The sequence below is a fragment of the Lactuca virosa genome, chromosome 3 (assembly GCF_052849685.1).
Source record: "Lactuca virosa cultivar CGN04683 chromosome 3, Lactuca_virosa_CGN04683_v6, whole genome shotgun sequence".
Classification (NCBI taxonomy): Eukaryota; Viridiplantae; Streptophyta; class Magnoliopsida; order Asterales; family Asteraceae; genus Lactuca; species Lactuca virosa.
Genome location: NC_136428.1, coordinates 106,858,697 through 106,930,785, shown reverse-complemented (window position 1 = coordinate 106,930,785; position 72,089 = coordinate 106,858,697). Strand labels below are relative to the sequence as shown.

At 36.1% G+C, this 72,089-nt stretch overlaps 3 protein-coding genes and 1 pseudogene across 5 annotated transcripts; 2 read left to right on the top strand and 2 right to left on the bottom strand.

Moving 5' to 3' along the window:
* Window positions 1-28,130: 28,130 nt before the first annotated feature.
* On the top strand, window positions 28,131-30,040 carry LOC145166349 (uncharacterized). Its single transcript, XM_079085302.1, has 4 exons — window positions 28,131-28,221; window positions 28,315-28,757; window positions 28,836-29,439; window positions 29,524-30,040. Exons 1-4 carry the CDS (start codon window positions 28,144-28,146, stop codon window positions 29,977-29,979), a joined length of 1,581 nt encoding a protein of 526 aa, XP_078941428.1. The 5' UTR covers window positions 28,131-28,143; the 3' UTR covers window positions 29,980-30,040.
* Window positions 30,041-30,261: 221 nt separating this feature from the next.
* LOC145166350 (Cystathionine beta-synthase (CBS) protein) lies at window positions 30,262-33,629 on the bottom strand. The gene is made up of 6 exons (XM_079085303.1): window positions 33,495-33,629; window positions 33,002-33,211; window positions 31,912-32,354; window positions 31,543-31,809; window positions 31,287-31,459; window positions 30,262-30,723 (listed from the first exon to the last, which is right to left on the bottom strand). Exons 2-6 carry the CDS (start codon window positions 33,177-33,179, stop codon window positions 30,429-30,431), a joined length of 1,356 nt encoding a protein of 451 aa, XP_078941429.1. The 5' UTR covers window positions 33,180-33,211; window positions 33,495-33,629; the 3' UTR covers window positions 30,262-30,428.
* A 7,329-nt stretch (window positions 33,630-40,958) lies between these two features.
* Window positions 40,959-42,787, top strand: LOC145166355 (V-type proton ATPase subunit D pseudogene; annotated as a pseudogene). Of its 2 annotated transcripts, none has more exons than XR_013740494.1 (2): window positions 40,959-41,168; window positions 41,904-42,787. The product of XR_013740494.1 is annotated as a V-type proton ATPase subunit D pseudogene, transcript variant X2 (transcript). The 2 variants fall into 2 exon arrangements; XR_013740493.1 differs by having other exon boundaries at window positions 40,959-41,173.
* Window positions 42,788-42,975: 188 nt separating this feature from the next.
* On the bottom strand, window positions 42,976-45,356 carry WRKY36 (WRKY DNA-binding protein 36). The gene is made up of 4 exons (XM_079085304.1): window positions 45,255-45,356; window positions 44,711-45,166; window positions 44,248-44,361; window positions 42,976-43,720 (listed from the first exon to the last, which is right to left on the bottom strand). Exons 1-4 carry the CDS (start codon window positions 45,351-45,353, stop codon window positions 43,049-43,051), a joined length of 1,341 nt encoding a protein of 446 aa, XP_078941430.1. The 5' UTR covers window positions 45,354-45,356; the 3' UTR covers window positions 42,976-43,048.
* Between the last annotated feature and the right edge of the window lie 26,733 nt (window positions 45,357-72,089).

Genomic DNA, 72,089 nt, shown 5'->3' with positions numbered 1-72,089 from the left:
GCGGAGCCGTAATATTTGCTAGTCAGAGCATGACACAGAAGAGTTTTTAGGCTTGGATAGCCTTATTCTTTGAGTTTTAGGAACCTGGAGGTCGGACCAGGGGCGAGACTAGGGTCTCCTTGATGATCGGGAATCGTTATATTCAAAGTTAAGGTATGGTTATCGCAATCAGAAGGAATTGGAGAAGTGATGTACGCGTGAGTTGCGGGTCATGGGTCGTGAGTTGAGTGCTTCATTGGGACGAGTGGTTCCAATTCTGAGTCTGACCAGACTCTCGAGTTAGAGTTTGGCTCTAGTGATATATTGAGTATGCGAAATGAGATTCCGGATCCAGAGAAGGGGTTCCATTTTGAGGGGCATTGTATGTCATCTGATGACTTAGGCCTGAGTGGGTCAGTTCGTTGGTACGGGAGGTATCACGAGACGCATGGAACCAATGAGTAGTAGACGACAGAGGTCGGGGTGAGATGATATCAATTGGGATTTTAGTAATCGTTCGGGGTAAAATGGACATCGTGACTTGTGTGTCACACTGGGCCAAGTTAGTTGGTGTGGGAAGGAAGTCAGTGAGACATGTTGAGGTATGTAATGGGTAACCTTTGGAGGTTCAACTGCTAGGTCGGAATATGACCTGATGCTCGGTGTTGAAAGGGATATTGGAGAAGGGAGCTGGGGATTATGATTGTTAGATGTCAGAGGATAATTCTGAACAAACATGATCATTGTTTTGTGTCCGAGGACAGGGTGTTGAGAGTTCATTGTTCAGATGAGTTTTGATTGCAGTACAGTGGATGGGTCCCTGGTGTGATGTGATCCTTTCATTCTTTGGAGTATGATCTGAATTGTTTAACATGTCTGGTATGAGTGATCGGTAGTCAATTTTTGGACATTGACTTCTTTTATCAGTCGCAACGAGAGAATCAGAGGGGCAGTGAGTTGTCAGGGTCTGTTATTCGAGGAGTGAATAACATGGTGATATCTTGAGAAGGCGGTCTGGTAGTGAGACAGGCCACTAGAGTTCCAGATTCTGGAGAATCAGAAGGGTTATCGTAGCGGCATAAGGGTCTGTCCTTTTTCTGGGTGGGAGTTCGTGTTTGGATTTAGGTGTCTATGGAGGGAGATAGTTGTGTGGTATGTATCCCTTACAGATCTATACACATTTTTCTCGCTCTCTTTCCGGAGATTCTGGTTATAATATCAGGACTTTAACTGTATTTCCTAAATGAATAAGCAACTAAACATTGTCTCACAAAAAGCATATTGACGATTACGTATATAACAAATGATTAAAAAGTCATTTTAAAGTAAATGAACTAATAATATAATCTTTCTCTAGTATTCTTGAATATAAAGTATTTGTACAAGAATAATCTGTTCAACTTTTTATAATTGATTCGTGAAAATAGTTTAAAAGTGCCATAAATTATACCTATTATAATGTATATGTGTGTTCTGCTTGATATGTAATATTCATGAATGTATCCCCTTTGCTCGACATGTTACAAAGAGAATATGAATCTAATTGAATTAGCTTTTATATTAATATACATATAATATATATATATATATATATATATATATATATATATATATATATATATATATATATATATATATATAAAATTAAAATTGAAACGACATTCGGACAAATAATTCTACCCTGAGCCCACATCCAGACAAGGAAAAGGGAAATAAAGTGAATTATCAGTCTTAAGTCCTTTAAACCTTATTTATATAAATATGTATATGAATATGATTTTGACAAAATATAAGTTAAAAAACGAGTTTTTAAAATATTTAAAAGAGTTTGACAATATTTAAAAGATTTTCATTAATTTAAAATCGTTTTAGAAATATTTAGAAATCATTTGATTGTAAACACAATATTCTTGTGTTAGACTTGTATCCCCCCCCCCCCTAAAACAGTGAAAAATAGTAAAAACACAGGGGTATGAACTCACCTTTTGTGAATTTCCGGTTGATGATACGGTGCAGTAGAGCTAAATCCACAAATTAGCACTTGTGACAAAACTCAAATCAATAATACTTAGAATATCGTTTGTGTGTTTTTCGTGTTCTTCGCGTTCTTTGTTTTCTTCGTGAAAACTAGTATTTTTATGTGTTTTCGGCCCAATATATGATGATTGGAAGATGTTTGTGAATAATACTAAGAACAAAAGATGATACCTTGCAAGATTCTAAGAAGATACAATGGATTTTCGCATGTTCTTGAGAGGAGAGAGGGGTTTTTGGTTGAAGTTCTTGAGAGGATTTGAGGTAATTTTGATATAAAGATGTAAGAATGAGCTTGTTTTCGGGTCTTATATATATATATATATATATATATATATATATATATATATATATATATATATATATATATATATAGTCATGGGTTTTCGGCCGAAAACTCTAAGTCGGCTTAAGGGTTCTCGACGAGAACACATACTGAGGCTTCGGTTTTCGACTGTGAACTCAAACCGAGGAGATAAGGCTTCTAGAAGAAGTCTCGCACGTTTGCGGTCTGAATGGTTTGCGGCCGAACACGGTTTTCGACTGTGAGGCGTTTACAACCCCTGTGAGGGTTTTCGGTTCCTGCGAGCCTTCTCGGATTTTTGGGTGTTTTTGCTTCTTAACTACTCAACCATTAAAATTTGGTTTATACACCTAGAGTTTATTATTCTATCAATAATAAGTTAAATCAAAACAAGATTTTGACTTTTATTTGACATGCTTGACTTTAGTTGACCCAAATTTGACTTTGGTTGACTTTTAAAATATCAAAAATAACGGGTTGTCACATCATCCCCCCATTAGAGGGAATTTCATCCCGAAATTAAATCTAAAGTGATACGCATGGACTAAGGGAAAAGATGTGGGTACTTTTGTTACATTTGATCCCCCCCTCCTAAGTGAATTTAGGTCCCCACTTGGCATTCCAGCGAAACTTTACTATGGGTATACGACTTTGTTTGGTTTGCTTGACTTCCCTATCCATGATTTATACTGGTTCTTCCACGAAGTTGAGGCTCTCATGGATCTCGATTTCATCGAGTGGAATAACAAGAGTCTCATCAGATAGTCACTTCTTTAGGTTGGACACGTGGAAGGTAGGGTGTACGTTGTTAAGTTCTTGGGATAGTTTGAATTTGTAATATATCGGGCCGATTCTAGAGAGAATCTCGGAAGGACCGATGTACCTTGGATTCAGTTTACCATGCTTTCCGAAGTGTATCATGCCCTTCCAGGGTGAGACCTTCAATAGAACAAGGTCACCAACCTGAAATTTCCAAAGGTTTTCGTCTTCTGTTTGCGTAGCTCTTCTGTTTGTCCCTAGAGGCTTTCGGTCGCTCACGGATTTGTACTATTTTCTCAGTAGTTTCTCAAATGGTATTCGGACCAGTGAGAGTGTTGTCAGGAACTTGGCCTCTAGCTAGTTGCGTGTCACCCACTTTAGCCCATCACAGAGGTGATCTGCACTTGCGATCATAGGAGGGCTTCGAATGGAGCAACCCTAATGCTAGTATGGTAATTGTGGTTTGTACGAGAACTCGACTATTGGTAAACGGGTATCCCATGCTTTACCAAAGTCAATCACTCAAGCTCTTAGCATGCCTTTCAAGGTTTGAATCGTTCTCTCACTCTGTCCATTTGTTTGTGGATGGTAAGCTGTACGTAAGATGGGAGAATCTGTGGTTTTAGTTTACTTGCCTATGTTTGTCTGAATCATAGCATGCTCACTCATAGACTTAGACAGCTTTTTCTTTGAAGTTCATGGTAAGACTCATACTTGGCTTATCCACCATCACCTCGTGTATACAAGTCGTATATAATTAAGATTGAAAAGACATTCGGATGGGTGGCTCTGCCCCAAGTCCACAACCAGACAAGGAACAGGAGATAGGGCGGAATCACACATCCTAAGTCCGTAAAATCTTAATTATATACCACTCTCGCGTATACACTTAGTAGTGATAGACTAGTGTATAAGTCCTTAATCTTTATTCTTGAACTTGACTTGCTGTACTAGTGGTATTCCTACGGGATCTACTGGGGATGTTTTGGGAAGATTACGGATTTCCAGAACATTCTCGGTGTTTTGCTTTGAGTTTCTTGTCTACGGAGTGTGTTTAGAAAGACGCGGTACCCCTCTCATGGGTAATTCTGATTTTTGAAGCGAGAGACGATACTGAGGTTTGTGTTGAGTTTGTAGTTATAGATTGAAAGGATTTCATTAGACGGTCGGTTAAGGCGAAGGATTTTTACGTGGCACCGAAAATTGGTATGGTGAGGACCAAGACAATTCCACGTCGAATGACGACGGCGGAACTTCTTATAATTACGGATGTTAGGTCGATTTGGAAGGAATGATTGTTAGAACGATGAACTATTCTATGTATATGTTTTCAGCGTTTTCATTTTTATCCTTGTTATGACTACTGCGAACATTTTGAATCGTATTTAACGAGTACTAGTAGTACGAGTGTTCTGATAACTGAAAATGATGGACTTTCCTAATATAACCCCTACCAGGTCCCACTATAATTGCTTGGTGTATACAAGTCATGTATAATTAAGATTGGAAAGACAGTCGACTGAGTGACTCTGCCCTAAATCCACAACCAGACAAGGAACAGGAAATAAGGCGGAATCACTCACTCTAAGCCTACAAATCTTAATTATAAATGACTCTAGTGTATACACTAAGCCATCATAGCTCACCTGCAAGGATCTTTAGTTTTTATATGAATGATGTGATAATTTGAACGAAAAGGCCATTTATGATTTTAAATTTTTAATTGTCAAAAATCTTTTGTGAAAATTTGACGCTTAATTATTGTTAATTGGAAACGTACCAAAGATACTAGTAGGTTCCTCGTTGCTCCTTATGTCTTGTCATTAATTCCTCCTGTTCCTCCGTCATTCCTCTCGGTTGGACAATCTCTTTTGAGATGTCCTATTTCACCACATGTATGGCACACTTGACTTGTACCTGCATTGGTGGTTGAAGTGATGTGTTGGTTCGAAGTCCTACAGAAACGAGTTTCTCTGTCATTCCTCGTCTTTGGACAATCTCTTTTGAAATGTCCAGATTCGCCACACCCATAATAAGCTTGGCTTATTCCAATGCCTGGAACTTGGGTGGTTGGTTGTGCCGGTGACCTGCAGAAACGAGTGGTGTACCCCTTTCTGTTGCAGTTCTTACAGTGTATTTTGTGGCAATTTCCTATGTGATGGAAATTGCATTACTTGCAATTCGGTAGGTTTCCAGCATATCGATTTGTGGGTGTAGGGGTAGCAGGAACAACAGTAGGAACAACAACAGGAACAGTAGTAGCATAGACTGTCTTTATCTGTTGTTTCTTGGTAGGTCCTTGGGTCGAACTGCTCCCTTTCTTGATCCATAACTCTCGTTTCTTGTTCTTAGGTTTGTGGGTTGGGGTATTCTCATAGGTAGGCGCTCGTTGTTTTCCATGGTTGTTACTACGGTTTAAAGTGTCGACATTGTTTCTATTTTCGTTTGGGTTGTTAGCATTGAATTGCGCCATGGCAGCTATCACAACAGTTGTTACAGCGGCTTGCAATGTAGCGGAGTCTATATGTAGGATTGGGGTTTTGTCGGTAGGCCGGTTATTTCCATGTGAAGACGTGATTCTGTTACATAATGTGAAACAAGTTCGTTAATAACTATGATCATTGCTAGTTGTACTTTATCTATTTATATATACATATAAATTTCTCGTTTTGATATACAATTCTCAATGTTTCGACCTACATCCCTATGATGTATTTATGGTAGTGCGTAAAATTAGATTTTGTACAAAGGTTAAGTTCATTCGTCCTAGTATTACTCTTGCTCAAGTACACTTAACTGTGAAATTCTGATGGGATCCGGTGCATTAGTGTTGGTGTGATTACACCCTAAAATTTTACGAGAATGCATCTTTTTGCCATAAAGTTTTAACATAATGAAACGGTAGTAAGTCAGTAGTAATGGTTTTAGATCGTGTGTCTCTTGAACTATGTTATCCTGGTTCTATATCTATAATGTTCTGACTTTTATAGGGTTTGGTAAACAATTCACAACAGAGGTCTATATAAAATAGACTTATGAATTTTTAATATTTATTACTCTTATACAAAATTCTGTGACTCATTGTACTAGTATTTGTTGTTACAAAAGAAGTGTTAAATCTAATACATAGTGTGAGTAGTATAATCACTAACTCACTAAGCTATATCATATTATAAATTACTAATGTGACGTATAGAGTGCTTTCTGGTTTGTTCCTGATAAGGTAAGGTTTGGTTATGATCTCACTAGTGCATTTCTTTTCGTCCGACCCTTTCTCGGAATCCTTCTCGTGAACCCTCTTTTGGTTCTGCCTATACTCCTCTATTGGCTATTTGTGATGTCTAGGTATGTCGGTTGTGCGAGAATGGGAGTGTCTAAAGAATCTATGATATTAATAAAACATTTCTATTAAAAATAAATTTTTACGAGGATGATCCTTATCGGGTCTTTCTATAATCACGTAGTGTATACAAATTATATATAACCAAGATCATATAGACCTTCGAATAAGTGATCCTACTCTAAGACCACAACCAAACAAGGAACAGGAAGTAGAGTGAAAATCACCAATTCTAAGTATATAAAATCTCAATTATATATAACCTTAATGTATACACTCGGTAATTATAGCCTTACCAGTAAAGGTCTTTTAGTTTTCTCATAAGTTAGTTATAGTACTTAAAATACTCCTATAGTATTTTAATTATATGTTTGATTCTAGAGTTTCTTGGTATATGAAGTTGATAAGTTCCTAGACTTGTTATTGTGTAGTATCATATATAAAATATTCCTATAGTATTTTAAACTTTATGTTTTGCTCTAATATTCCTTTGTGTATGGAGTTGGTAAGTTTTAGACTTGTTGCAACACCACTATCACTACCAAACACATGTTGGTCGTATCTCAAATAAATATAGTTGATCAGGCTATATTTATCCCAGATATGATTACATAACTATCCAGGTTTAACTGCAGTGTCCAACATCCAAAAACTTTTATGTTGTTATGACTGTGATGTTGTTCTTGTATGTATGAGTATTAGTATACTTCTTATAAAATACTTATATTTTAAAAATATACTTGTAGCCAGAGCTTTTAGCCCCAATGTATTTATAGTTGTATATCTTTTATGAATTGATATACTGATCTGTCACACCCCCAAACCGGAACGGCGGAAACGCTCGGGGGCGGAGGACGTCATGTACAGTATCACAACAATTGTATAATAGTAATCAAAGTAACAACAACCATCGTATTAATAATATAAAGTTTACATTGTGTTTAAAACATTCCATGATTTACATTAAAACTATAACAAAAGATAAGACGTAATGCTACTAAACTCCATCTTCGCAACACCTGAGAGGGTACCTATTGTGACATCCCCATTTTCACGGCCAGAAAAGACCGATTTTTGTTTATGCTTTATAAAAATCAGAGTACCTCTTTTAATAAAAATGTTGCGGAATTTGTTCCCAGTAAAACATGATAAATACGTTATCAAAGCATTTCCGAAGAAAAGTATTTTTATTCATTTTAAAACATTTGGGATGTCATGGTCAATACAGAAACATAAGCATAAACAGAACTTACATTCATTTACACTAGTGATTTATATCTCCTTAATCTCTCAGTGTAATGTAACTTCATATCGACACCTGTGATACAAATAAACTGAGTGGGTCAGGTAGGGAAACCTGGTGAGTACATAGGGTTTTCAACCCACAATAATATAATTATTATGTTTAAACAATCAAGCAATCAACCCAATTACCCATCCCCATTATCTTCTTTATTCTTATGGATCTACCCTAAGAATCAGTTATTTCTCGTTCATTCATTCCTAAGGATTATCCTAAGGAATAGGTACGAATTCCATCGTTGTCAATGACACATCTGTCAAACACAGCTGCTAGTTCTGTCACTTAGGCGCAACTGCCAAAATTGTGACATTCTCTACGAGGCGCATCTGCCGGTATTGTCCTTTAGGCGCAGCTGCCAGGGTTATCTCGTTTATCGACAGTATCGTTTCCGAGAATCCACTCACAATACATGTCAATGGGTTTTTAGAGTACACCGGTGAACACATCGTTCACAACACCTACAGGTTGCAAGCCTGCTAGTGTTCCACTGGACTGCCTAGAATAGTCTGTGGTTGTCATCTATACTCTGCTAGATGACGGGGCCAACATTTGGGTACAAGGCTTCTCACATCGTCCACCTCTCACCCTCACCTCATGGTCTATTTCACCTCTCACCTCATCATCCAACTCATATTTCATCTATTACATCTACCCATGTTTTACCCCAACATTTTCGTAGATATAAAATACATATACAGTTTAAATAATTTAAAACGTGTTATAAAATGGTTCATCTAGCATAGACAGCAAGTACTCAGATAATATGCACACATAGCACGTAATTTATATAAAATACTTCATATCTATGTGTAAGATGAAAGTAACTATGCACTCACCTGAAAAGGTGGTGATTCCGAACTCAGACAGCGCTTCGCTTCTTAAAAATAATTTCCTTCGACGAAACCTAGTATTATTACCACTAGAGTTTAGTCTATTACCACTAGAGTTTAGTCTATAATTAAATAAAAGATATATTAAAAATAGCGTAGGCGTAGCTCACTTACAGCGAGTTTTATAGAGAACCGGGCTTTGCTTGGAGCAGCGTTCCCGAGCCGAAAAGCTCTTCTTCTCGGAGCCGTCGAGCACTCTGGGGCTTCCGCCTCATGCTAGGGAGGTTCCCTAGGCTTTTCGGGGGGTTTCTGGGCTAGATAGAGGTTTTAGAGAGAGAGTAAAGAGAAGAAAGAATGGGAAAGGTGTGAAGAAAATGAGGGTGAGAGAGGTTCTATTTATAGGGTGAAAAATGGCTGAACTTGGTGCCACATGTCACCATCTAGTGGCAAGACTTGGGGAGAAAGCAATGGCCAAGATTGTGCCACATCACCCATTTTCGCACAGCACACTTCCGACTTCTAAAATCCGTAACTTTCACATACGAGCTCTGTTTTTGACGTTCTTTATATCCACGCGTAGGTAAAAATAATATCTACCACTTTCATTTTGATTCTGTCGGCCATATCTCGACCGATCTTAAATTTAACAGCACGAGGAGATTATACTGTTAAATGTCCGCGTAAAATTCATAACTTCTACATACGGACTCTGTTTTCGTCTGTCTTTTTACCGTTGAGTTCCTATTAATGAGATCTTCAATTCTCATTTAGGTCGCATAGGCCAAAAACCGCTCAAACTAAAATTCGAGTTTCGGGTCGTGCACTGCTAAGCCAAATCTTCGAAAATTCATAACTTCCTCATACGAAGTCAGATTTGGGCGTTCTTTTTTTGTATGTTCTCGGTTTAACGTATATTACAACGTTTGTTTATATCACTAAGGCTAAAAAGCCCTCTATCGTAAATTCACTATTTACGTCTCCCGGTGCCGTGTCGGTTTTGCCGAAAAACTTCAACGGGCCATAACTTCTTTGTTATAACTCGGATTTTGGCGTTCTTTATATGTACGGAACCCTTGAGACATATTCTACAACTTGGTTAAGATTATTTATTCTAAATAATCTTTTGTCGAAAATTCGTTTTCGACCCCTATTATCTCTAAATTGACTAGCCCGGGTCTACGGGCGTTACAATTATCTCCCCCTTAGGATGATTACGTCCCGGAATCATCAACGAAACAGGGCTCACATGATGACTCCATACGTTATCTCTTCATCCTAAGTAATAACCGTAATTTTGATGTTTCTTCAGACGAGTATCTAACTCTAAGACTTCTTGAGTGCAAGCAGTGCCCGATCTTGGACCCGCTCTCTATCTGATGATCTTCATGCCGTGATATCGATCTTTATTGGAGACTCCTTCTTTAACAAACTTGAGATAAGTTTCTTCCTTCGATTATCATAATAGACCGATGGTTCATGTTCTAATGACCTCTCATCGTATGATGCGTTGCTTGGACTCATGTCTTTTAGAGTCAAATTCCAGAACATACTATACCTTCCATCATGTTCTAATCACATCATAAAAGGTAGTGTTTCTAGCTACAAGCAACTATCGCGATACCTCTACCGATCGATTTGATTATCTTTTATTTCAATCTTCCGACTTAAGTCAGATGCTACATCAAACTTGCACGTAACATACTCATCGTAGTCGGACTCAATTAGATATGATACTAGGGTCGGAATAACAATCATCTTCTTAGTCATTACTGAAACGATGGTAACGACATACTTGAATAAAATGAAATCAATTACTAGCTTCTTGGTAACCTTGTGACTTTCCCTGATCCAAGTGTGAGTCCTGTGCTTCCGGTAGTATATGCATCTACTACCTTTCACACCTACTCATACTCGTCCCAAGTATTGTCTCACAGTTTTCCAATTAACCATAAAAAAATCACATAACAAATTGACACATAAGATAACAAAACGAAGGTTTTATATTATTCCTTGAAACGATTACATAGGTGTTCAAGTTCAACCTATATTATGCCTCTAATAGGCTACACCTCCTGTTACTACCCGCATGGCTTCTTCATAACTTGATCCTCGGATATCCATCCTCACTCCTGATTCCTGGCATTGCCATCTACTTCGTCAAGGATCATTTGGAATGCTCTTGCTTTTGGCTTTAGCGGCGCATTTTGCCTTGCAGCTTCGTTCTTCTTTGGACAGTTCTTCGAAATATGCCCATCATTTCCACATTCGTATCACTTCTTGTTGTCGAATGTACAATCTCTGGAATAGTGACCGGTCCTACCACACTTATAGCACGTCACTTCTCCATCGCATCTTCCGAAGTGCTTCTTCTTGCACTTCTCACACCATCTTGCTTCACCTCCTCCCCCTCCAGACTTCGGGAATTTTCTCTACTTGTTGGACCTTGAAGATCCTTCATGCTTCCTTTTCTCGCCAACTTCAGCTCTCTCCAGACCCTTCTCTCTTATCTGGGTCTCCACATTCTTAGCAGCCCAGATGGCGGCTTTCAGAGTGGTTGCTTGCTTGACCATTGGACCAAAGTCCGTTGGTGATCCGTGGGCAAACTTGTTGACCTTGGAGAGCTCAGTTGGAACTAGATAAGGAACGAGCTTCATCTTCTCCGTAAAACTTGCAGCATACTCGGTGACACTCATCCTCCCCTTCTTCAGATTCTGGAATTCATTGTTGATCTCTAGAAGATCCTGCTCAGAGCAGTACTGCATCTTTAATTGCACTAGGAAATCTTCCCAAGACATCTTGCATGCTTCTCCCTTGGGCATCGTGTTAGCTAGTAGCTTCCACCAGCTCAGTACTCCAGACTTTAACAGAGGGACCGCAAGGGCGGTCTTTTGTTTGTTGCTACACTGACAACTCTCAAACATTGTCTCCATCTCGGAGATCCAGTCCATAACTTCCACCGGTGATGGGCTTCCAGAAAGACTCGGGGGTTTGGATGCCATGAAATCCTTGTACTTGCATCCACGTTCGTCATTTCCTCCATCCTGATTGTTTCGTCTAACTATCGGTGGGATGTCTTGACCAACCGTCCCACTGTAGTTCCCTCCTTCTGACTTCCCATCCTTCAGCTCGGGCTGTTCAATAGACATTGTAAGTTCCTCTCGATTTTGTTGAAGTAAACGCCTTGTTTCCTCCATTTGACGATCCAACATCATTTGGATCATCGCTTGTACCCCGGCCATTGTGATTGGCTCAGGTGCAGTTACTAACAGGTATTTGTTCAATCACTGGGGGTTGTTGATTCCTATTTCCATTCGCGTTCCCGACTCTACTTCGGGTTCTTGCCATTTCGACCTATACACCAAATCAGACGGTCGGTGTGTAATGACGAGAATTAAGATAGGAAAGATTTTATCTATGATTGACGTATAATCCCCTTATCTCTCCGAAAAGTTATATGTCAGTTCTAATACCATAATTAAACGTTTAGAAACCTGAACACATAAAGTTTCCAGATCCGGTCGGCAATAGACCATAGATCCGACCATATAATGCATATAAGGCATAAAGTATTTATCACATCAAGCATATTAGGCATACTTTCTAAATAAGCTAGTGCTCACATCTCATAATCATCGCTTAGCATTCTAAGTTTAAGTCTAGAAATAAATCCTTATTCCTAGTTCGCTTAAACTAATGCTCTGATACCAACTGTGACATCCCCATTTTCACGGCCAGAAAAGACCGATTTTTGTTTATGCTTTATAAAAATCAGAGTACCTCTTTTAATAAAAATGTTGCGGAATTTGTTCCCAGTAAAACATGATAAATACGTTATCAAAGCATTTCCGAAGAAAAGTATTTTTATTCATTTTAAAACATTTGGGATGTCATGGTCAATACAGAAACATAAGCATAAACAGAACTTACATTCATTTACACTAGTGATTTATATCTCCTTAATCTCTCAGTGTAATGTAACTTCATATCGACACCTGTGATACAAATAAACTGAGTGGGTCAGGTAGGGAAACCTGGTGAGTACATAGGGTTTTCAACCCACAATAATATAATTATTATGTTTAAACAATCAAGCAATAAACCCAATTACCCATCCCCATTATCTTCTTTATTCTTATGGATCTACCCTAAGAATCAGTTATTTCTCGTTCATTCATTCCTAAGGATTATCCTAAGGAATAGGTACGAATTTCATCGTTGTCAATGACACATCTGTCAAACATAGTTGCTAGTTCTGTCACTTAGGCGCAGCTGCCAAAATTGTGACATTCTCTACGAGGCGCATCTGCCGGTATTGTCCTTTAGGCGCAGCTGCCAGGGTTATCTCGTTTATCGACAGTATCGTTTCCGAGAATCCACTCGCAATACATGTCAATGGGTTTTTAGAGTACACCGGTGAGCACATCGTTCACAACACCTACAGGTTGCGAGTCTGCTAGTGTTCCACTGGACTGTCTAGAATAGTCTGTGGTTGTCATCTATACTCTGCTAGATGACGGGGCCAGCATTTGGGTACAAGGCTTCTCATATCGTCCACCTCTCACCCTCACCTCATGGTCTATTTAACCTCTCACCTCATCATCCAACTCATATTTCATCTATTACATCTACCTATGTTTTACCCCAACATTTTCGTAGATATAAAATACATATACAGTTTAAATAATTTAAAACGTGTTATAAAATGGTTCATCTAGCATAGACAGCAAGTACTCAGATAATATGCACACATAGCACGTAATTTATATAAAATACTTCATATCTATGTGTAAGATGAAAGTAACTATGCACTCACCTGAAAAGGTGGTGATTCCGAACTCAGACAGCGCTTCGCTTCTTAAAAATAATTTCCTTCGATGAAACCTAGTATTATTACCACTAGAGTTTAGTCTATTACCACTAGAGTTTAGTCTATAATTAAATAAAAGCTATATTAAAAATAGCGTAGGCGTAGCTCACTTACAGCGAGTTTTATAGAAAATCGGGCTTTGCTTGGAGCAGCGTTCCCCAGCCGAAAAGCTCTTCTTCTCGGAGCCGTCGAGCACTCTGGGGCTTCCGCCTCGTGCTAGGGAGGTTCCCTAGGCTTTTCGGGGGGTTTCGGGGCTAGATAGAGGTTTTAGAGAGAGAGTAAAGAGAAGAAAGAATGGGAAAGGTGTGAAGAAAATGAGGGTGAGTGAGATTCTATTTATAGGGTGAAAAATGGTTGAACTTGGTGCCACATGTCACCATCTAGTGGCAAGACTTGGGGAGAAAGCAATGGCCAAGATTGTGCCACATCACCCATTTTCGCACAGCACACTTCCGACTTCTAAAATCCGTAACTTTCACATACGAGCTCCGTTTTTGACGTTCTTTATATCCACGCGTAGGTAAAAATAATATCTACCACTTTCATTTTGATTCCGTCGGCCATATCTCGACCGATCTTAAATTTAACAGCACGAGGAGATTATACTGTTAAATGTCCGCGTAAAATTCAAAACTTCTACATACGGACTCTGTTTTCGTCTGTCTTTTTACCGTTGAGTTCCTATTAATGAGATCTTCAATTCTCATTTATGTCGTGTAGGCCAAAAACCGCTCAAACTAAAATTCGAGTTTCGGGCCGTGCACTGCTAAGCCAAATCTTCGAAAATTCATAACTTCCTCATACGAAGTCAGATTTGGGCGTTCTTTTTTTGTATGTTCTCGGTTTAACGTATACTACAACTTTTGTTTAGATCACTAAGGCTAAAAAGCCCTCTATCGTAAATTCACTATTTACGTCTCCCGGTACCGTGTCGGTTTTGCCGAAAAACTTCAATGGGCCATAACTTCTTTGTTATAACTCGGATTTCGGCGTTCTTTATATGTACGGAACCCTTGAGACATATTCTACAACTTGGTTAAGATTATTTATTCTAAATAATCTTTTGTTGAAAATTCGTTTTCGACCCCTATTATCTCTAAATTGACTAGCCCGGGTCTACGGGCGTTACACCTATCTACTATCGATCCTGAGAATACAAGTGGTTTGAAAAAGTGTCAACATTAAAGTTGGTGAGTTCATAAGTATTTTGTTTTAGAAAATAATTCTTTGTTCCTTGAAATATGTTCGTGTGTTTCTCCAGAAAATCCTATATTTTCTTATTAAGTAATAACCATACAAGTTCCTTCTACGATTACTTAGTGTATACAGGTTATATTTAATTCAGATCGGATGGACAGTCGAATGGGTGGATCTGCCCTAAGTCCACAGCCAAACAAGGAACAGGAAATGAGGCGGAAGTCACACATTCCACTGTCTATCGGATCTTCATTTTATATATCCCAATGTAACCAGTAAGTAATCATATTGACATGTAAACAATCGTATTTGTTTCCAGAAAATCTAATATTTTCTGGTGTAACTGAAAAGTAGTTTTTAATACAATAAAACTGTTCTGTGTGAGTATTGTTGTACTATAAAATAGTGTAACTTAGTTTTAGTTTAATAAAACCATAAAGTAGTTTAACATAGCTTTAATTCAATAAAACTATAAAGAATGATTTCTGTATTGTTTATGTTATCCAAGTTTTGTAATTGTACATTTTGAAAACCTTGTAAAAGTGAGTATGTCTGGCTCCACCAGCTGTAAACTATAATGTAATACTGTAAATCTTATTATTGTAAAACCAGTACTTGGTATTCGTATTCTTTGGTTTAATTATACACTAATCGTATTTGTTCATATCTTTTTAGTGAGTTATTATAACCATACTATGACTAGCTGGCCTGATACGACGCTTTGTAGGCGTCGAAACTGTTAACGACATTTGTCACTCATAAGCATGCTTGTCCAACTGTAGCTAACAGTCTGAGTGCGGGATTGTCAATCCCTTATAGATCTATACACATTTGTCTCGTTCTCTGTCCGGAGATTCTGGTTATAATATCAGGACTTTAACCGTATTGCCTAAATGAAAAAGCAACTAAACATTGTCTCACAAAAAGCATATTGACGATTACGTATATAACAAATGATTAAAAAGTCATTTTAAAGTAAATGAACTGATAATATAATCTTTCTCTAGTATTCTTGAATATAAAGTATTTGTACAAGAATAATCTGTTCAACTTTTAATAATTGATTAGTGAAAATAGTTTAAAAGTTCCATAAATTATACCTATTATAATTTATATGTGTGTTCTGCTTGATATGTAATATTCATGAAAGTATCCCTTTGCTCGACATGTTACAAAGGGAATATGAATCTAATTGAATTAGCTTTTATATTCATATACATATATAATATATATAATTAAAATTGAAACGACATTCAGACAAATAATTTTACCCTGAACCCACATCCAGACAAGGAAAAGGGAAATAAAGTGAATTATGTCCTAAGTCCTTTAAACTTTATTTATATAAATATGTATATGAATATGATTTTGACAAAATATAAGTTAAAAAAAAGAGTTTTTAAAATATTTAAAAGAGTTTGACAATATTTAAAATATTTTCAGTAATTTAAAATCGTTTTAGAATTTTAGAAATCATGTGATTGTAAACGCAATATTCTTGTGTTAGACTTGTATCCCCCCCCTCCCCCCCCCCTCCCCCCTAAAACAGTGAAAAATAGTAAAAACGTAGGGGTCTAAACTCACCTTTTGGGAATTTCCGATTGATAATACGGTGAAGTAGAGCTAAATCCACAAGTTAGCACTTGTGACAAAACTCGAATCAATAATACTTAGAATATTGTTTGTGTGTTTTTCGTGTTCTTCGTGAAAACTAGTGTTTTTATGTGTTTTCGGCCCAATATATGATGATTGTAAGATGTTTGTGAATGATACTAAGAAAAAAAGATGATACCTTGCAAGATTCTAAGAAGATACAAGGGATTTTCGCATGTTCTTGAGAGGAGATAGGGGTTTTCGGTTGAAGTTCTTGAGAGGATTTGAGGTAATTTTGATATAAAGATGTAAGAATGAGCTTGTTTTCGAGTCTTATATATATATATATATATATATATATATATATATATATATATATATATATAGTCATGGGTTTTCGGCCGAAAACTCTAAGTCAGCGTAAGGGTTCTCGCCCGAGAACACATACCGAGGCTTCGGTTTTCGACTGTGAACTCAAACCGAGGAGATAAGGCTTCTAGAAGAAGTCTCGCACGTTTTCGGTCCGACTGGTTTGCGGCCGAACACGGTTTTCGACTGCGAGGCGTTTACAGCCCTTGCGAGGGTTTTCGGTTCCTGCGAGCCTTCTCGGATTTTTGGGTGTTTTTGCTTCTTAACTACTCAAACATTAAAATATGGTTTATACACCTAGAGTTTATTATTCTAAAAATAATAAGTTAAATCAAAACATGATTTTGACTTTTATTTGACATGCTTGACTTTAGTTTACCCAAGTTTGACTTTGGTTGACTTTTACAATATCGAAAATAACGGGTTGTCACACCTGTCCTTCAGGAGGTAGGAAGCAAGTTGGACCTTGTCCCTCTCGGGACAACGGCTGGTATGAAAAGCGTTGGCGACAACTGCCAACCATCTGCTGCTAGCAACGGGGTCCTTAGCCCCATGATAATCTAGAGCTCCACGAGCTCTGAACTCCCAAAACGTCGACGTGTGCGTCCCTATCATGGCCGCCATTTCGGTGCGGAATGCACCCAGCCTCTCATCACAAATCTCCAAAATGCCATCATTGACCATACCGAAGATCACAGGAGTCTAGTCAATGATACCGCGCGTAATCTCAGATGAGGTGAACTCCCTAATCTGACCATCAAGTTGCCCGACTCCAGAGTCTGAGCCTGATCCCTCGCCGACACCAGAACTACCATCTGGTCTACCACGTAACGTCACCATACTCAGAAATATACCATAACAACCATCAAAATACTCATCATAACTCAAGGGATCTCACACACTACAAGTTCCATGGGTTCATCTCATCCTTCCTTGATTCGAGTACGGATCCTCTGCTTTCAGCAGTACGGACCCATACTACCTTCCATATCTATCTGTACTTTCCTCAAGAACTGCCTTGACTCCACCAAGTCCCTTTCACTACTACTGCTCTCTGCTAATCTCATCCTAGGTTTTCCCTAGGGTAATCACCGATCCACTCTCCGCCATCAGCTGCATAAGAAGTCCCTGTTATCTCCCCCTAACTTGCTCGCGAATACCATTACATATCACTAAGACTAGATAATTCTTTGAATGAGAGTACCCTACAACGGTTGGACTCAAACAAGAGCTGCGAAATAGAGCTAAACCTAACCTTCTGAAATTATTTAGTCCTCGTAATATGTAACTTAACATATTCGTTTACTAGTTAGTTAGAGATAATTAGAACTCCTAAAAGCACAAAGCAAGCAACATTCGAGCATTGAGTAAACATAATCAAGCATATCCTAATTAGACTATCATATCACTGACTAATCAATACTAGCATGGAGTTCATAAGGCTCATACACATATAACAGGCACATAAGGCATCCTTCCTAGATCCTTAGCCCTAATCTAGCATGCAGTTCTCATAAGCATATCATAACATAAACTTGTATGGGTAATTTGGGAGTACTTACTTGAGCTCGACTGATTGCATGCACCACACCATTTTTCTCTTTTCAAAATCCCTTTTGTAAAAATTGTTTTTGTTTTAAAACATTTATACCAAGTCCTTAGTTTGAGTTCAGACACACCCGAGAGTGTGCCTGAATCCCTCAAACCAAGGCTCTGTTACCAACTTGTAACATCCATAAAATCACGACTAAAATTTCGTTTTTTAATTATAAATAAAACCATAATTATCAAATCATCACATAAAAATCATAAGTCATTGTTTCTTAAAGCATCATAAACATCTGTCAAACATGTCAAAGTAAAAACATCCCAGACTAAAATCATGGTGTGTGTACTGCAGTCATCTCGAGCTCTTCCCTTTGCTACCGGAAATACCTAAAACCAAAACTGAAAACTGTAACCACAAAGCTAAGTGAGTCTCCCCAAACTACCACATACCATTATAATAATTATGCTACTAGGAGATGCGGGCCCCTCCCACACTCAGGGAGATACAGGCCCCACCTACACTCGGCTAACTAGGAGATACAGGTCCCACCCACACTCCACTGTCTAGGAGATACAAGCCCCGCCCAAACTCCGCTGACTACGAGATACGGGCCCCACCCACACTCGGCTAACTACGAGATACGGGCCCCACCCACACTCGGCTAACTACGAGATACGGGCCCAGCCCACACTCGACTAACTATGAGATACGGGCCCCGCCCACACTCAGCTACTAAACATACATACAAGTATCATACAGACAACAAGCATAGCCAAATCTGTCAATCAATCCTATATACATACTTAAATAATGCTATGAGATACGGACCTTGCCCACACTCTATGAGATATGGGCACCACCCACACTCGGCTAATGATGAGATACGGGCCTCGCCCACACTCGCATTCCTAACAACACATACATGTATCACACAGACAACAAGTATAGCAATCAAACAATCTAACTGATATCTATACTCTGGTAATAATGAGATACGAGCCCCGTCCACACTCCGTGTTCCTATCAAGAACATATAAACTACATGGACCGGAATTGGTTCCTTTGACCCATTCAAACCAGGAGGAAACTCACCTCGCACTGCGAACGATCCCTCGCTGCTGGCTACTACCTGACAGATTCCTGAACTGTCAACATCAAAATAAACCTAATTAACAATCGGGTTCCAATGCTTAACCATAAATACACACTTGGGCTAAAATGACCTTTTACTCCTAACATAGCTTGGTCCAAGACCAAGGCCCAACTCATCCTCTGAAGGCCCAAAAGTCAAATAATCAACCAAGGCCCAACTATGGCCTAATTTTTCCAAATTGGCTCAAACCCCTTACATGGGCCTTACCCTAAAGCCCATCAAATTAATCTAGTCCATACGCTTGTTCTCAGATGAGCCATCAAGAGCCCAATCACCAAAGCCCAATAGAAAGGCCCAACTCAAGGCCCAAGAAAACTTAGGGTTTTCACATAAAATGACGATTAGGGTCAAGTGTTCTTACTTAACCCATTAAGGACTTAATCCATTAAGTCCATCACTCCACTAAGTCATTCATACAATATAGTCGGGCATAATTCAAAATTCCAATCTAACATTCCAAACGCGGGTTCCGGCAAATTCCAAACTAACATTTCCAAAATTAGGGTTTTCTAAACCCTAATTAGGGTTTCCAACCCATTCACAAGACAACTAAGTCCAAGATTAAGCTATTGGGCCGATTAGGGTTTCACTATGTCGACCACCACCCACTCCCACCTCGGGCGGTAGTGGTCGATGGCGGCAGCAACCACCTCACGGCGGTGGTGGTGATCTTCTTCACTTTTGACTAAGAAAAGATGATATAACAATCACCACTAAAACACACACATAATATATACACACACAGCCACCTCCACGGTGGCTGGTGGCGGAAATGGGTGGCAGAAAACGTCAGCCACCATGGTTGGCTGCCATGGTGGTGCGCCTTACCTCCGACCAACATTCTTCACGAGTTCTAGCAAAATCACACATAAAACACAACGAGAAACAACAGCCCTCAACGACCGACTTGACGGCTGGCAACGTTGAAGTCAACGGAACAGGCGGTTGAGGCCGACATCGGCAGATAGGGCGTACCCCACGTCACACTCGCCGGAATGAATAAGGAAATGAGAGATAGGTCGCAGATAATTTACCGAGAGCTTCTGGTCGTTCATAACTCAAACAGCGGCGTTCACAGCCTCCTTTGTTGGTCTCGGTGGCTCTTCCGGCGTCTCTTACGTCTCCGGCAGCAGTGTTGAGGCGGCGCTCATCGGCGAGGAAGCAGGCGGCAGCCTTGTCTGGACGAAAAAACGAGAAGAAGAGAGGTGGCGGCTGGGGAGTCACAAGGTGGTGGCGGCTGTAGATGTAGGTTTAGGGTTAGGGTTGGGAGATACGACGAGAGGGAAAAGGAGTCACCGGGTTCAATCCCGTGTTCATACAAACTCCATGCGAGTTTGACACTTCCAGTCCCTCCCACTCGTAAACTTTTTAAATCAGATCCATAAGTTATCATTCAGCCCCCATCACTCCAAAGTCCTTTCAATTTAAGTCCCAATAATTACCAAGCAGCCCCTACCCCCTGAAATCGTTACAAAGTGGCCCGAAAATTACATTTACCCCCACAATTCCAAAAATTATGACATTTTAACTCCCATGGCTAAAAATCCATAAATATTATGGTTTTAGGGCTTCAATAAAATAATATAAAATATAATTTATATCTCGAGATTTAGGGCTTATTATTTATTTACTTATTTTATTTAATTTAAACGGGATGTTACAGAATAAATAAAATATGTTTGAATGTTATAACATCAAGACATAAATTTAGATTTTTTGTATTTTTCTCACCACCATATTATATATAATAACAATGAAGCTTCAAATTGTGCTAATGCTATTCCATTTAACCGAAAGTACACTTATTATATTGAATTCATTCAAGCTCTTGATTTTGAAACGAGGATTAATAACAAATTAATTAACTCATCATTTACATCTTTTAACAATCACCACCAATTTATTAATTCAATTATGATAAAGTGATAATGTAATCTGATACGGTGGTTTGAACTTTTATGGGATTTTGTAGCTATTGTGATAGAATGCTTCTAGATTATTATATATAATTAATATATTGTAATGCAAGCAGATTCGGTCTAATCAATTTAGAGATAATAAACGTTATAAATGACTTTTTGATAGAAGATTATTTAGGATAAATAATCTTAACCAAAGTAATAATTAATGTCAACAATTGTAACCTACTTGACGTAATAAAGAATAATTATATGAATATTATGTGTTTCATGATTATTATAATATAATAATATAGGAAAAATCAGCCGAATCGTCCATAAATCGTAGAAGTAAGTGCGTCAAAACATATATATTATTATATATTTAGAAAGTACACGTCTTCCCGATCCCAAAAATATAAATTCCGTAGAAATCCGACTCCGTATGAATTTGATATGATTTTTATAATATATAAAAGTCAGTCGTGCACAATGAATGTATGACGTAAAAAGCTACGAAGAAATGATTGATTTTTAGCTAAAGCCACCAAAAAGAAAATCGTTGTACACTTTAAAATAAGAATTTTGAGAAAACGTATGTCAAAAACGAAGTTCGTACGAGAGAGTTATGATTTTAGCAAAATCATTTAATTTTATAAAAACATGGACGAAAAATAAAGTCAAAATTAGCCGACGAAGTGTAAAGGAAAGTTGTAGATCTCGTCGATAGCTACGCGTGGATATAAAAAACGTAGAAAACGGAGTATGTATGAACAAGTTATAATTTATAATAGCATATTTACGTATTAAAATAAAGTATAAATCATATATATATATATATATATATATATATATATATATATCATTAGAAAGGTATCGACGATGTGGTCGTTATAAGACTAGTGTTGAGAATTTTCGACATTAGTTTAGTACAAGTATCATTAAATCTATTTAAAATAGTATTATAAAAGAGTGTTTAGTCGTTTAAATAACTATAAGGTCATTTAAGTAACTATAGAGGCTGGTTTTTGAAAATTCAATTACTATAAATAAGAGGCTTTAGACTCTCATATTTCTTGCACCATTCTCTTGATTTAAGAGTCTTTCTTTACTTATCCCCCGAGCATTTCGGTCCCTCGTGATTCGACTTCTGTTTTTGTAGTTTTAGTATATAGTAAGGTGAGTGCTGAAGCGCTACAAGAATCTTTTTAGAAAGATTCAGCGACGAATATCTTCTCGCGCAATGCCCGGTATCTCGCTAAACCCCCTTGTAAGTTATGTTATGCTTACTATACTTTAAGTATAACTTATGTTTAAGTTGATTATAGTTATTATGAACTTATAAACAAGATTTATCAGTGATTCCAAGTCATTATACTGATTGATCTACTTACGGGGATGATGTCTAGGCTGTGATTTAGTGAGGTGTTTAAAGTGGGATTTCCAAACAGTATACTTCGTATACCAAACGGACCCTACCTCCGATATGATCCTACCTGGTTGTTCATTACTTGATAGATCATAAAAGTAGACTTTGAGTTAATGATGAATCTAGACTAATAATTAGTCCTAATAAATAACAGACTAAAACTTAATGATAATAATACTAGGTTTCGTCAAAGGAAAAGACAATTATTAGAAGCGAAGTGTTGCCCGAATTTCGAGTCGTCATTTTAACAGGTGAGTGCATAGTCCCTTTCATGAACATGATTTTAATACAAGTATTAATAAAACTATTAAATATATGTTGAAATTTTATATGTGAGTTATATGCTTATTATCTGGAAATATGTGTTATATGTATATTTGATGATATACGCTATGCGAACCAGACATGGTTCTATATGTGTTGAGATGTTGGGCCTTTTTGTCTTTAGTTGGGCCTCGGCTTTGGGTCATAGTTGAGGAAGGGTAAAAAGGTCTTCTACCCTGAATTGGACTCATAGTATGAGTCAGTAGCTAGATGTTGATGGATTGTCATTTTGGTGACTGTTAGCGCGCGTGTGATAATGGATCTGTAGTCAGAGATATTTTATGGAATGAGTTGCTAATGGGGTAATGTCTTAATGATGGCGATTCAGGGATCTGGCAGCCAGCAGCCAGAGATTGTCTGTGTATTCGGCGGTGCGAGGTGAGTTACCTTCCCGGTATCAGTGGGTCGAAGGCACCAATGTCGGCTCACTTATTGTTGTTTATAGTAAGATGATTGTCTTGGTGATAATTGTCTGGTATGCCACTATCTATTGTGATTTATATTCTTGTATGCTATGATATTATGTGGTAGTGGTAAGGGTGAAATAGACCTCGTAACCGGTTGAAAGAGACCGAAGGGGTAGGCCAACACCTAGATATGCTCGACAGTATCTGATTGAAAGAGACCGAAGGGGTAGGCCAGCACCCAGATATGCTCGATAATATCCGGTTGAAAGAGATCGAAGGGGTAGGCCAGCACCCAAATATGCTCGACGGTATCTAGTTGAAAGAGACCGAAGGAGAGGCCAGCACCCATATATGCTCGACAGTATCCGGTTGAAAAATAAAATAAAATTAATACAGATTATAAGGTGATATAACTTCATATATTTATTTAAATCAACAATTATAATTTTATATAACTAAAAAAATATCTCTTAAGTAATTATTTAGACAAAACTGCAAATTTAGTCCTTGTGCTTTGCAAAAATCTTTGGATGGGGTCCAAAAAGTTTCCACCTTGCACAGAAGATCAAAAATCAAGGTTTTTCTGGGTTTTTAGTCCAAAAAAACTTGAAAAGACGATTATACCCTTTTAATTTCTTTTTTTTTTTATTTTTTACAATTATTCTAATACCATTTTGTCTTAAAAATAAAAAGAAAAGAAATATATTATCCCCCACCCACCCATACGTTCTCTCTCTCTCTCTCTCTAACTCCCTTCACCAGTTATGCATCTCTGGCATAGGAGGAAACCGGTGGAACTAGGAGACCACCAATCGCCACCATGCCAGTACTCCTCATCTTCCTAATCTGCTCACCGATCTCAGCCAAACACCTCTCTTTGATCGTTACTGCTACTGCTCAAATCTACAGCCTACAACGAGAAGGGAAGCAGTCGAGTGGAGCACCGGAGCTACCCCCTTCCTCCGTGGCGATTGGTCGAGGAACACCACCCAAACACCCCTGACTCCTTCACTAAGGACGATGAGAAAGGAAGCCACGACGGGCCTGCCAGAGACGTCGACTGTAGTCCCTCCTATTGAAGAAGAATCACCCAAATGCTTCCCATGCCCACTGTTGTCGATGAATCAAAGACAACAACCCCCGATGAGGTTTTGTTGTCGATGGATCGCGCCGGAAAACCGACCATCTGGGTTTTCAATTTTTTCTCGATTTATTGTGATTGTGTTCAGTCTAAACCATATTCCATTTTGGGGTTCCATAATTTCACTGCAATAAGACGGTTTGCATAGAAATTGAGGTTTGGATTGACTCAAGTGTATCGATATTTTGAAGGATACATCATTAAAAAGAGGGTTTAATAGTGATTCCACTATTGCCCCATGTTTTCATCCTTCTGTTTGCGATCCCACCACTGCTACATGTCGGAGCTTCCACCACCGATACATGTCTAGAGCTATCGCCGGAGTTGGAGAACTCGTCAGTGGGTCTTGGATCCAGAGATGAAACCCTAGTTATAGTCGGAGAAGCACAACTCAGTGGCACGAAGAACGAAGAAGGGGAATTCGTCGATGGGTCTTTAATCTCTTATGAAAATACACTGTGTGTGTGTGTGTGAGAGAGAGAGAGAGAGAAGTATCAGTGGGGGGAAGGAGGGAGAAAGAGACGTAAGAGAGATAGAGTTTTACCTATTTTCTTATTATTATTATTATTGAAATGTTAATAAAATGTAAAAAAAATGTAAAAGTAAATAAATAAGGGTATAACCGTCTTTTCAAATTTTTTTGGACTAAAAACCCAGAAAAACCTTGATTTTGGATCTTCTGTGCAAGCTGGAAACTTTTTGGACCCCATTCAAAGATTTTTGCAAACTATAAAAACCAAATTTGCAGTTTGTCAATTATTTATTTAAAATAATTAATTAATAATGTTTACTTTTTAATATGAAAGTTTAATTAATTTTAAAACTGTGATTATCATGAGTTATAAACTAGTTTCTAATAAAAGTCGTTCAACATAAATATATTTGTGTTTTAATAGTTTCCGTACTCTTATAAAATAAATAATATACAAAAGACGTCGAATAAATTAATACGGCAACACTCATGCCGGTTCAAAGAATTTATTTCGGAATTTATTATTCTTACGTATTTCTTTTATATATCTACTTCTTTTGTAAGGTAAATCCATAAACTCTAATAATTTATGAGAACTCTATATCTTATTAACTAATTAATCATTATTTAATAGCGTGACATACTGATAATGACATAGCGATTTTTTTATAACACCATGCTATAAAGTCGTAACGGTTGACTAATGGCAAGGTCCGTGGTGGGTACATGTACGGCTAACAACACAAATTTATATATTTCATCATTGGAATATTTTATGGATTAGTTAAAGAAAGAATGTAACCCTCTACCATTCAAATTATTAAAATAGCATTAAGACTAATACCTATCCAATTCCAACAACAAGGCATGATTCTACGTCTATTGTTATATACCAGTATGATTTTATATGTTGCCTTTTTTTTTTATAATAAGAGCATATACAATGTATAGTTTAATGATTGAATGAGATGAAATGTTAATTGATATTTAAATATATTGAAATACTTTTATATAAAATAATTAACAAATAAATGATTTTATAAGAAATATATGTTTTATTAAACTTTTCTAGATTTAAGGAAAAAATTGTAAGTTGTATGAAAGTGGAATTATGATGTGACAGTTCAATAATCCTCTCAATTTGACAGTTCAATAATCCTCTCAATTCCTGCCCCTTTGTTTTTTCTCTTCTATGGTTACTCGTTCTATGTCTTGGCATATACTAATTGTTAGGTTTTTGTCTTTTTGATCGGTGTTGACAATGGATTGACCACATGACCATATACAAACAATATAGGATAATGATATGTGCTAAGATGTATGGATTTTATATAACAATTTTGTGTTAATTGTGTGAGTTATCTTGATTTTAGGTCCGATTAAGCACTAATTTGGTTTATTTTTCGGGTTTTAGACGTAATGGATGACTATCAAAATAAAACAAAATAGAAATGTATAAGTCAAAAAGGAAACCGATCAGAAATTAATGGGGATTTACATCACAAAACGAGCATATCAAGAAACCCATAATCAGAAATTAAATTAGCAAATGATTAGCCTACTTTGCATCAATTTCGCAGCCCATTTTATCCAAACAAAACAGCAGCAGCCTAGCCCTAATGGCAGGTCTTTTAGTGGCCCATCAACTTGTTTAAGTCTTAGCTAAAAAAATTAGCAAAAAACTGCCCAGAAAATCAGCAATATTATCCTAAACTCAGCGTCTTGTTGGTAGAGCTGGCAATGGGTCGATCTGAGTTGGATTGGGTTCAACCCATTTATTAATTTGGTTGAAAATTTCAACCCAACCCAACCTGTTTATTTAAATGGGTTGGAATTTCTAACTCAACCCAACCTTTCAGATAAATGGGTTGTCACTGGGTTGACCCATTTATGTAGTTCACTACCCAACCTATTAAATAAATTGGTTAAACTTGGGTTGACCCATATAAAATAAAAATAAATATATAAATTAACTAAAGATTACACAACTTAAATTAGTTATAGACTTAAATCCAATTTCAAAGTATGACAAAAGCACAATTTCAATTCATATATACAAAGAAATTGCTCAAATAACATAAAGATTTGTAATTAGTAAGTGATTTTTTAGAGTGACTAGTGTTGTCGGTGCCAAGAAAAAAGATATGAATTAGGATTCCATTTTTTTAAAACATAAATAATAATACGAACATTGTAATTTATAAACTAATACTTAGATTAATACATGATAATATAATTAATTATTAAATTAAATACAAATTAAAGTTAAATGAGTTGGTGGGTTGAAAACGGGTTGATAATTTTTACCTGACCCAACCTATTTAATTAAATGTGTTAGAAGGGTTGACCCATTTAACTTAAATGGGTTGAAAATCTCAACCCAACCTGTTAATTTTGGGTTGGGTTCGGGTTGGATCGATTTTTGCCAGCTCTACTTGTTGACAGCTTTTTTTTGTCATAATATACGCCATAAAAATAGCAAAATAGCACCAAAATCAGCAACATTGGCATCCATTTCGTGGCTAACAAGTGATTTTGTTAAAAGCTATATACTTCACTTGTTCATTTTCAATTGGAAAATAAGCAAAAAGTTAAGAATTGTTACACTCAATAATAACTTATTTTATTGGTCTTTCTTACTTTCAAAAGATGGATAACGTAATTCTTTTTTTTTAATTCAATATTTTTATTTTAAACAGTATCTTGTTTCTCAGATTTACAGTTTCCTTTTTCATCCATTTCATGAATTTATATAGAAAATATTTGCAATTTAATAGACAAAGTGACCAAATATAGGAGAAGCTTTATGGTCCAAGGTTGCCAACATTAAAAGTTATCAAGTTGTATGAAAAATAGAAATATGCTAATTTATTAAACTCTATAAAATTCCATGTATTATGTATTTCCTTATTTTCAAAACCATGGTTCCAAATAGTAAAGGAAACAATGTGATGCTCGTGAATAAAATCATCATGAATGTATAAAATGGCATGATCAGGTGCAATCCAACACATGAAAAACCAAATACAATGATTTTAAAAGTTAGATAACTCGTTAAAGATCTTGACTTCGATGCACGAAACATATGTTTGTACTGTGGATATTTCATGACTCAAATCCGTAACCTTCCATTATTAAATAAATACCTATGGTTATATTAATGTAGCTCATAACTAATTCATAAAAAGTTAGAACATGTCATTTTCACAAAATTATGTTACTCTTATCATCCCAATCTGCCTGCTCATACTTGTACATCATGCATCAACAGATGTAACTTTTAAGATGTTGATCTTTTTCATCTTTAGGTTTTAAGGCTCATTAGTTTAATCTTTTAAACTTTATCTTTCTTTCTTGGATTTTCAGTGGGTGAATCATGGAGGAGGAATAGACAACCGGAGATTTGCCACCGACGAGTTTCAGATCAACCCTTCCACAGTGAACAAACTCAGGCTAAGATGGAAGTTTTTCACCGGGAAGGACATATCGGCGACGCCAGCCATCGCCGGTGGAGTCGTCTACTTTCCGTCATGGAACGGGTTCTTGTATGCAGTGAATGCCTTCACTGGGGATCTTATATGGCAGCAGAATCTCGGTCAACTGACCGGCCTCCCCGGAACTGGAACTTATGTGAATGTATCGGTCTCGAGAGCTACTCCGGTTGTTGCCCGTGATCTTTTGATCGTCGGAATCTATGGACCTGCGGTCGTGATTGCTGTCAATCTTGCCTCCGGCCGGCTCGTTTGGTCAACAACAATCGATCCTCGTCCGCTCGCTCTCATCACTGCATCAGGCACCGTTTATTCCAGGTCGATCAATCAATTCAAAACTGGTGAACTAATAATCGTTAACACAATCTATTGATTTTTTTTTAATATAACTTGTAGGGGATTCTATGTCGGAGTATCTTCTTTGGAAGAAACACTATCTGCAGACAAATGCTGTACATTTCGTGGAAGCCTGGTAAAGCTAGATACTCGAACAGGTGCAATCCAATGGCAGACATACACAATTCCTGACAATGCCGGTCGACTCGGCGGTTATTCCGGTGGCGCCATATGGGGAAGCAGCCCCGCCGTCGATGTTTCGAGGAGAATCGTGTATGTAGCCACCGGAAACCTCTACACCGCCCCGCCGGAGGTATTGGAATGCCAAGAGAAGCAGAATAATCAAACTACAAAACCCACGCAACCCGATCAATGTACAGGTCCCGACGTTATGTTCAATTCGATAATTGCTTTCAATATCAAATCGGGAAATGTTATTTGGTCTCGACAACTAGGAGGTTACGACATTTTCTACTTCGCCTGTTTGATTCCTAATAATCCCGATTGTCCTCCGGGACCTAACGTCGATGCTGACTTCGGAGAGGCGCCGATGTTGCTCACGATCAAGTCAAACAGAACTCTACGTGACATCGTTGTGGCTGTACAAAAGAGCGGCTTTGCTTGGGCTCTAGATCGTGACAATGGTGATATCGTCTGGTTCAAAGTAATTGCATAACGTTTTCCGTTTGCCGGAGTATCTGTTGTTAAAAGTACTGATCGGTGTTTTGCGGTTGGTTTTTGTATGAAGCTTGCAGGTCCGGGGAGTAATGAGGGAGGAGGGATATGGGGAGCAGCCACCGACGGAAAAAGGGTGTACACCAACATAGCGAACGGCGATCGTGTGAAGTTCACCCTTGCTCCGACTAACCAGACCACCACGGTGGGTGCATGGGTGGCGTTGGATGCAAACACCGGCCAGATCTTGTGGACCACAGCTAACCCAAGTAACGACTTATGTGAAGGACCGGTGTCGTTAACCAGAGGGGTTGTGTTTGCGGGATCAGTGGCTCCGAATGGTCCAGTGTATGCAATGGATGCCAGAACAGGGAGGGTTTTGTGGTCGTACGACACCGGAGCCACCGTATACGGTGGAGTGTCAGCGAGTTATGGGTGTATATATGTTGGGCATGGGTATACCGTTGGGTTGGGTGTGTTTCATCCTTGGACCCCTGGCAACTCACTCTTTGCCTTCTGTCTTTTCTAAAGAATAGCACCAACAATAATTATCAAAATTATCAAAACAACACATTTTTTTTACTATATTTATATTTACTAATAATTTATGTCAAATCCTTTAATTAACCATCCTTTTATAATTTCACGAATTACTCACGAAAATTTTGGTATACCTCATATTATGTTAGATCGATTGACATTAAATGTTGAGCACAGTTTAAAACATCATCAAATAACTCCAAAAGCATTTTGTACATGTCCTATAAACAGTAACAAAGATATAAAGAACATATCATTTGCAAGTGAAACAGATATGTAACACCATCCCACACTCATGATGTGCATAAGAAAATCAAACAGACCAAATTAAAGAAATGCAAATACTTAACTCTCTGTTTCTGTTACTACCAAACACTCTAGAGGAGAAGAATCAAAAGAAATTGCAAAAAGAAAACGTTAATTACATTCCACCTAACCTTACTTTCTATTCTTCTCCTTGTTCAACATTTCTTGGATTCCAGGCCCATGAAACTCCGTCATGTAATTAGGAGGTTCAGTGATGAAGCAAGAAATCACATCTCTGAGTGTAATAATCCCAATCACTTCAATCCCATCACCAACAACATAAATCCTATGAACAGATTTTGAAGACAGAGTGCTTATCACATCGCCAAGTGTCGCATTAAGTTTGCATGTTATCGGTGAAATAACCTTCATCGTCTCCTCTGATGTTGCAGCAATTGTATTCATAAAATCTCTTGTAGTCAGCCGCCTAAAACCACAAAATCCATAATCATAATAATAAAATAATGAAATGACCCATGATCGTATTGTTGAGTATTGTTCACTAATACGAAATAAGGAATTTGTCTCATATTTGTAAGAGTGTAAAAGTGCCAGTCAGATATACTTTTAAGTGTTTGATTCTTTCTTTCTTCTCTTTTTGAGAGTGTAGAAAGGTACGATTAAAAACTTTGGAGAGTGTGGGTGTGATTGGGTAGTCAATTTTCTTGTTGGGAGGCCTATGGTTCTTCTCTGGTTTTGGAGATTCAATTCCATGGTGTTTAATTCTCTATTACATTTGAATTGGACGATGCCACCAATTAAATATATTTTTAAGTATTTGTTTGTTTCTTTTCTTTCTTCTATTCAAAGAGTAGAAAGGTGAGTCAAAACTTTGGAGAGTGTCAGTGTGATTAGTCGGTGTTTTTTTTTATGGGGTTTTGGAGTTTCCACGTATATTTTTGTGTTTAATTTTCCTTATTATTTTTAATTGGACCGATAATTTGGATTCTTGGAGACAATTTTCCCAACACATATCATGATAGACCATACCTAAAGTTTGTGAAAAGTTTCTGCTTGAGCAACAAAAATCTGATATCTTTTATGCTCACATTGCCCACAATTTTCTTTGTGGGGCCTTCGACAACTGGGAGACCACCGATTTGGTTATCCTTCATTTTCTTGAAGGCTTCAAGAATAAGCTCATTGCTATCACTGCTAATAACCTGAGAACGGAAAAAATACGAGGGTAGAAATTGACATATGATAGAAAACCAAGGTTAAATTTGTAAAATCAGAATTTTCTCACCTTATCTTTGGCAACGAATGGAAGTCCTAATTCAGTTATAGGGTGCATAGAAATGGAATCAAACCAATCTCTTCCTTTGCATTGTTCAAGACCTTGAACAACTGCAGACTGAGTTATAAAGTTCTTAATCAATGGGTTCCCGGGTTCTATGATAGGCACATTCCTTAATCTATACTTTGAAAGCAGCAATAAGACACTCAACATAGTGCTTTCTGTTGACACAGGAATAAATGGGGCCCAGCGGTAGCTTTTCACAATGGCCTTCACCTGAAATTTTTTAGAGGCATCTGTGGGTACTATTTTACAACTAAACAATTAGGGACTAAATAACCATATTCATCTAAATGCAAATTTTAGAGGTAAACTGACCTGGGTAGACTTAAAAGGCTCTTCTTGAAGAATAACTTTATAAAAATCCTCCCCCAATTCATCAGCTGCAGTTGGAGCATCTTTTCCCATTCCCTTTTCAGCCGCCACACCACCAGCAACAGCTGCACCAATTGCAGCAACTGTCAGTCCAGTTGCTGCAACCGGACCAGTAGCACCCAATGCTATGGCCCCAAGAGTCCCTGCAGCACCAGCACCTACTCCTGCAGCTGCTGCTGACGTGGCAGTCAATGCGGCAGCTGCTAAATCCGCTGTTTCCAACACCCATAAAACTATGGTAGAGTAATCAAGGATTCCCAGGTATCTCTCTTTCCAATCCATACTATCTCCGGCATCAGGGTTTCTTACAGGTGCTGATACTATATTGGATTCTGACAGAATCTTCACTGCATCACCGATTGACGTGTCTGCTAGAATCTCAATCACTGCCAAAAAAAAAGAAAAAAATGCCAGCTAATTAATACTCACTATAATTTTCACAATATCGATGAAACTGTTGAAAATCTAACCTATGAAGATATTGTACTTTTAAAATCTAACCTATCAAGTCATTGTGATTTTAAAATCTTAGTTAGGCCTTTGAGTTAATAAAGAATAAGAATAACATGCTTGTGAAAGCAGTTATGTAAATTCTCAAATCTAGTAGTGTTCATTTATTAAAAAAAAAAAATTGTAGTTTTGGTGGCAAATCTTTGAGGGATTATGCTACTAAGAAGATTCCATGAAAGTTGCAAGAGTAACCTTTCTAGTTGTCAAGGGTCATATCTGATAAAATCCAAATATAGTATAAATAAGGAATTCAAACAAAGAGATTAAAAACTCATTTTTGATACTACTTTAGAAACCTAATTACTTACAAAAACAAGTAAATAAGTAAGTTAAATAAAAATTAGATGCAATAACAAACAATTGGCTATTTGAAGTTGTTAACTCACGTATGTTAATTATTACTTGGCCTTTCTCACCAACAGAAAACTGAAATTCAAGATGACCTCATAAACACAGGCTCAAATTTAGTTTAAAACAACGTGAAAGCATGAAAATTCACAGCTATATATGAATATTAATTTACCTTTGCCTCTACGTACTTGTGGAAAAGTTGAAACTGGAATTTTTGTGAAGGCAGCAGTTAATTTCTCCTGCAGTGAAGATGACAATGTCTTCCTGCTTTGAATCATATCAAAGTACGCATCATAATCTGAAACATCTGATTTTCCTTTTCCTTTTTCTTCTGTTTTTGGTGCTGCCATGTCCCTCTCTTACTATTTTTGCAATGTATTACCTATTACAACGATACAATCCAAATAAAACTCCATAACTTACCCAAAAAAAATCTAAAAATCCCAAAAAATGGCAAGAACACATGATTCTTCGCACAATCGCTACTAATTGTTAGGATTTCTACTATTTGGAAGGACGTTATCGTATCAACAACAGATCGTTTCATAAAAAGTTGTGCATTTGATTATTACGATACCATATTTCAACAGAATTCGTATCAATTGATCGATTTTGTTAACTGTTTATGATTTAAATTCGAAAAGCGAATAAAACAATCGACGTACCTTGTTCTCTACGCGTCTTGAAGATCTGATTAAAAGGATCTGAAACAGAGAGGATGAAGAAATCAGGAATCATGTAGAGGTTCGTTTTGGTGGTTTTGTTCATATGCCACGTGTAAATGGTGTATGAAGTGGCGGGGATGGCTGATCGAAATGTGGCGAAGAATTGGTAAAATATAAATTGTTTCAATTGGCCCCTCGGGTTATGTATATTTCTATGTACAGTCCTTGTAGTTCATTTAAATGGATCGGATAAGTAGCATAGATAGTTGGCTTTAGAGAATAAAGTGAAAAGTTTCTTCCACCAAATAACGTCAGAACGAACAATAAATCCTGGTGAGACCAACTCCAATGGATACACACAAATAATGTTTTGGTGTGAAAATATGTTTCAATGGATCACTAAACTCATCACAAAAATGATGAGATTGAATAGTGGCCTCTATATTTGGTGTAACACTATTCATCACACAAAAACAACTTTTGAATTGTTAAATACTATTTTGGTTAGTTTTATAACTTTTACAACTTTAATAATTATTCTATTCTATATTATAATATGAAAATATGTTTTTAGTGTAAATTTTTAGTGTGTGGTTGGAGTAAAAAAATAGTTTTCGTGTTAAAAATACACCAATTTAGTGATATTTTTAGTGGAATGGTTGGAGTTGCTCTGAGCTATCTTGCATCATGAATAAATTAATTTATTATCTTGTATTTCTGAAAAATTAAATATCCTTAAAGGTCTAGGACGAACAAAAAAAAATGCCCTTAGTTGTAGATGTTGAATCTTTCACATCATTTGAATTGAATGGACCGAGTAAAGTGTCTCAGGATCCTTAAAACTAGTTGTAGGAGCTCCCATGGAAGAAGAATGATTGTCCCTCTAGCAACCACTATGTATGAATTCCCATACTAAATCTCTAAATTCATCATCTCTTCTACGACATTCCCTTCAATGTCGATTCCATCTTCAACGATTCCATCGAAAAAGTTTGTAACTTCAGAGTATTGGTCGAATTCGGACTTGCAAGCGCAATCAAGTCCAACCCAATCAGCAGCGAACTTACATAATCGAGTTTTGACCAACTAGGCATTTGAGAGATCTTCTTGTAGTAACAATTAAGGGCAACTCCAACAATGGTAGCATGTTTTGCTGACTTTATAGCGGTTTGGGGCTCTAGAGGAGGAGATAGGGTTCCGAATGTAGGTCACGAAGGATGCGATCCATAATTAGGATTTTTGGTTGTTCTTTGTTTCAATATAATCGAGAGTTGATTTTAAACTCTGAAGAAAGCTTCTAGATTTTGTGTCTCTCTATATTTGGTTTTCATTTGAAGAATAGTAAAACAAAACCACTAGTTTACAAGGGAGACACAAAACCTCGATTGTGTGTAACATTTATCGATGCTAAAAAGTCAATCAAAACTTCAATCCCAATAACCGGTTCAAATTCTTTAGGTTTTCTTAATGGTCTTTGCATGCAAGTTATATTTATTTTTGGTGGTCAGTTTAATGAAAAGGTGGTTCAATTTGATGTCATATGGACCGAGGAGTTTTGGTTCATCATGTAACGCTTTTTTTTGAGCAAGTAATTATAGATTTTGTGTAGAGATTTGTTCGTATATAAAGCAGTCAAGAAAAAAGATTTGATATTTCTTGCAGAGATTTGTTTAGTAATAATACCTTGTTCCAGTAATACCTTGTTCCTGAGTTTTCTGTAAATTCGGAAGAAATTTTTTTTTTTATTTCGTGTTCCTGAGTTTGAAGGAAATGAAAGGAAAATTTTAAGTTTATCAATCGAGTTTGTTATAATAATAAGAATAAAAAAATATTTAAATATTCAAAAGCCTTGTTATTTGGTCTTCATGTAGGTATATGCACGGTGAAGACAATCGTACTAACATATCCTACACTTCAAAAGTCAAATGCTATATTACTCTATGGTTGTTTGTAAAATACAATAGAGTTAGGGCCTAAGGGTAATTCAATTTTCTACTAAAAATGTACATGTAAATGGTGTACAAATAGGATCCATGGCAAGTGATTAAATGTATTCTCAAGGTGATTAGTCCATCTCTAATGAAAGTTTAATGGGGAGTTTAATCTCATTAAACTAAAAATCCCCATGGTGGGATAATGATAATGATTCAATAGAATGGAGATTTCAATCCTCATTGAACTCTACACTCTTCCTCCTCACACACACACACAAACACACACACACACACACACACATATATATATATATATATATATATATATATATATATATATATATATATATTTTATATCAAATTTGTAATTTTTAATTAATGTTACTTTTATCTGTAGTTTTTAATTTTTAAATTCATGGTAATTAATTATTTAAAAAACAACATTAAATAAAAAAAATGATAAATGATGTGACAATCCATTAAATTGGATTTATCGAACCAGTTTCTTCTTATTGTGTGAGTTTAAAATCATTTAATATTTACAGGTCGGTAATAGTCTCGTTTCAGTGAACTCCAAAAAGTCGATAAAACAAACAATTTAATGGAAAAAGGTTGTTTTCTCATAGTTTCCTGATACTTATAATATAATTTGGGTCACTAACTTTAAAATATTGTAGATTTGCCATTACAGTATATGTATTTAATAAACTTATGGTAGATGATCTTGTGGGGTGGCTTAAATGATTATTTAGAAGGAAAAAAACGATGGTTGTTGAAATTTCCATGGGTCGGAGTGGAGGGTATATTTGTTTGTCTCTATTAAACGAAAGAAATAACTACATCCTTCCACTTATTTGTTTATTATAGCATTATACTTATATTTCTTCCTATTATAATGTTTTATTATTAAAAAATTTATGTAATTATATTACTTTACCAGCAATACCAATTATATTACTTTACCAGCAATATCATTTGTTCATCAGTTGTCAATTGTAATTCAATTACTGCATGATAACCCCACATGTCAATTGTTACCTAAACGTAAATCTAAGAAATGTTTTTTTTTCTTTTTAATTATTTCATATAAAGAATCATGAATAACGTAAAGATACATGGGCAGCTTCAAAGCAACAGATTAAAGATGCAATTGCAAGGAAGAACCATGACAAAATTTCTTGCATTTTTGTATGGTTCCAGTGATCTCTATACAACTGTTTTGAATAACATTTCTTACCACCATGATTCCTACTTTAGGAGAACGAATGTGAGGAAAGGGTATAATAGACATTTTATATTTTATATCATTAGGTACTATGAGCTAGCCATCTAAGTCTATGAGGCAATGTACTTGGTTGTTACCATTAATAGCAATGTATTTAAATTCCTTACTCAAAGGGAAATGTATTTTATTTTTAGATAAATAGCATGATTGGACTATGAAATCCAACCTTCATTTAATTCTAATTCTAATTATAAGAATATACTTCTATTTTCTTTTTATTATTCATGATTTTACATTGAAAATCGATGTATTTAAATAAAAAAAATTACTTTTTTGTTATTAGCACATTATACTTTAGAATAATACATAAATACCTTCTGCGGGTCGTGTTTAGCACCTAGGCTAATGAGTTTAGTCTAGTGAACTCGATCCGGTCAGTAAACCTATCTGACGAAGTTGAGTCTTGACACACACACAATAAGAAGATGAGCTTCCCTTCTATTACCGGAAAGAAAGAAGAGTTTGCCACCGACTACATATTTCACTCACTCTATTCTCTTTGATCTTGTTTCAAGGGGATGGTCGGTTTATCTAGAATGTTATATAAGAGGCAACTATATAGATTTTATTTTATTTTATTTTATAGAAATGGGCCTTGAATTTAGAAAAGGTACGTATAGAAAAAATTACACAAAATAACAATTTCAAAAAATTATAGGGATGGTTTGTTCCTAATAGAAAAATTACATATTTGGTCCTTATTTTTAACAAAGTTATAAAATTGTTCATGTCTATTATCGTATAGTGAGAATGTTACGTATGATGTCCCTTTGTACAAAAAAATTGTCAGAAATTGTCCTTGAATTTACGAAGAGGTCTTTATGACATTTTTTTTACAGAAATGATCCTTATAAGAAACAATTTCACAAAATTACTAATCCATGTCTAATAGCAAAATTATGGAAATTGTCCTTGTCTTTCACAAATTTGCAGAAATGTTCTTCACCTAATAGTGAAGTAATAGAAATGGTCTTTATTTTACAAAAAATGCATAAATTATACCTGCCTAATAGTAATAGTGAGTTTACAAAAATGGTTTATGTGTTTCATAGAATTTACAGAAATGGTGTTGAAAATATAAAATTAATAAACCTAACATAACACAGGGATGAAAGTGGGTCCAAATCAAAACCGTTCGACCGGAACCCGAAAAACTCAGAAACCGGATTTGACGGATTATAAGACCCGAGAACCGGACCGATATATAAGAATCAGTTTCGGTTCAGCTCCGGGTATCAGACTGGGTAAAGTGGGTATGGAACCGGAAATTGAAAATTGGAACCAGATTTGTGTACTACACTCGGAAAGAGCCAGAAACCCGGAAATAGTATCGCACACCCGAAAGTTTGGAACCGGAAACCCTTAAATTTGACAAAAAAAAATTTCTCAAAGTAATCATTTAGTGATGGTTTTCATATATAATATTGTATTTGGCAAGAAAGTAATGTAACTTCTTTAATCCACTAGGTTTAATCTATTAAACACCCATCGGAACTTCTGGAGAAAAAAATACAACATTTTGGATTGATAATATAATTAATTATAGGACTTAATATAACTTATGTAATTTTATATGGAAATTGGACCAAATTAAGATGTTATAAGATAGATATAGACTTTTTTGTATGTTTTGAAATCATTAATTTAGTAGTTATGGAAATGAACTTAGTCTACGTTATGACATAACGTGGAGACAATAAGTAAAAAGTTTCATCTCTAAAATTAGAACAAATTACTGAAATCGTCCCTGTGGTTTGGTCAAAATTGCGTGTTTGGTCCCTAACTTTTTTTTTTGCATTCGGACCATCTCTAACATATCATATTCTTGCGTTTTTCGTCCCTAACATATCATGTTTTTGCTTTTTTTGTCTTTTGTAAAGATAAAAAGACTATATTGCCCTTTGTACTTTCTTTTTCAGTTTTTTGTCACTTATTTTTATTGATTAATTAAAATAAATGAATTATAAGTAATTTATAAATAAGTGCGTCCACCTACTCCACCCCCCCCCCCCCCCCCCGGTCTCCCTTCCCATCCACCGCCACCATCCACCTCCGACAACCATTCCGGCAGCACCTACTTTCAAACATGGTTCATCTCTGACAACCACCACAATTTACACAAAATCAAAAGAAATTAAACTAAAATCAAGCACCAGAACAACTACCAGTCTACCACACCCACCACTCTTTACAAAATCAAAACCAAACAAAATCAGGAATCAATGTATACATAATCAAAGCCTATAATTAACACTAAACCGAAACCACAGATCAAAACTAAATTCAAAGCTCAGAACCAAACCAAAAAAAGATAAAACCAAACTTGTAATCAAATCTCAAAATTAAACATAAAATGGGGGTTTGTATCTTGGTACAAACTACAAAATCAAACTTGAATCAAAATCAAACATGGAAACTGATGATGAGAAGCATGGTTATGGTAAAAATTATCTTCATCAGGCACCAAACTTGATGAAATCTTGAAACACTCAGTCACCATCAAGAAAAGAAAAATGAGGTTGGTAAAACTTATCTCCATCTCCACACATCAATGTTCGATAATAGATCTGAAACTAAACGTCGGTGGGAAAAATCAAACGAAGGCGATGGTCTCGGCTACGGTTCAAGATTATCAAGGAGAGGGGCAGAAGAAGGAGAGGTGATGGTCTTTCAGGGGAATTCAATGATCTTTGAGGATCCGGAGTAGAGAGAGAGAGGAGTGAAGAGAGAGAGAGAGAGAGAGAGAGAGAGAGAGAGAGATATGAGAAGTAGATGGTGGTCCATGGGTTTTCAGTGGGTTCTGGCGGGCGGCGGCTAGCTCTTCGACACAGTGCTCCACCTGTGACAGTGGAACGAAACACTCGCCAAGGCGATGATGGTTGAGTGATTTAGGTTCGAAAAACGGAGGTGCTTCCCGCGTTTGATGTATCCCAGATGATGGCAGCGGTGGTGTAAATCTAGGGTTCCGGCGAAAGCTCCGGTTATGGAGAGGAACGAGGGATGATTTTCAGTGAAAAGGAATGACGGGTCTAGGGTAGGAACTTAGAGGAGATGAAAGAGTTTAGTGGGCCCCACATGTTTTATCAGTTTTTTTAATAATATAAATAATAAAAAAAACTTAAAAATAAAAAACAAAGGGTAATATAGTCTTTTTAAATGTGTTAGGGACGAAAACGTAACCAAATCATATTACAAGGACGGTCCGAGTGCAAAAAAAAAGTTAGGGACCAAACACGTAATTTTGACCAAACCACAGGGACGATTTTGGTAATTTATTCCTAAAATTAATGAATATATCCAAGAACAATTACTAAAAAACATGATTAAAGTTCAAAAATATTAGCCCGGTCTAGTTTTCTATTTCACATCCGGTTCTAAAACCCGGAATACCCGGTTCTAGTTCCCTCTTTTAAATCCGGTTCTAAAACCCGGAATACCGAACCCGTTGGACCCATACCCAGAACCCATATAAGACAAATATTTAGACCCAATCCCGGACCGGTTTAGCATATTCCGGTTTCGATCTGATTCCAGTCCGGTTTTCCGGTTTTAAATCTCATCCATAGCATTAGAGTCATGCAGTTGATAGAAATTAGTATTTTCATGGTTTGCAGTTAACGATAGACTCTAATACTTTTCTAGAAAATAACTACTTGATTTTATGCCAAAACTCAGAGTTGTCTCATTCTTCTGTACGGGGCCGGTTCTGAGAAATTAAATATCTTCAAAGGTCCAGGACGAACTAGATAAAAAGGGCCCTTGTCGTTATTATACGTTTTTTTTTTAAATAAATATATATAATAAAAAAATTGGGCCTGTGCAACTGTCCACTTTGCCCCCTCAACGCCCTCAATGCTTCTGGATTATCCTCAAATTAAAATCATGCAACCTTAACATATAAGGTCCGAATTATAGCTTACGAAAATGAATCTATGCATGGTTGTTTCTTCTATTTTTCATGTTTTCACTATTTAATGAACTTTTTGTTTTAATTGATCTGCTCCGCTTCAAAAACAACAAGTCACGAATTACGTTATCTTTTCCTTTTTCGAGAGAATGTTAAATACTTAAATTATACCCATTGATTCTTAATTAGCATGAAATCATTTCCAAATTAAAACTTGTTCGTAATAGGTAATATTTTAAAGGTTTTGATTTTAAATTTGCACCCACAGTTATATTACTAGATTTGTAATTTTTGCAAAATTTCACAACTTTTGTGGTCTAACTATAAATTTTGGAAAATTACTCCATACAATTCTCTCCCTATCTCTCATACACGTTCATTCATTCCGTCTCCTTTCTCAACAATCCCAGAACACAACAGAAGATTCAGTCTCTCACTACGATGATTGAATGATCCAAAAGGATCCACAACACTAATTTCTCCCCGATTATATATTTTCAGAAGGAAATCATCGAGAATACATCCTATATTTTGCAGATTCTCACATCGTAAGGTTCGCGTTCTGTTTCTTGAGGGCTTTTTTTCGGCCCGGTTTATCATCCACTCTTGTATTTGTAACATTATATCAATCTAACAATTGTTCTATGAATTTCATCATCAATCGAGTCCCTAACACTCAAATGGACATAGATCTTCATTGAACGAGAGTTTAGATACTGTGATTTAACTTTATTTCCATCATACATCGGCTTCTGAAACAATCAATTTTGATTCGACAGATTCAAACTGCTGCATTTGATACTTAAATCTGAATTTCTTTCAATATCCATGATGTTTCGATTATGTTATACGATTTAGATGTAAATGTCAAAATTTTCACAACGATCAAAATATAATGCCTGTTTTGAAATTGAAACTCGATCATTTGTAAGGTCAATTATTGTTCAATCACGGTTTATACATTACAATGGACACCCTTTGATTAACACCATTGGATAATTGCTTTAAGTAGTAATACAATCTGTTTCTTTGTCTTTTCTTTTTCTAAACAATTCCACTAATGGTTTCTAGGATGTTATGATTCAGTTTTTGTTGGTATTTTTTGGTTTATAATGCAACAATGATGCCAAGACTTATGTTTTGCAGACATTCTTATATGCATTGTGCAATTGGTTATGATGTAAATTTTTTGTTTCTTGTAAGATATCAATACCATTTAAGAAATCTATATCTGGGAAGAACTGTTTATACCTTAAGTTTTTTCCACTCCATTTTTTTCTCAGGTTTAAATATTTGGCAAGATGGCAGGCCAAAGCCAGAGATTGAATGTTGTTCCAACAGTTACAATGCTTGCAGTTGTGAAAGCTCGGCTCACTGGTGCAACAAGAGGCCATGCTCTTTTAAAGAAGAAAAGTGATGCTTTAACTGTTCAATTTCGCCAAATTCTCAAGAAAATTGTGAACACAAAGGAATCAATGGGAACAGTTATGAAATCTTCTTCATTTGCATTAACTGAAGCAAAATATGTTGCTGGAGAAAACATCAAACACATTGTCCTAGAAAATGTCCAAACTGCCACTGTTAGGGTTCGTTCACGCCAAGAGAATGTTGCAGGTGTTAAGTTACCAAAATTTGAGTATTTCACAGAAGGTGAAATGACCAAAAACGACCTCACTGGACTTGCAAGAGGAGGACAACAGATACAAGGATCACGTGTTGCTTATCTGAAAGCCATTGAAGTTCTTGTTGAGCTTGCATCTCTTCAAACATCATTTCTGACCCTTGATGTGGCAATCAAGACCACAAATCGTAGGGTTAATGCTTTGGAGAATGTTGTGAAGCCAAGATTGGAGAACACTGTGACTTATATTAAAGGAGAGTTGGATGAACTCGAAAGGGAAGATTTTTTTAGACTAAAGAAGATTCAAGGGTATAAAAAGAGAGAGGTTGAAAAGAAAGAAGAAGCTGCTAAAAAGATTGTTGTTTCTTCAAGGAGAGGAGGGACACTTTCATCAGCTAGTAGTTGGTCTAAAAGGAAAGATGAAGACATCATTTTTTGATTTATGAAGATCTTTAGCATTACACCATTTCTTTGATCTTCCTCATTTATCATTTCTGAAAGAGTTCATTTCTTTTTCTTCGAATAAATTGTATTCTTTTATCCAAACAAGATTTCATTTTTCATATTTCTTGTCTATTAAACGAATTCATCAATTTCGAAATTTGTTACTTCACATTGATTTCACCTATTTACATACACCAAAAGTAGGCTTACTACGCCATATATATATATATATATATATATATATATATATATATATATATATATATATATATATATATATATATATATATATATATATATAAAGTAGAAACAAAAATGTGTTCACTTAAAAGTTACATGAAAAAAAAAAATAATAAGTCATTATTAGATTCGGGCCCCACCCCCGACATTTCTGACAAGTGACGTAATCGATGCTGCCAATGCTGACCGGAAAGACGGGTTTGCAGTCAAAGCTTTTGTGGCGGCTGCAATTGTCTCCGGTGAATGATTTGAAGAACTTGATTTACTTCGGAAATTATCGTTTGATGGGTTTTGATAAAAGGTTTCATAAGATGTTTGTCTCCCAAGATATGAAAAATTAATAGGATTCTTGTAGTTGGATTCCATGGAAGAAGAAGAAGATGAAGTTGGTGAAGAGAAGTTAAGACATGATGAAGAAGAAAACCTTGGTTGAGTTCTTAAAAAGTTTGATGATGTTGATTTGTTAAAATGGGGATTTGTTGTGAGATCAAGGGTGATAGTTGGGTGTGATTGATAGGTGGAGATTGTGGTGTTTGGTAGGTAAAATGGGTATTGATGAGGTGGCCTTGAATTGTAGGTCGTGCCATGGTGGCCGGAGAAGGTGGTGGTTGAGGAAGAGGTGGAGGTGGCAGTGGTGGTGAGACCTGGTTGTGAGGTTGATGAGGTGGATTTCAACATTGAGGCGGCGGCGGAAGTGGTGGAAGCCATTGCGGTTGCGGATACTGAAAGTGGGTGATTGTGAGTTCCTTCGTAGGTGGTGATTAGTACGGATCTATCCTCGGCACATCTTTGCACCTAAATAATCATTTTGAAATTAATTAGAAATAATAACATATATAGAATGAAGTTATGGACTATCCTAATAACCTTTTGATCAATTTAAAACATGTTTGGAAGCTAATATAGAAGTTATAGCTAATATAGAAGTTATAGACTAGCCTAATAAACTCTCAACCCAAAGTTATTAGGCTAATTTATAACTCCTCAGACCCAAAGTTATTTATTAGCACAATAACCTCTTGATCAATTTCAAAATTTGTGTTTGAAGTTGATGCATAAGTTATTGGTTGGTTTATAACTTTAGGGTTGAATTGTTACATGGAAGACTTTGTATAAACACATCTACGTCACAATAGAGCAAAAAGTATGTTTTAGTTTCTGGACCTATTACATTTCAGTCAATAAGCAAGTGGGCTTTAAATTTTTGTGTTGACTTCAAAATTTTAAACTCCATTAATTTGTCATGGAAGAACATATGGAGTTGAATTTTTTGGAATTATCTTAATTTTTCTCAAGAAAAGTAGAAAGGAAGAAGAATTTACATGTTTTCTGACTGGGCAAGATGAAGACACCGTGCATCTGTAATATGCTCGAGGGCATGGATTTCCTTTCGCTATTTTCTGCCCATATTTCCTCCATTGACAACCGTCATTCATCTGTATCGTAATTCATCAAAGTTCAACATTATTATACAAATTTATATTAAAAATCTTAACAAACATCATTTGCTTACATTTCTACAAAATAGTTATTTTCACAACCCTAGCTAGGCGTAAATAATATACACAGTCTCCAGCAAGGTGGTTGTCATAATAGTTCAATGACAAAAGGAGCTCAATTCACTTTGGAATCGAAACTCTCACACTTCATCTGCTATGATCCAAACACACACAAACGCATACACAATACACAAATATATATATATATATATATATATATATATATATATATATATATATATATATATATATATATATATATATATAATTCTTGAATAATTCGTACCGTTTGGGTGTCACATACAACTTTAACAGAAACCCTAGCTTTCTTCAAAGGAATATGATCTAAAAGATCATTATCCTCTCTTCTCTCACTCTTCAAATTATGAACCTTTGGTTCCAAATTCTGTGTTTTTTCATCTTTCTTCATGTCAAATTCACAGCCTAACCCTAATTTGAGTTCTTGTTCATCACCACCATCTTTGGTTGTACTGAAGCAATTCACCTTCTGCTGACTATCCTTCTGTTTATAACTTGAAAGTGTTCCAAGGCTTAAGGAAATAAGTTCATTTCCATGATCACCTTCTTGATGATCAGTAACCAAATTTTTAGAACTTTTGGAAATTTCTTGTTGGAAAAAATCGTTATAATGCGTTTGCAACGAATTATAATCCTTCAAAACCATAGATAATGTATGTTTTAGCTTTTGATTCTCTTGTCTAACTTGACCCATCTCAATATCCTGAACAACACATATATGTTATTTAAACATATGGATTAATAGTTATATACATAAACAAGAAAACTAAATAAAAGTCTGGAAGAAATACCTGTGCTGAGGTTTTTGAGACCATGGTTTGATCATCATGTTCTTCATTGACCTCAAAGAAACTAAACATAGATTTCTCCATGCTCGAGCTAGCTGCCATGGAAGTTGAGTTTTTTGATATTATTATAGAAAATGGTGTTACTTATAGATACTGTTTTAGATCGCCAACTGGGTTTGACCAAAAACTTATAAAACTATATTCTTCTCATTGACTTGTATCTGCATGTTGCTTCATACATGTGAATATATTATTTTTTAAATGGGGTTTGTTAAAAGCATATAAATTAATTAAGTACAAGTTTCATTATTTTTAAGATTTAATAAACATTATTAGTTCTTAATTGATTTATCCAAATAGTTGAATCTAAAAGTCATAAGTGTAAAAAGACAACAATGTCAAAACTTCCATTTCTTCGAGTATTCAAATTTCCAAATTTACATTTTGTCTTAAGAACTTTTGAAATATTTCTAACATTGATGTTTTGAAATAAATTTTGTTTTTCAAAGAATTGGAAACCGATCATCTTCATATAATTAAGGTAGTGTTTGTTTTTTGACTGCAGATCTGCGTGACCTCTTCTGTCTGCGCCGCGCAGACCACGCGCAGACATTAGCCTTCACAGACTGTTTGTTTTTATGAAGACTGCAGACCTAAAAATGTCTGCGCGCCCTCTTCTTGGCGCAGATGTGGACTAGAGTCTTCTAACATCTTCAGACATCTTCTAGCCTAAAAAAACATATATATCTTTATTGTTTTTAAGTTTTTTTTTTAATTTATATTTTTTCCAACTTTATTAATGATAAACAATTTGAAAAAAAAAATTACAAAACTTAAAAAAAACCGTTCGACGATACAAACATGATATTTTTGACAAATTTATAAATAAAGATTTATTACAATAATAGTCGTTGAAGTTGTTTATATAAATATGAAAAAAAATCACAATATATTCTTATATTTTTTTGCCAAATTTTGTAAAACATTATTTAATACAGTATCGTCAATTTCTCGAAAAAATATTTATGGTACATTTTTAATGGATTTAATTGAAAAAATCGAAGTTTATTTCCATCCATTTATGTATCAAATTCTTTGATCACTAGTTATAATGTTTAGTTATAACTTTGCAACCAAAGTTGTTGATTTTTATCAAATATATACGTTAATTCATACCATTTTTATTTTTATTTTTTATACAATAATACATAAAAGTTGATCTAGATTCATTAATTATTTATAACAAAGTCATAAAAATATTAAAAAATCACTTTGAAGTTTAAAAAAATCAGTTTATTTATATTTCAGTTTATTTTAGTAGCCCGCAGATGTTAAAAAAACAAACAATCTTTTTTTTTCAGACTGCAGATGTTTGGTCCACCTCTTCTACTGCAGAGGTCTACAGATGTGGTCCGCAGACTGCAGACATTTTGCCTCAGAAAAAAACAAACAACACCTAATTTACGACACGTGAGAACTTATACAGAAATTCATTTATTCATTTTAATAAATTGATTTTGATTATATGAACATATAGAGGAAAGTAGACAACATGAAATGCTAGTATTAGCGGCAGTCAAAAGTAAACCCAAAAGATAAGGAAAGTCGCCCCTAATACCGTTACTGGCAACATGTCATCGCTAATGAGACGTCATTATTGCTCCGACTACAAGGAAAAAGGCAATTAGCGACAGGGGCGGACGCAGGATTTTACAGTAGGGGTTCCACGGGAGAGTTGGGGTTGCACGGTAGTAGAAAAAATAAAAATTTCAAAAATTTTCGAAAAATTTTACACTGCGGCCGGAAAAGTTAGGGGTTGCCGGTGCCACCGTGGACCACCCCTAGGTCCGCCATGATTAGCGGCGACAAAAGTCGCTGCTAAAGGGTCTCATTGTCACCGGTAATGGTAATAGCGGCAACACGTCGTCGGTAATAAGTCGCCGCTACTGCTCCGCCGTTATTAATCAATTTGTCACCGCTAAAGAGAATAGTCGTCGCTAATGATGAAGTCGCCGGTAATGATGAAATCGCCGATAATAGTGTAGCCGGTAATAACAATTTTCATTTTTTAATTTTTTTTAATCAACGATTTTGGTTGCCAGTAATAGTGTCGCCGGTAATTACATAACAACATCCGATTGAATATCAAAGGTAATAGTGTCGCCAGTAATTATATAACAACATCCGATTTAATATCAAAAGTAATAGTGTCGCCGGTAATTACATAACAACATCCGATTAAATATCAAAAGTAATAGTGTCGCCGGTAATTACATAAAACAACCAAAAGTTTTACAAATCTAACAAGTAGCAAAACATGACAACAAGTGTAATATACAAATAAAGCTCCTCCCTACATACCATCATCTTCGTTCCCATCGTTTCCTCGGTTATTCTGTAATTGAAAAAACGAATAAAGCTCATCCCTACATGCTTGGTCGTTGAGTATTGCCCGAAGATTTTCCAACTACATAATAAATAACAACATATATAAACTTATAAGTTAAATTATCAAACATAAACCAAAACTATCAAAGTACATTGCTATTTTTAAAGTAAGACAAAAAGCCAAAGTACATTGCTATTTCTTGCACTTGGGACAAAAACCCAATTACCAATGCTTTTAGCAAATAATCACCACAAAACCAAAATTACCAAATCAACATGCATTTTATGATGCCAAAGTAGATTGCTATTTTTAAACTAAGACAAGAAACCAAAGTACATTGATATTTCTTGCACTTGGGACAAAAATCCAATTACCAATGCTTTTAGCAAATAATCACCACAAAACCAAAATTACCAAATCAACATGCATTTTATGATGCCAAAGTAAATTGCTATTTTTAAACTAAGACAAAAAACCAAAGTACATTACTATTTCTTGCACTTGGGACAAAAACCCAATTACCAATGCTTTTAGCAAATAATCACCACAAAACCAAAATTACCAAATCAACATGCATTTTATGATGCCAAAGTAGATTGCTATTTTTAAACTAAGACAAAAAACCAAAGTACATTGCTATTTTTGCACTTGGGACAAAAACCCAATTACCAATGCTTTTAGAAAATAATCACCACAAAACCAAAATGATCCAATCAACATGCATTTTATAATGCCAAAGTAGATTGCTATTTTTAAACTAAGACAAAAAAACCAAAGTACATTGTTATTTCTTGCACTTGGGACAAAAACCCAATTACCAATGCGTTTAGCAAATAATCACCACAAAACGAAAATTACCAAATCAACATGCATTTTATGATGCCAAAGTAGATTGCTATTTTTAAACTAAGACAAAAAACCAAAGTACATTGTTATTTCTTGCACTTGGGACAAAAACCTAATTACCAAAGCTTTTAGCAAATAATCACCACAAAACCAAAATTACCAAATCAACATGCATTTTATTATGCCAAAGTAGATTGCTATTTTTAAACTAAGCCAAAAAACCAAAGTACATTGCTATTTCTTGCACTTGGGACAAAAAACTAATTACCAAAGCTTTTAGCAAATAATCACCACAAAAACCAAAGTAGATTGTTTTACCTGTGATGGTTGTGGTGATGGTTACGATGGCTGTGAAATCGGCTGGAGAGCAGAAGGTTTACAGCCGATGCCTCTGATATGGTCACGTCGCTCTCCTAATACTTTCTCAAAAGCAGCTCTTTCTTGAACGTGTGTTAACTCACTTTCACCTTGGGTTTGTTCTAAGAGCTCTTTGACTAACCGATTATGTAATTCCCAAAAGCGAGTAACAATTAAGTATAAATAAACACTTAATTATATGATAAGTTATAATTAAATACTTACATAATGTTGTTCCGCCTCGGTAGTAACAAATACACCATCCCTATCAGTATGAGCCTTGCGAAACCTTTCCACTCTCTTAAGGTTCTGCTTAACATTAAAAGTTAGATTATATTTCAAATATATAATTACATGTATCATACGTTACCTTCTTATAGCAAGTACTGCTATACCCCCCACGATTCACATTCGTTTGCATTTGACGGACTTTTTTGTTCCTGTCTGAAGCAATTTTGTGTTTGTCCGTTTGGAAATACTCAACTGCTTTCTTCCAGTTATCAACATCCATACCCTTTGGAGGGTTGGATAATGCTCTCGGGATATCATCATACCCTCCGACTGCCAAAAAATATTCTTTTGCGTCAGTTTTACGTTCTCGATAACCTTTTAACAAAGCTGCTTGAAAACTCTCTGTCAACATATTAGCTTCTACATCCTGGTACATCTGATCCAAATCAAACATTGTCTACAAAAAAAAGTTAACCAAGAAAAAACCAGTCATAATTAACCATATAAAATATTTTTAAATAAATAATTACCCCTAAATGTTGTACTACGGTGTCCTTTATTGCAGGGGAAACTTTTTTCCAAGTCCATTTATCAAAAGGGACCATATGCCACATTGTTTTTCCAACTTCTCGTGAAAACATGTCTTTCGGCTCTCCTACGGGATCATATGTTATATCCCTATCATAATCCATGGTAATCGGTTTGCCCTTATTCTGTAAGAGCACTCTTTCAAGCTTTATATTTTTGGCTTTGCCTCGGACTTTCCTACGTGCACGTTGCTCAACTACATATATAATTAAAAATTATTAGAAACGGTATTTAATTTATAATAACTGAATAAAAATAGTAAATAAAAATTCATAATAAGACTTACGGTCCTGCTCATGATGACCAGCACCTCTACCAACTGGGAAAGGTGGGTCCTCAGCTCCATCACACCCGTGTCCACAGCCCATAACAGCAACCATGGTATACACAAACAAAAGCCATATTGACATCATTTCCTGAAAAATTATAAGATATATAGATACACTTTTTATTAGAAATACACATTACATAGAAATAAACATTTACATAGAAATAAACATTTCTATTTAAACTAGGAATACAAATAAAGTTCATATTACAAACACGTATTACATAAGAACTGTTCTAATCAGAATCTTCCTCATATACTTCAGTGTCTTCTTCGGTATCATAATCAGAATCGGTCTCATCGTAATCAGTCTCGCAATCAGAAACATCATTGACTCTACCAGTTGGTGGAGAAACTTCAGTTGCACTTTCTACATCAACAATGACTTTAGGAATGTTTTGAAAGTACAAGATGAAATCGATAAAAAGTGGAGCATCGGATGAAGAGATATTTTGAAGTATGTCGACATTGTCTACATTTTCGTGTGAGCCATTGTCAACATTTTGGATAGAGTCATTGTAAACAAGTTGGACACTATCATCGTTCGATGGTAGATCCCAAATACTTCGATGATTAACATGCTCGACAACACACCGATGGTTATTGTTTGGCTCTCTGATGTAGAACACTTGTTTGGCATGTGAAACATATATGAGTTGGTCATCTTTGTATGCTTCGCGTCGTGTGTCGATACTGGTGAAATTATCACTAGAAATAACTCTTGTTCGAGTATTAAACCACTTGCAACGAAATAGTACAGTTGAATAATCATGCGTATGCCTCAAATCTATAATCTCTTCTAATTGGCCATAATATTTCTCGCCTTTCTCACCCACCGCTAAAACCCCAGAGTTTAGTGTTGTGCGTTGTGCGTCACGACTAAGTACCATAAACCTAACACCGTTGACTATGCATGCGGTGTAAGAATAAGCATTCATTTGCGGACCCATTGCAAGAGCCGACAACTCTTTGTGGAATTCTGGAGAGTTTTCTATTTTCATTTGATGAACCTAGCAAATTTAAAGTAATATGTATTATGTATTTTTTAGATAAATGAAACAAATTTGTTTTTTAATTTATGTTACCTTTTCACGAAACCAATTACGAAATTCTCTGTTTTCATCACTTTGGGGATGTTCGGATTTGAATTTCCTACATTGATGACAAAAAGATATAGATTTAAAAAGATAAAAAAGAAATTAAGGACGAAAGTTAGAGATAAGAATAGTTACTTGATATATTGTGTGACTTCTTCACAACTATTCAATACAAACCATTCCATGTTATGCATTTCCGTTAAATTAAGAGTTTTGATTTGAGTTGTGCTGGTAGGTCGACATTTAGAATCAAACATCCAAAACTTTGTTTTTTCAATGACAACATCTTCATTTCTTCCCGGACGATTGAATTGATTCTTTACATCTCGAAGGTACATCGAACAAAATGATAAAGCTTCTTCAGCAACATAACCCTCAGCTATAGAACCTTCCGGCCTCGCCTTGTTTCTGACATAGTATTTTAGTTTTTTCATATACCTTTCGAAGGGATACATCCATCTCATACATACCGGGCCTACGGCAATCGCTTCATCAGGTAAATGCAAAAGTAAATGAACCATAATGTCAAAAAACGTTGTAGGATAAATCAATTCTAACACAAGATTGCAATAATGTCTACTTTTGCTTTCCTCATATCCTCCACCTTCAATGTTATGGAACAAAGTTGCTTGAAAAAAGTACAAAGGTATACAATAGGTGTATAAGTGTCTTTGTCTAACAACCCTCTAACTCCAGTTGGTATCAAACGTTGCATAAGAATGTGATGGTCATGCTCTTTCAACCCAATAATGTTAGTATTGATATCGTTCACTTTCTTACTGATGTTAGAACCAAACCCATCTGGCAATTTAACATATTTTATAAATTGACAAAAGAGTTGTCGACTAGATTTCGTGAAAGAGTATCTTGCAAGGGGTCTATGAAACTCGTCACCATTTTTTTGCAACCATTAATTTCTCCGAATGTTTAGAATTCTTAAGTCCTCTCGTGCATTTGATGTTTATTTACTTTTTGTTGGATTAGTGTCTAAGTCCATAACTATTTTGGTATGTACTTGACCTGATTATGAGCATGGTCCTTTTGGGTTGCCTTCACCATAACAATATGTGGGATGAATTAAGGAGAGAAATGTTTAATTATGATTTATTAATATATTATGAGAATAATATATTAAAGGAGAAATCATATTGTTTAATTAATATTAGTCAAGAATTAATTAAGAATTAATTTTGTGGCTAAAAGAGATTAATTAAACTTAAGGGACTTATTGTGTAATTATAATATAATTACATAATTGGGCTATGGATCACCTTGGAATAATAGGTTGGAAGAATTCTATGGGGAAGCCCATTAGAAATCATCCAAGGCATGTTCCAGAAGGGGTCCATGGGCTGCTTAGAGCTTAAGCAGTCAAATTAGGGTTTCCTTGTTAGATAACCCTAATTGCCTACCTATTTAAGGAGCCCCTAAGCCCCAAAAACGTGGACAAGTAATCCTTTAGGGTTTCCAGCCGTTTTTTGGTGCCTCCTCTCTCCTCCCTCTTCATCAAGTTGCTTAGTGGTGTTTGTGAGTCCATTAGAGGTGCAACACTTGAGGCACTAAGCTTTCTGAAGCCAAGGATTGATTATTATTGCTATATAACAATCAAAGGTAAGATCTAAACCCTAATTTCAGTTATAGTTTATTAGATCTAGGGTTTATGGCTTTGGTTATCAATTGCATGTTCATTAGACAAACTAGATCAAAAGTTATTAGGGTTTGCATGTACACCATAGGATTGATGTAGTGCTCAAAACCCATCAGTGGTATCAGAGACAGGTTTGTTTGTTTGATGTATTTGATGCTATATTTGATTATTCAAGCTTAAAATCGAAAAATTTGAGTTTCTGGGGGCTGGACTTGCCGAGTCCATGGTTGAACTCGCCGAGTCCACTGTGAACTCGACGAGTCCAAGCTAGACTCGATGAGTCTGAGACGCAGAATGCTGTTTTTGCGGGATTTTGACCTGTTTTGGCTGTGGATAATTACCTAAAACGTTTTTTGTCAATAAAATCCGAATTTTATCTATATTGGGTGATTATCCTTGCCAAAATAGAAGATAATTGTCAACATTTAGATAATCTTTTGTTTTATTAGATAAAGATTGATTATTTGTAATTTAGATTTGAATTATCTTGTGAAAAAGTTTCAATTTTCCCCTTTAGGTTTTATAGTTTAAATTTGAACTTAAAAGTTTTGTTTTTGAAATTTAAATAGTTAAACCCTAATGCTTTGAAAAGTTTCAAAACTTGCCCTCAAGTTTTGGAATTTAAAATTTTTAATTAAAAGTTTAATTTTGAAATATTTAAATTCTAAACCATATTGTTTTGAAATGTTTCAAAACTTGCCCTCAAGTTTTGGAATTTAAAATTTTGATTAATAGTTTAATTATGTAATATTTAAATTCTAAAACCCCAGTATTTTGAAAAGTTCAAATTACACCCACATGGTTTTGTTAAGTTAATTAAAAGTTTAATTAAAAGAAAAAGTTAATAAAACCACCTAGTATTTTAAAAGTGTAAAATACACCCTATACTATATATATGTAACATTAAAAGTCTAATATTATATATATATATATATATATATATATATATATATATATATATATATATATATATATATATATGAGTAAAGAGTCAGTCTTACCGTTAGTAGGCCTCATTCACGAAGCTGGTCTATAAGGGGTGTTTAAGGAAATTGCCTATAAAATGGCGATTGAATGGGTATCCACTCTTACGCACCGCACTCTTGACTAGTGGAGGGTCGTTAGCCGAACGGGTAGGATAGGACGAAACCTTCCATTATAAGTATAATGAAGTACAAAGTAACTACATGCTTTTACAAATTCCCAAATTCTAGTTACTTTAGGCAAAATGTGAAATTGTATGCTAATCCATGGAATTACACTTCGTACCCTTGTCAAACATTAGTGGAGCGTGTGTGGTTAACCGGCACACTAATTTGGGATTGACATTGGTGGCGAAGGGTGGCTCGATGTTTATCATAGATCAATGAAGCGTGTGTGGCTAACCGGCACATTGATTAGGTGATAGTAGCATTGGGTGCACCACGTGATTCGCACGGTTATTCACACCTTGTTTGTGATCCTCGGCATCCCAGTCGCAAACTTGAAGGGCATAATCGAGATTAAACATGCCATTGAAAAAGTTCAATGAATCTCAAAAGATCTAGGAGTTTCAATTCATTTAAAACTTAAATTTCTTTTTCGTTTTTCATGGTGGAAATTGGTAAATCGTCATTTACCTACCTTCAAATATTCTGCAACTAGATTACGACATCCCTCTTCTAGGTTGTAGAGTATTGTGTTGGATCCTGGCCTTGATGTTTCATTTGGGTGTTACATCAAGGATTCTAATCAACTTGACTTGAATTTATCCCGTTTTGTAGATGTCTGAATCTAACAATGGTCTTCCCAAATCCCATGGAACAAGTTTTCCATATGGAGATGATATTCCACGATATGATCGAGGAACCAGAGATCATGCTTCACTTCCTCCACCTCCTCCAATTATTCTCCCTGACCCACAAGTTCGAAGGCTTGAAAAGTTCAAGCTAACTCAAGCCCTTTTGGCAAGTAAAAACGAAGATGGGAAACCTGTGTGTGCACACGTCTTAGAGATAAAGTCACACATTGATAGGTTAAGGATGATGGGTGTCGATATCTCAGGTAAGTTGGCTGTTGACTGGGTTCTTCAGTCACTTTCAGAATCATATAGCGAGTTCATAAGAGAGTACTATATGATGGAACACGACATGACCCTCGTTGATCTCACAAATTTGCTTATAGCTGCTGAATCAGCAATGATTTGGGGAGCTGGTCAAGCAAATTTGTCTGGTGAATCAAACTCCCAAACTTCAATGGACATTGAAAATGGTGACATTGGAGATCCGGAAAAGGTAAATTCTGAGATAGTTCCTAGTGCCATTCCAAAGGAGTCTATTTGCTTTTATTGCCAAGAGAAGGGGCATTGGAGACGAAGCTGCCCTATTTACCTGAGAGATCTAAGAGATGGGAGAGTCAAGACGTATGGCTCTACTTCAGGTGAAATCCACCATCTAACTCTTTTAAGTTCCTATTCTAGATTCTTAATACATGATGTGATAAGATTATATTTTGATGTTTTGAAGAATCGAAGAAAAGAGAGGAAGCTTAAGGGAAGAAGTGAGCTGAATCTGATCGTGAAGAAATGGATTTCGATCGCATTGCTTAAAGATCAGATTTTTGAGCTGCTACTTTGGAGTTAAGATAGATTGATAAGAAATATGTAATAACATAGTTTTCAGTTGAATTGCATTGTAAGGACAAGTTTTTCCGCAATAAAATAAAATTTGAGTTTTATTTATTTATTTATCCTTACAATGGCATGTGTGAAGATGGATGTTTGTGTATTTCTAAATTTAGCAATGTTAAATTGGATATGATTCTTATTTTGCTATTTGTGAAAATGTCAAGAATTTACCAAATAGGGAGAGTTTCTCATCGCCCAAGTTTCAATTGGACAAAAACTTGGAATCATACAACTTGGTTGCGTGTTGAATGAGAGACTTCATATTTGGAAATTAGACTAATTCTTTGACAAAATGTCAAGTGAAGGACTAGGAGATCGAGTACATTGGGTTGTGCGTTGATCAAGTCCACCACAAAAGTGATAAAGATATTCTTTATGATTTACTAAAGTTTAGTAAATATGATTATACTTATAAGATTAAGTGTAATTCTGAGTTGATTGAAAAGGTTTCAATTAATGGCAGAACGAATAAGAAAAATCAAGAAGGCAGAAAGATAAAAGTTTCTCCATTCTAAGAAGAAGGGAGAGTACCTTTTATTGTGTTTTATGATAAATCTTAATGATCAAGAACCATATCTCAGTTGATCCTCTAAGTGAGTCTTAGTACATTTGTATGTCTAAGAAGAAGAATCGGGAATTGTGAAAATGGTTAAATCAAGAAGTCAATCATACTTCGTTCCAATATCGAATCTTAGAGTCATACTCCAAGATTCCGAATTGAGTGACACGTCTTTAGTAGGTTTATAACACTCAACAAATGTGGAATTGGAAAAAGTCTTCTTATTCCTGCACATTTGAAATTGGTAAGTTGTGATGTCTTGCAGAAGACAAAGACCAACAAGAACCAATTGAGCTAAGTGTTAGTCTTGATAGGATTTCGCACTAACTCTTGAATATTTGTTTTGTCAAGAAAAGTTCCTTGACAAGGAGAATCATATATGTCAAGAAGTGAGTGGGAGTCTAATTGTCTTGAAAAGTTCAAGAGCTAATCAAGAATAAACCAATAGTTAATCACTAGCACACGACTTGAGGTTGGCGACGTATCGTGTTGACATAATTTTGTTTCTGTGCCATTCCAAATTAAGTCAACTATGCAATATGAGTTCTATGAGTTCTCAATTGGATTGCATAAAGGCAAGGCACCCTGATCAATGGAAAGTACATTGATAAGGTAAGGGTGAGCTGCTTAACAACCTGGAAGCAATGGTGGGCATTCATGCTGCCATAAGGCGAGAAATCAAGATTGAACAAGTTCAGTCCATATGAGTTGGATTTGTCACAAACATTGTCTTATGATTGTTGTTATGACAAATTCGCATGGATAGGAACACATATACTTTAAAATCTAAGTGTCATAAGGTTTCCCTCCTTCATGAAAATGATTGTAAGGAAATGCTTTCACTAAGAGAGATTTTAAGAAGATTGTAATTGTGAAAATTGTATTCTCAAATTCGATTATAATTACGGCATCCCTCTTCATAGTTCGAATTGTGAGATTTGGCATTAGTCTGAACATTTGGGACTTAGTAACATAAGCTCTGAAGTTGTTTAGACACACATGTGAGCTTTCTAAGACAAAGGTGTATGAGTTTAAGAAGCTTAGATAAAGGCTTATCAAAGCATCAGGTATTTAGAAATATGAACATAAGGAATTCAATAAGCATTGTTTTCTGGAAGTTCAGATGTGTTCTAAATATATATCAAAGCTAGTGGGAGCATAAGTGTTATGCTTGAATGGTAATAATCATCGTGTTAGTGGGAGCATGATTATTATTTCATGTATTGCAAGTTAGCAATATTAATTATAGAAAACAAAGATTCACTTTGCAAAGTTGTAGGGGTTGAAAAGTTGTTTTTGCTATAATTAAGGGAGAGAATATTATACTTCATTTCAAATCTAAAGGCTTAGATTGTGGAATTTTTAATCAAATTTAGTCAAATATATATGAATGTTGTGTTGGAATGGTTCAACATGAGGAAATTCTATATATGGAAAGAATAATTGCATTCTCAATATTTGGTTATGATTACGGCATCCCTTTTCATAATCAAAATTGTGAGAACATGGCAATTAGAAATATTATAGCAAAAGACTGGTAAAGTATCACGTCTTTATGTAAGACATTATGAATCGTGTCCCATACGCTTTGGGTATAGGATCGATTGCATATGCTATAATGTTTGATCATTCTAAAATTTTCCAAATGCTTAGCGCATTAAGAGGGAAAAGGGACTTGAACGGTTTTTGACTAAAATAATTAAACAACTATCAAAGGACGATCTAAGGTTCGCCAAGGATTTGTTGCTTGTGAGTAGTTGGAAGTATAGTGCTGGATGGACCATATCGACATTATTATGAATAGATAAGATTCTATTAAGAATGAGCTGTCGTATGGCAAATATGGAAATGTTTCCATATTGAGAGTTGGAAATTAAGAACTTATGTCTAGATTAGAAAATTTTATGCAAAAAGGATGTTCAAAGGAATATACTTTGAGTGAGAGACATCACATCTATAGAATTGTTTTGTAACAATTTCTGATAGAGAACCTTGTATTTTCATTGGCCAAGTCTTGGTTACTTTTGTGCTATGACTTTGCGAAAGGATTGTTGCATAAAATGTTAGAATCTAACATATTCTAGTAGTGGCGAGAACCTTGTGTTCTTACACTAACGATGTGGATTAGGAATTGTGAAATGAGCATCATTGGATAAGTTTTCAATTGATCTATTTCACAAAGCATGGACCATAGGAAACATAGTGTGCATGCTCGGAGCATGGGACAGCTATTGTTGTAATTCAAGTAATAATTTGATTTTCTGAAACAGTAAGCAATGAATAATGAGTAATCAATATGGTGTTTAAATAAAAGTGTTTTATTTACGCTCAAAAGTTTTGGGGCCATATAGGATTAAGTATTATTGTTGTGTTTCACTCTGCATGTTTTGACTTCCAGAATAACTAGGTTATTCAAACATCCACAGTCGGTCATACGTTGGGAGTAGGTATGAAGGAAGACTATCATGAATCTGTCTGTAGATTGTCTGAAGTGTTTAGACATAGCACAAGTTTGCTGCAGAGTTCATGAGTGCTTTGATAAGATTAGAGTATTGGATTAAACCCACGCTCACTTGAATCACTTCATGGATTTTATCACGAGTGATTGTGAGATGATAATATTGTATATTCTTGAAACCGAGACGTGTGAGTTGTTATTTGCTGATCGATTGCACATTGATAGTAAGTAGACGCACCAGTAACTTGGTGTTATAAAACTTATTGTTGTGTGTAATTCGATCGGTAGGAGCAAGCAAGCATTTGAGTCAAAGTTTATCCATTCCTTTTACCCAAAGTGGGATAAAAGAGATATCTATGGGCCCCTCGATGATTTTGTGATGACACCCTAAGCGCTTGGCCAAGCCGGGACTAAGTTGATGTGTTCAATTGTAGTCTGTTGTCAGTCGTCATAAATCGGAAGTCGGGAAACAGTATAGAGAGAATGATCAAATTCATGTCTTGTGTCTATACGATATCTTGAGAATGGAGGAATATATGATCCCTTATCTAAAGGACACGCGTATCTGATAAGATCAGAGTTGACAACGGCTTTTGAAAGCTACGATTGCTGATCAGGTTCTGAAGTTATGCAAAATAGTTATTAGACTTATCCAAGTAGGAGACTGTTGGATTAGTGTCTAAGTCCATAACTATTTTGGTATGTACTTGACCTGATTATGAGCATGGTCCTTTTGGGTTGCCTTCACCATAACAATATGTGGGATGAATTAAGGAGAGAAAGGTTTAATTATGATTTATTAATATATTATGAGAATAATATATTAAAGGAGAAATCATATTGTTTAATTAATATTAGTCAAGAATTAATTAAGAATTAATTTTGTGGCTAAAAGAGATTAATTAAACTTAAGGGACTTATTGTGTAATTATAAGATAATTACATAATTGGGCTATGGATCACCTTGGAATAATAGGTTGGACGAATTCTATGGGGAAGCCCATTAGAAATCGTCCAAGGCATGTTCTAGAAGGGGTCCATGGGCTGCTTAGAGCTTAAGCAGTCAAATTAGGGTTTCCTTGTTAGATAACCCTAATTGCCTACCTATTTAAGGATCCCCTAAGCCCCAAAAACGTGGACAAGTAATCTTTTAGGGTTTCCAGCCGTTTTTTGGTGCCTCCTCTCTCCTCCCTCTTCATCCAAGTTGCTTAGTGGTATTTGTGACTCCATTAGAGGTGCAACACTTGAGGCACTAAGCTTTCTGAAGCCAAGGATTGATTGTTATTGCTATATAACAATCAAAGGTAAGATCTAAACCCTAATTTCAGTTATAGTTTATTAGATCTAGGGTTTATGGATTTGGATTATCAATTGCATGTTCATTAGACAAACTATATCCAAAGCTATTAGGGTTTGCATGTACACCATAGGATTGATGTAGTGCTCAAAACCCATCACTTTTATCGTTCATTAGAAGAGTACCTAACAAACTCTCGTCCACATTTTTCTGGACATGCATGAGATCTATGTTGTGTTTCAACTGTAGAGAAGACCAATACTCGAGTTCGAAGAAAATGCTTCGTTTCGACCAGTTCAACTCGTCATCTTGCCGCTTTGGCTCCCCGCCTCCATGCTCAGGATGTTTAGCCGGTTTACGAGTTCGTAGACGACCTAGTTGCTCTTGTATGTCGTCATTACTAAAGTGTCTCGGAGCGGATCTTGTCTCTTCCATCCCGTTAAAGTCCAACCTATTTCTTAACGGATCATTAGCATCTAGGAAATGACGATGACCGATATATATGACTTTATTTGTTGCACGGTACGAAGGAGTGTCTTCATTGCAAGTAGCACATGCTTTATACCCTTGCCCACTTCAACCTGATAGACTACTATGAGCTGGCCAGTCGTTTATTGTCCATAACAACATAGCTCTCATCGTGAAGAATGTGTTTGTTGCTGCATCTTTAATATGTACGCTTGAGTTCCACAAATGTTTAATCTCTTCCACCAACGGCCTAAGGAAAACATCCATATCCTTAGCAGGAGCTTTCGGCCCGGGAATCAACAAAGTCAACATGAATGATGACTCTTTCATACAAAGCCAGGGTGGCAGATTGTATGTGGTGAGTATGACCGACCATGTGCTATGTGGATTACACATGTTTCCAAATGGATTAAAACCGTCAGCTGAAAGACCTAGGCGTACGTTACAGGGTTCACTCGAGAAGTCGGGGTATTTTTTATCAAAATCTTGCCAATGTTCCCCATCAACAGGATGACGCATCACACCATCTTCTGAACGTCAGGTACTATGTCAAATCATATTTTGGCAGTGTGCCTCGAACAATATAAACGTCGTAGTCTCGGGGTCACAGGAAAGTACCGTAACACCTTATGAGCGACTTTCTTACCCTTGGTGTTTCTATCGATCCATCGGCTCTCTTTACCGAAAATCACCCACTTAATTGATGAATCGATGTAAGTTAGCAGAAGAATAAGAGAAACGCAGCAGCAGCGAGAGTCACAAAAGAGCAAAATGAAAAAAGCGTCGATCTTTTTTGGGTTAACTGTGTCGACCTTTAGCGGCGACACCTTTACCGGCGACGTTTAGGGCTTTAGCGGTGACATTTAGGGCTTTAGCGGCGACTCTACGGAGGGAATTATTGCCGCGTCATTTTACGATCTTTAGCGGTGACATTTCTAGGTCTTTAGCGGCAACAATAGTCGTCGGTATTGATGTTGTGTGTTCCACGAGCACCCCAACCGTTGGATTAGAAACACGATCGGACGATTCGTGTTTAACAGAACGTCAAAGCGTGGATCCGTGTTATGGACCTCTAGCGGCGACATTTACCTTTAGCGGCGACTTTTCAATATGTCGCAGATAAAAGTCAATGTCGCCGCTAAAGGCTGTATTTCTTGTAGTGCGTAGCAAATACTAAAAAGTTGTCTCTATTGTTTTCGTCGCAAAAGGTTGTTGTCGTTGCAATTGCCGACGCTGCTAACACTACTCCACTACACCAGCCGGAGTTCACTGTCGTCGCTAAAACTATTTTTTTAATTAAAAAAAATATGTTTTATATAGTTGACATTATATAAATTATATAATGCAGAAATTATATATATATATATATATATATATATATATATATATATATATATAATATGTTCAGGAACTTATAAAAAGCGTATAGTTTTTTAAGAGTCTGATAACTTTTTTCCTCATTAACTTAAAAAAAGACTTAATGCATTAAGACGCGCATTAAGACGCACCTCTATAATTGCACTTGTAAATAAAAAAAAAGACATGCATATAGAGTGCATTTATGCATTTATGTGTGTGTTTTTTTTGTGTGTGTGTTGAGCACTTATTTTTTTATGGAAACAACAAATATCATTAGAAGTCGATGATTAGCAAATTACATGTTGAGCATTTATACATATGTAAAAAAAGTTAAAGCAATAAGACGTGCACGCGCGCATATATATATATATATATATATATATATATATATATATATATATATATATATATATATATATATTGTAAAAAATCTCGCATATATTTACTTTTGTGTTGTGCATGGATACACATATGTTTGTGCACATATGTATTAAAGTCATTATTTTTAAAAAAAATTTCTTTGAATGCACTATAATATATGTGCATCTTAATGCATTAAATCAACTTTTTTTAAAGTTAGGCGACAAAAAGAATTATCCGGTTCTTGGAAAACTATGAGTAATTCTTAGGTAAACTAATATCGGGAGCAACTAACTTCCATAATGAAAGAAGTAATTTTAGGGATTTATTTCGTAACTAGTTTATAACCCGTGGAACCACGGTTACAAAATTGATTAAATTTTTATAGTAAAAACTTAAAATTATTAATCATTTATTTTAAATAAATTATTAATTAAGAGATTTGTTTTTACTTATATAAAATTATAATCATTGATTTAAATAAATATGTAAAATTATATCATTTTATAATTTTTATTAATTTATATTTTAATGTTATTAATTTAATGTAATTAAAGTGGAAAATTTAAAATTTGAAATTTGAAATGAAAAATCAATAAGTTGACAAGTGATATGCATTAATTAGGAGATATAATATGGTGACACATGACAAAAGAATAATAAAATATGCATTAATTAGGAGACCTAATAGGATAACACATGTCAAAAGGAGAATAAAACTATTTTTTTATTAGAATAGGAAGATTGAATGTCATCATATTAAATTTCGTTCGTTTGAAACTTTATTTTGTCAGATTTTTTGAACACTTTATTTTCAAAATTTAATATATCAATTATGTTAAAATATTTACAACTTAATAATTACGAATGATATATCAATCGTTATAAAGAGTGCATGTGAAAAATCACTACTCCGTGGGGTCAAATTACCTAGAGATGGCTCTTCAGTTTCACACCTTTTCTACGCTGATGATGCGATATTCGTTGGGGAATGGGACTGTAATTGCATGAAAAACTTATCTCGTATCCTGAAATGTTTTCATATTTCTTCAGGGCTAAAAGTCAACTTCTTCAAATCATGTTTATTTGGTGTGGGAGTATCAAAGGCAACTTTGTCTGATACTGCTTAGGTTCTTGGCTGTTTACATGGAGAATTTCCATTTTCTTATCTGGGGGTCCCGGTTGGTGCCAACATGGTTCTGAAGAAGAAATGGAAGCCTATTCTAGATAAAAATCTCTTCTAAATTATTAAGTTGGAAGGACACTTCGTTGTTGTTTGGTGGCTGCCTCACCCTCATTAAATCTGTTTTGGACAACCTCCTTACATATTACATGTCCCTCTTTAAAGCTACAGTGGGAATCATTCAACAACTTGATAAGATCAGACGGAGATTCTTATGGGTAGGCAGTGAGCTTAAAAAGAAAATCCACTAGGTTGAGTGGCCTAAAGTTATTGCGCCAAAATCGGAAGAGGGTTTAGGTGTTGGCTCGTCATACGCTCAAAACATTGCCCTGTTAATCAAATGGTGGTGGAGAATTATGAATGACAAAGGAAGTTTATGGAAAGGTGTTATCGTGAGCATTCACAATTTGCACAACAAATCGGCATCGTACATCGCGAGAAAAACATCAAATGGAGTGTGGTGCAATATTTCCAAGGTTGTTAGAGCTCTTGAAAGTCTGCATATTGATTGCAAGGATATTTTTGCCCTTATCCCAGGTTCGGATGTCAACGTCTTATTCTGGAAAGATTCTTGGTGTAGTAACACTCCATTTCCCCTCAAATTCCCTCACTTATATTCAATCGAAACAGTTAAAAACTGTTTATTGGGAGATAGAATTTCTAGCAATGGCGTTTCATGGATGTGGAGATTTCAACCAACTGGTTCAGAAGAATTAAATGAACTGCTACAGCTATATACATATATTGGTAATCTAAATACCGAGCAAAAATCCAAATTTGTGTTCTGATTTTCTCTTAATCCTAGTGGTAAATATACTGTGAATTTAATAAGCAAATTATTGGAGTCTAAACTGAATCCTTTTAAAGGGGCGGCAATTTGGTGGTCAAAGACAATCCCTCTGAAGGTGCGATGTTTCATATGGAGGTCTGTGTTATGTAGAATCCCGGTGGCTGAAACCTTGGCTGTAAGGGGGATTAATACCTGCAGTACACTATGCTCTCTCTGTAACACAGAAACTGAAACGACTGACCATTTGCTCATTACTTGTGGCTATTCTAGAGTGGTGCATTACTGGATATTCAAATGGTGTGGATTGGAAGACATTATGTTCTCAAGTGTTAGAGAATTCCTTTTTTTGTTTGTACTTGGTCTCATTGTAGCTTCTTGTTATGAGAGTGCCCCCCTTTTAATGATATTTGTTTTTTCTACAAAAAAATTACGGTTACTACCTATTTACGGTTCTTATAAAAAGTATTACATTTATTTTAAAAACATTTACCAATATACACTAATATAGACATTATTAGTTCTATTTAACCGGATTAAAATATACTTTTTTGAACAGCAAAAAGAAATATTTTATTGCTAAAAAGACTAGACAGAAGGTAAAATTACATGGAACTCGTCAAACTAATTAGTAAAATTGAAAAACTAATACATATATAGTAAAATATATCCAATAATTCCAAGCAAACAAAAGACCATGACCTAAACCAATAGATAAAATCTTAGTAATTTGAAATTTTCCTTAAGCTAAACTCTTTTCAAATAACCGACCCTCACCTCAACATCAAAGCCATCGACATTGTCTCTAATAAATACTTGTTAATTGATGATAGTCTATATTTCAATTCAAACGCAATACTTTCCTTTTTGACATATTATATTGATTACAACTCTAACCAGGCAACTTACATGGTAATTGAATAGAAAATAGAGTATTAATTGATATAGTTGTAAAACTTTGCTTTAACACTTTTCTTTTCATCTAAACTCAAAAATAAGAAAAAAAATAAAAATTCAGTGGGAAGGGAACCTATAATATACAATCAATCAAACAAACAAACATTCCTGTAAAATATTGCATGAATTCAAGCAACTTTAACTAAATATTGTGTCTACGAACACAGTTGAATAAAATCACTTCTTTAATAATAGTTTAGAGTGCAGACAAACTTTTCGAATAGTTGGATAACTATCATCCTTCATTTTATTTATATCAAGATGCAAGGGTCGGAGCCAAATCACACACCGGACCCAAAAATCAAAAGTCATGGTGTTGAAGATTCTCAAGAAATACGTCAAAGGACGACGGCGGCCGGCGATTGATAAATTAAGCCGTCACCTTCCGATGGGCCACCATTTTGACTATCGATGGGTCCTCCCTGACTTGCTTACACCTGTATCTAATTTGTTACATCACTCCTTTACTAATCTGAAAATGGTGTTAGAAATCTCTCTCTCTCTCTCTCTCATATATATATATATATATATATATATATATATATATATATATATATATATATATATATATATATATATAAAGATCAAGTTCGTACAAGTCTATTAAGTAATAGAAACTCTCAATATATAAAATTTAGTTACTGAGGACTAGTTATCTATACAACACACCATAAACATATAATACTCTTGTATCTTGTTTGTATTCTATTTATGATGTCTATATTTGGAGCATTCTAGTGTTTTGGATAATAACACCTTTGTAGCAAAAATATGTGGGAATTAGATCATATCATTAATTTGTTATACTCTTTTGGAATACATCGATTCGGTTATCATTTTATTTGTAGCATTGGATCATAACATGTTTGGATCATATAACTATTTGGATCATAAACTATTCGACACGGATCATTATATTGATTGATTTGTAACATGTGGATTATAATCTAGTTTCATCATATAATTTTTAAATAATAACATGTTGAATCATATATTTTGTTTAAATTTTATGATTCGTAATCCATAAATCAAATTGTTATAATCCTTAATTATATCAGTTTGAATTATAACACTTTTGGATCATAACATATGTGACATCCCCTAATTTCTCGGCGAGAAAAGACCGATTTAATTTATGCTTTTTAAAATAAAATCAGAGAAATCTTTTTAAAAGATATTGCAGAATTGGTCCCCAAAACAAAATATGATAAAAGTTTGTCAAAACCTTTCTTTAAGAAATATATAATTTCATTTCATATCAAAACCTCGGGATGTCATGTTCCGATACAGATCAAAAGCATAAACAAGACATTATAAGCCTTTCAACAGTTATTTACAACTACTGGCCTATAATCCAAAAATCTCTCATCGTCCTCCGACTATGCTCGGGGTCCACTACCTGTAACATAAAAAGCTGAGTGGGTCAGGCTTGGGAGCCTGGTGAGCATATAGGGTTTTCAACCCACAGTAATAATAAACTTATTAAGTTCACCAATCAACAATAACCCTGATTACCCGTTCCCGTTATCCTCACTTTACGTCCCTAAACACTTATCACAACGGACCTAGCCTAAAGAATATCATCGGGAAGGACACTACTGCTAAGGGGTTTCCTCATCCATACATGTCCTAAAGGCAACCATGAGGGGGATGGAGTACAGCGAATGAACACTCTAGTTCATTACACCTACAGGTTACGGGCCTGCCAGTGTTCCACTGGACTGTCTAGAAAGTCCATGGTCGTCATCCAAACTCCGCTAGATGACTGGATCTCAAATCACATCGAGGCCTCTCATCACTTTTATTTTATCACACATCACTATCTACCCATGTTTTACCCAACATATTTGTAGATAAAAATACATATATATAGTTTAAAACTTGTATAAAACATCAATTCAACAGTCACCTCAGTTAAACAATTAATATAATTACACGTAACACGTATTTCATATAAAATACTTCATATCTAGGTGTAAGATGAAGGTGACTATACACTCACTTGATTTGATGAAAATCGGGCAACAATTCCTTTCCTAAAACGTTCGTTTCTAATAAAACCGGGGGTTATAATCGATATCGGGGCTTTGGGGAATGTTAAAATGAAGAAAATATGAAGAAAGGGGCTAAAAGTGACAAAACTCCAAAAGTAACCGAGAAGGCTCGCATACCTTTCTATTTATAGGGTTCCGAAGTCGGATTAAGGAGGAGAGGAGTCAGCGTGCGAGGGCAGGTGGCATCAGGAGCGAAGGCCACGCGGCAGCAGCTGGGCGAGGGTGCGCAGGTGGCTCGCACATGGGCTGCGCGTGCGAAGGGGCTGCTGGCAGCTTCTTAGTGGACCGAGGTCTAGGGTCCGAAATAGGGGGGGTTCGTGGCTCACTGCGAGGCTCGGACACGTGATAAAGGGCACGCATCGGACAACCATTGGACCACTTCGGATGACTCACGAGATCGGAGGACTCAGCAGCTCGGATGACTCAGCAGTATTTCGGACACGTGGCATGCTCTAAGCGAAGGTGACGTGGCCGAAGCCACCTATGCGAAATTTCTCGGTTTTCGCGCCAAAACTTCTAAAATCCATAACTTTCGCATACGAGCTCCGTTTTTGACGTTCTTTATATGCACGCGTAGGTAAAATTACGCTCTACAAATTTCGTTTAGACTTCGTCGGCTAATTTTGACTTTAATTTTTATATTATTATTTTTAACAGACCGGGACAATAAATCCGTTAAAAATTCATAACTTCTTCATCCGACGTCCGTTTTCGTCTGTCTTTTTACCATTGTGCTACTATTGACGAGACCTTCGATTCTCGTTTAGGTCGTCTCGGCTAAAAATCACTCGATCTAAAATTCGAGTTTTTAGCTGTCTACTGCTAAGCTGAAACTTCGAAAAATCATAACTTCCTCATACGAAGTCAGATTTGGGCGTTCTTTTTATACCTACTCTCGGTTTAACGAACACTACGAGTTTCGTTTAGATCACTAAGGCCAAAAAGTAGTTTATCGAAAACTCACTCTTTACGACATTCGGCCCCGTGCCAGTTTTGTCGCGAAACTTCGACAGGTCATAACTTCTTCGTTATAACTCGGATTTCGGTATTCTTTATATATCCGTAATCCTTGTCACGCCCACTACAGGTTTCTTAATAGATATCGGCTTTATCTAATATTTAATTTTGATGCTCATTTTTATTCTTAATTAATTAAACCCTAATAATTAAGCATAAAACACATAATATTCACATAATTCCTTTTCATTTCTTCAAAATGGGTTACAAAGGTTAACCTAGAGTATAATGTCAATATCAATGCCTAGCCTAGAAACACGGGCATTACAATTCTCTCCCCCTTAGGATGATTCCGTCCCCGGAATCACACATCAGCAAACAAATGCGGGTAGCGACTCATCATGTCACTCTCCGTTTCCCAGGTGAGATTTGGCCCATTCGTATGTTTCCAACGCACCAGCACTAAATCGACCATCTTGCGTCCCAGCTTCTTAGTCTTACGGTCAACAATTGCCTCAGGTTCTTCAATCAACCTCTTGTTTTCATCCAACCTTAATTCAGAAATGGGAATTATGTCGGGCACATCTCCCGTGAACTTTCTCAAATAACACACATGAAATGTGTTATGAATACCCTCCAGTTCTTCCGATAATTCTAGCTTGTAAGCTTGATTCCCCATCCTCTGAAGAACTTTAAATGGTCCAATAAACCTTGGACTCAACTTTCCTCTTTTACCAAATCTTATAAGTCCCTTCCACGTCGAGACTTTAAGTAAAACCGAATCTCCAACTTCGAAGGATATCAGTTGTCTTTTCTTGTCAGCATAACTCTTTTGTCGATCTTGAGCATCTAACATCCTTTCCCTTATCACTTTCAACTTTGCAGCAGTTTGATGGACTATTTCAGGTCCCATAAACTGCTTCTCCCCAGCTTCCAGCCAACATGACGGCGTTCGACACTTTTCTCCATACAAAGCGTGATAAGGTGCCATCTTGATGCTTGAGTGGAAACTATTATTATAGGAAAATTCTACTAGAGGTAAATGTTCATCCCAGTTACCTTGGAATTCTAGGGTACATGCTCTCAGCATATCCTCCAATGTTTGAATCGTTCGTTCGCTCTGACCATCAGTTTGCGGATGGTAAGCTGTACTCAAACACAACTTGGTACCCAATTCCTCTTGTAGATTCCTCCAAAACCTTGAGGTAAAACGGCTGTCACGATCGGATACAATCGTTAACGGAACACCGTGTAGCCTCATAATTTCCTTCACATAAGAATTAGCAAGTTTATCCATAGACCATTCTCGTTGGCGGCTATGAAATGCACACTCTTAGTGAAGCGATCAACGACCACCCAAATCATGTCGTGACCGTTCCTTGTTCTGGGCAGTTTAGTCACAAAATCCATAGTGATATCTTCCCATTTACCCATGGGTACAGGTAAAGGTTCTAAACTCCCATACGGTTTCTGATGTTGTGCCTTAACCCTAGCACAAGTTACACACTCGGCCACATACTTAGCAACATCGAGCTTCATCGTCGGCCACCAGTAATAGGGTTTTAGGTCCCTATACATTTTCGTACTGCCGGGATAAATCGAGTACATGGTCTTGCGAGCTTCTTCCATCAGAAGACCTCTTGCTCCTCCCGTCTTAGGTACCCAAATCCTATCTTTGAATACCTTCAGTCCTTGACCGTTTGTATCAAACACCAACGTTTTACTCAAACGTTCCTCCTTCCGGTCAATTTTCTCTAAAGCTTCCTCCTGAGCTTTCTTTATACTTTCCATAATTGTCGAGACAACTTCAATTCTCAACGCTCTTGGCCTTCTCTTTTCAAGATTTACCTTCTGACTGAGAGCATCAGCAACAACATTTGCTTTACCAGGGTGGTAAAGTATCTCACAGTCGTAGTCCTTGAGTAGTTCTAGCCAGCGCCGTTGCCTCATGTTCAATTCCTTCTAATTAAAGAGATATTGAAGACTCTTATGATCAGTGAAAAGTTTGCATTTAGTACCATAAAGATAGTGCCTCTATATCTTTAAGGCGAATACTACTGCTGCCAACTCCAGATCATGAGTGGGGTAGTTCTTTTCATGCTCTTTCAATTGCCTCGATGCATACGCGATCACTTTATCCCTTTGGGTCAGAACACATCCTAACCCAACTCCAGAGGCATCACTATAGACTGCGAAGTCATCAACTCCTTCAGGTAACGAAAGAATCGGTGCTTCACACAATCTCTTCTTCAACTTCTTAAAGGCTTCCTTATGCTTCTCATTCCAAGCATAAGTAGCTCCTTTGTGGGTCAAAGCTGTTAATGGAGTAGCAATCGAAGAAAAGCCTTGGATAAATCTTTGATAATATCCAGCTAATCCTAAAAAGCTTCTAATCTCCGTAGGAATTTTTGGTTGTTCCCACTTCATCACAGCTTCAATCTTTGCTGGGTCAACCATTATTCCTTCTTGGTTAACCACATGACCTAAAAATTGGACTTCTTGAATCCAAAACTCACATTTGGAGAACTTTGCATACAACTTCTCCTTCTTCAGGACTTCTAGCACCTCACGCATATGTTTTTCATGCTCCTGCTTGCTCTTCGAATAAATCAAGATATCGTCTATGAATACTATCACGGATTTATCAAGGTATGGTTTACAAACCCTGTTCATCAAATCCATGAAAGCTGCTGGGGCATTGGTTAATCCGAACGACATAACTAAAAATTCATAGTGTCCATATCTTGTTCTGAACGCAGTCTTCTCGATATCCTGCTCTCTCACCTTCAGTTGATGGTATCCCGACCTAAGATCGATCTTAGAGAAATAGCTCGAACCTTGCAATTGGTCGAACAGGTCATCGATCCTCGGCAACGGATACTTGTTCTTTATCGTCGCTTTATTCAGCTCTCTGTAATCGATGCACATTCTCATGCTCCCGTCTTTCTTCTTTACAAAGAACACAGGGGCTCCCCAGGGTGATGAACTAGGTCGAATGAAACCTTTGTCCAATAACTCCTGAAGTTGTGTCATAATTTCTTTCATCTCTGTTGGTGCTAATCGATACGGTGCTTTTGCTATCGGCGTCGTTCCTGGTAACAAGTCGATACGAAATTCTACTTGTCGATCAGGGGGTAATCCGGGAAGATCTTCGGGAAAGACTTCCGGATAATCACACACCACCAGAATATTCTGCACCTCCTTCTTCTCCTTCTTAGCATCGATCACGAACGCTAGATATGATGTACATCCCTTGGCCAAACACTTTCTGGCTTTCATTAGGGAAATGATTCCAGAGTTTACTCTGCGTTTGTCTCTATACACCATAAACGACTCTCTCTCCGGCGGGTTTACTTTTACTATCTTCTTCCTATACAATATTTCGGCGTCATTGGCGCTAAGCCAATCCATTCCTAAAACTATGTCGAATCCATTTAACTCGATAGGCAATAATTCCTCGTGGAACTTATTCCCATCCAAGTCAATGAGGATATTTTTCATACGATGGCTAACAGGTACAAACTTGCCACTAGCAATCTCGACTAATAAGGCATTAACTAGTGTATCTACAGGCAAAGCTAGTTTTCTACCAAATTCATGCGATATAAAGGAGTAATTGGCTCCAGAATCAAACAAAATTTGGGCAGGCAATTCGTTTACGAGAAAGGTACCTGAAGTGACATCGGTTTCTTCTTTCGCAGCTTCAAGTGTCATCTGAAAGGCTCTCGCCTTCGGCTTTGGTGGAAGATTGGGCTTTGCTGCATCCTTCCTCTTCGGACAGTGTTTAAAAACATGCCCTTCTTCATGGCACTCAAAACATACCCTCTTGTCGGACGGACACACGTTGGCATAATGCCCAGTCTTTCCACATTTGAAGCAAGTCACCCCCTCACTACATTTCCCAGAGTGCTTTTTCCTGCACTTCTCACACCACTTCACTTCACCTCCTCCTCCAAACTTCTTGGACTTTGAAAATTTGCTTTTCTTGTTGGAACCTGAAGTTCCTTCAAATTTTCTCTTTTCACCAACTTCTGCCCTCTCCAGACCCTTCTCTCTGATCTGAATCTCCACATTCTTAGCAGCCCAGATGGCGGCTTTCAAAGTGGTTGCTTGTTTAACCATCGGACCAAAGTCCGCTGGTAATCCGAGGGCAAACTTGTTGACCTTAGAGAGTTCAGTTGGAACTAGATGAGGAACAAGCTTCATCTTTTCCGTATAACTAGCAGCGTATTGAATAACGCTCATCTTTC

Excerpts from the sequence above, each read along its gene's own strand:
- WRKY36 (XM_079085304.1), bottom strand. The coding sequence starts at position 45,353 with ATGGCAGCTAGCTCGAGCATGGAGAAATCTATGTTTAGTTTCTTTGAG. Across the intron at positions 45,167-45,254 it reads TCTCAAAAACCTCAGCACAG|GATATTGAGATGGGTCAAGT; the intron begins GTATTTCTTCCA and ends TGTGTTGTTCAG. Across the intron at positions 44,362-44,710 it reads TTGTATGTGACACCCAAACG|ATGAATGACGGTTGTCAATG; the intron begins GTACGAATTATT and ends ATTACGATACAG.
- LOC145166350 (XM_079085303.1), bottom strand. The coding sequence starts at position 33,179 with ATGGCAGCACCAAAAACAGAAGAAAAAGGAAAAGGAAAATCAGATGTT. Across the intron at positions 31,810-31,911 it reads AGCCTTTTAAGTCTACCCAG|GTGAAGGCCATTGTGAAAAG; the intron begins GTCAGTTTACCT and ends AAAAAATTTCAG. Across the intron at positions 31,460-31,542 it reads CATTCGTTGCCAAAGATAAG|GTTATTAGCAGTGATAGCAA; the intron begins GTGAGAAAATTC and ends TTCCGTTCTCAG.
- LOC145166349 (XM_079085302.1), top strand. The coding sequence starts at position 28,144 with ATGTCATTTTCACAAAATTATGTTACTCTTATCATCCCAATCTGCCTG. Across the intron at positions 28,222-28,314 it reads TACATCATGCATCAACAGAT|TGGGTGAATCATGGAGGAGG; the intron begins GTAACTTTTAAG and ends TTGGATTTTCAG. Across the intron at positions 29,440-29,523 it reads GTGATATCGTCTGGTTCAAA|CTTGCAGGTCCGGGGAGTAA; the intron begins GTAATTGCATAA and ends TTTTGTATGAAG.